Source organism: Hermetia illucens, chromosome 3 (genome assembly GCF_905115235.1).
Source record: "Hermetia illucens chromosome 3, iHerIll2.2.curated.20191125, whole genome shotgun sequence".
NCBI lineage: Eukaryota > Metazoa > Arthropoda > Insecta > Diptera > Stratiomyidae > Hermetia > Hermetia illucens.
In genome coordinates, this window is record NC_051851.1 from 83187607 (window position 1) to 83259695 (window position 72089).

The 72089-nt window shown below is 40.8% G+C and overlaps 1 protein-coding gene across 1 annotated transcript; it reads right to left on the minus strand.

Moving 5' to 3' along the window:
• Positions 1-6735: 6735 nt before the first annotated feature.
• On the minus strand, positions 6736-50691 carry LOC119653182 (homeobox protein slou). Its single transcript, XM_038057736.1, has 4 exons — positions 49816-50691; positions 32527-32767; positions 7782-8068; positions 6736-7718 (listed from the first exon to the last, which is right to left on the minus strand). Exons 1-4 carry the CDS (start codon positions 50674-50676, stop codon positions 7500-7502), a joined length of 1608 nt encoding a protein of 535 aa, XP_037913664.1. The 5' UTR covers positions 50677-50691; the 3' UTR covers positions 6736-7499.
• Between the last annotated feature and the right edge of the window lie 21398 nt (positions 50692-72089).

Here is a 72089-nt window from a genome sequence, read left to right on the forward strand (position 1 = left end):
AACTTTATTTGAGCAGATACTGATATGGAAGGTATTTCGGGGCCTAGATGCTGTATAGAATATCATCACGATTTTGTTCGGATTTTTCTGGTTAGTAGTTTCTGATAATGGACCCTTTATTGAAGTGACCTTTTTGAGACCCATCACTCTGCGTTTCGCAACTATCTTCAAAACTGCAAAACTAATTCGGAAAGTACTAATCGAGACCTTCATTTGATACCCTATGTGATTAAATTTTACACTCCCTTTGTGTACCGGCTGCTTGTGGAACTGAGCAAGTTGGCTTTCCGCCGTCGCTATCCCCCACTGACTAAGAACTTGGCCACCGTGGCATCAAATGCTACTAATAATTTAGAATTGGACAAAGGATGTTCAAGCAAAGCAAAACCTTGCCAAGAACACCAATAACGAAGCCATTATTTTTCATGGGTGGAAAGAAAGCCGCTGGCCTACGAAGGCGATTGCGACACCTACCGCATCTGCCTAAGAAGGATGATTGTAAGAGATATGTCAATATCAAGGATTGATCCATTTAGGAGTAGCTCTTCATTTCTCCTATCTCCACCAATACCAAAGAGGGCAAAAAGTCTGGAAAGTACATTAACGGTGACATACATAAGGGGACGGAACATCTACAAAAAGGTGATCCGGTCAGGACTCATTGGGAATAGTCCTGAGCCCTGACTTGCAGGAACTACCCCTTAAGCAGCTTGGAATTAGTTGAGTTGATAGTTGAGTAGGTTCCTCTATAATAGGCCGCTATAGCAGGAAAGAGCACCCAAGCAAAAGCTTAAGGCTGGCCTTAGGATCTCTCATATCCCTAACAAAATCTGAAATCGGTTATCCAAACAATCCCACATGTAATTCAAGTGACACCCAATCGTAGTGCCGTCAACCCGCGACCAAATAAAAGATTGCAGTAGAAAGACTGTGATCCTTTAGAGAATCAGCAGTCGCCTAAGAGGAGGAAAGGCACACCAGTAGTTCCGAAGAACAAAGCTGAAATTATGGAAAGGAGGTAATCTGAGCGATATCGGTTCGCATCATGAGTCAGTTGGTTCGCATCATGAGTCAGTTGGACAGTGGTTTTGTGCGACAAAAATAAACGACGAGTGCATGGGCAGCTAATATGTCCCACCCAGTCTCCCATTGTCTTAGTGTGAGGACATATTGGAGAACCTTCTTCGCGATACAAGGAGATGAAGTAACTTTAATGCGTGAGCCCTGAAACGGGGTAGCAGAGAGAATAACGCAAACGGCCGAAGTCTATTAGAGGCCTTTGCCCAGTTAAATATTGTTCTGGTGAACGAAGGATATGTATGTACCTTACGGAAAGGGGAATCTTCTTTAATTGAAGATCTGATTTTTGTTAGCCTTGCACTGACGCGTTGTATGACCTGGCACATTTGCGAGGACTACACCGGTGGCTACACGAAAAAAGCTCTCCATATCTCATAATGCATCTCTAAGGCATGTACCGCGCCGTTGCTTTCAATTAGCCTGCCAGAGGGGCTCAGAGGTTCATAGTTGTGAAGGGACGATTTAGAGGCCGATTACCTCCGCAGACCACCTGACCTACTCTGTTGTTCAAAATCATCGGGGGGTTATTTCCCCAGCGAGAAAGGGGTCCTGCCACTATTCAGAAAATTGTGGATGTGGTGGCAATCCTAGCAATAAACGCAGACGAGCTGTTGGAGATCTGCAACAGAAGCTCGCCGTGAAATGTAGACCGGACATGTTCGCCGAGTTGTAGGAAGCTTGCATGTCCGAGAGGATATTCCCAACAGTATGGAAGCGGCAGAAGTTGGTATTGTTACCTAGGGCTAGCAAACCTCCGGATGAGCCACGCTCTTATAGACCCGTAAGTCTTCAAGAGACTATAGGAAATGTTGGATAATTTATAAAGATTGCCTCTAGTCATTGAGAGTCAAAGAGGCCTCTCAGATCGACAGTGTGGGTTCCGTAAAGCCATATCAGCCATTGATGTCATCAGATTGGTTACAGGCTTGGCCGAAAATGAAATGCATGGAAAGGGTAGTACCAACAAATATCGCGTGGTTGTAACCTTGGATGTGAAAATGCGTTCAATTCGATCAATTGGGACAAAGAAGTCCCTGGCGTCTACCTTACAGCCATTATGGAAAGCTACTTCCGAGAACGGACGCTCTGATATAACATGGATGATGGACCTCAAGAGTATGTTGGCTCCGCGGGTGCCCCTCAGGTCTCCGAACTGGGTCCACTACTATGGGACATCATGCATAATGATCCACTTAATCTTCCGGTTCCAGAGGAATCTACGGCGGTGGGCTTCGTCAACAACATTGCACTGGTTGTGCTTGGAATGTATCTGAAAGGTGCTGAGTTGTACTCATGCGAGGCAATGAATTGCACCATTGCGAAGCAATTGGTGCTGGTCGGCCAGCGCTGGGCAGGCACTCGCGTGGAGGAAAAGACGGAAGTGGTCCTCATCGCCAAACGCTCTAAGAGAAATTTGCTGATTTTAATGGGTATAAATCCCACACACTAGCGTATCCAGGCAACTGTTTTTTGAAGATATGTTATAATATGTTGTCTGATTTAATAAATCATTTTTCTTAGTACTTAAATAAAAAAATTTAAATAAAATGAAAAGCTGTGTTGTGTGTGATTTCTAAACTGGGCTAACTACTACCAGAAAAAATTCTCAAAACCTTCTGCACTCTATTCTTCTCCCTTCTGAGCCATTTGAGTCAGCCTAGCGATGCCCTATTTTGATAAGCTGTGCCAACTTTCCAGATTTTCCATTATGGATCACTCCAGACCAATAACATGGATCTTCTGGCCCTGCAACCTGACATCTAGAATGGCACCAAAGCCTGAGGCAGTTCCTTGCAATTTCAGCCAGTATACAGGTAAATTCCCTCGAGTTAGCAGTTTTCTTTTGGAAGCCGATGGATTACAGGCTACGGTGATATGGCTCATTGTTGAATGAAATAGTGATTCAATCGCAGTTCTTCTGCCTCCGCCTGGGTCCTGTCGTTGATTTACCTCTCCCGGGAGAGCATCTATAAATCTTGCAATGTTGATTGTGTCGATGGTTACACGGTATGCGTTTACCGGACGTTAGAACAATGGGAGGAATCGTTTTCCACTTCAAAGGATGGTTGGACCACTAACATCAAGGATTTCGCACCAAGGGCTACGTCCAGGGTAATTACTTCGCAAACAGGGCGTCGGAATGACGGAGGGCTGTAGATATGTAGGACAACAAGTCCTGTTCTGACGCTGTCCCCGAAAATGTGTGAACGTCGCGAATCTGGTTGGGGCATGTTCCATACGAGGGTTCTGGTGACAAATCAGCCTTTCTTTCTTGCATCATCTGCCCCATCTGGTCGTGAGCAGCATTGCACTCATATCCATGCTTGCTTGCAGAATGTGGACCATGGTCTACAGCTTTTCGTTTTCTGTAACTTTTCTTTAAAAACCAGGCACCACCCAGATCAGAGAGTAGGAGCCACATCTTATCTCCGCAGATCGCGCTCCTTGCAAAGGACACAGCATTTTGCTGACTCACAAGCCTTCGCGTTGTATCTGGGTTCGCCACACATGTAACACAAAATGCTCCTGTCCTGCCCTTGCAGACTCCTGTACCTGGACTGGCTCGCAGAACGTACTTTTCTTGTCGATCTTCGACCTAAGTTCATCAAGTATATCGCCGGTTTGAGTCGAATGGCCTGTCACCGTGGTTTACTCCTTCTCCTTTCTTTGGCGCTGAATTTGTCGTCGCAATCGACTTCGATTTTGCTACAGTCGAGCCTGTGCCGTCGTTCTTCAACGTAGGCTGTTGTTCTACAGCTGTTTTCCAGGAGTTTTGTTGTTGTGCGAAAAGGTTCAGAAATTCTTCCATCTTCATGATGCTATTTTTGATATCCATCGAGGTGTTTCGCTGGACGATGTTAGCAATCTTCATTTGCTTTCTTTAGGATGAGGTGGGATGGCTTCCGCCTCGTTGGGGAGTTCGCCTCTCCTTTTTCCGGACAAAGGGGTGACAAGTAGCTCGGAGTTAGCCATCTTTTGTCGTGGCCTCTTTCCGGGGGAATCAGTCTCTACGGTGTCACCTCTTGTTTCATTACCAGGCGGCTTCACCCCTTGGACAGTGGGTCTTTCTAGTTTTTTAGTAGGTGACCGCTGTAAATTCGAATTTATGTATAGTGGAATCTGCCATTTTATCTGCCAGAAGCGGTGAGTATGGTGAATCGTTGTTCCTTCTAAAAATGTCGACCGTGATTGTTGTTACTGTTGTTGTTGGCGTTGTCATTGTAGTTTAGGTCCCAACTGAAAGCAGCTATCTCCATCGGAAAATGCAGTCACATTAAATGATCCCCGTGATTTTCTATGTGAGCAGGGAGGTCGCGGGTGGGATCCTAATGGGAGTTGGTGTTCACAGCTAGTCAGGAGTTCACCTCAACTGTCAACTTATTGCTGTCATAGCTTTGAACGTACTTGCAGATCCGCCAAAACTATGTTTGAGACGGAGGCGGCTGTAATAAAGACCTGAAAGCCGTTTCCACGGGATATCATTGTCGTGTACTAAGGTAACAGAATACCGCAGCTGTCAACTCATTTACAACCTATCCCGAATCGTTTGCCATCATAAATTCATGCTATGCCGAGTCGTCATCATTATCGTTATTGTTAACTGGTGGTTATCCGGGGCTATCAACAGGGAAATGTGTTTTGTGTACCTGCCGCCATTCCCATAGCCACCCTCTACAGTTCTATAGAAAAGTTCCAGACTGACGAATTTTCGAATGCAATTATTATGCGAAGGAGGGGGAGGCACCCTAAAGGCCGCACTTCTTAAGGATCTGAGGCAGAGGAAACATGGATTTGCGATGGTAGGATTTTCCCTCTCAATCTCAATTCTTCGGTTCCGGTTTTGACTATGGCTTATTCTACATAAGTCATTAGGATTTGGGTATGGGGGTTGTAGTTGCTGACATATGCTGATGGCGTTGATGTTGACGTCAGGCTTGTTTCCCTCCGTTATGAGTGAAATTGTGAATGGCGCCAGTATAGATATTTGGGTGTGATTCTGGAGCCTAAGTGAAATTGAAAACTTAATACAGAAATGAGGGTTAAGAAGCCTACAAGAGGATTTTCATAAGGAAAAGTGCCTCCCTAAAGATGGTTCTCTAGATGTACATAGTCTTGGTTTATTCTATCTTAACGTACGGTACTATTGTGAGGTGGGCGCTATGAGCAAGAAATATAATAGAACCAAGCAATCAAGAATTCAAAGAACCGCATGTAAACGAAGTGGTGATGAAATGTAGTCCTATATAAATAAAGAATATTCTAATGGGTGGATGGAGGACACAGGGCTCCTTCAACTCCGAACAAAAATGAAAAAAATGAGTTTCGCCAGCTTAGGTCAGAATCTGTATGCAGTTTGTTAAGTTGAATATAATTCGCAATTATGGCGTGTTTAGGAATTAATATAAGCGAGTAAAAAACAGCTTTGGACCAGACACATGTAGCGTTTGATAAGTTGCCTCTGTCGTGGACGAGACGGTAGCGTGGATGAAATCGACAGAGTTGAAATTGATGACTGCAGTTTGGCCCGCTCGATGCCGCTGCACCTCCTCTACCTAGAGTTGCTCATTAAATGAGCCCAGATGTTTGACAGCGAAACTCTAGGCATTTCCAATAGATTCCGCCACAGCCAAGGGGAGTTCCAAGAGGAATTCCACTATGGGCTTTCTAATGAGGACAGACGGGAAGACCGGCCAAGTGTTGAAAGATTATGACACAGTAATCTTTGCTGATGGATGAGACGATCTTTGGACTCGCCGCGGGGGTTCTTCAATTTGTCAATGGGGTACTGTAAGCCTGTCCATAGCGGGGCATGATCCGCGCTCCAAGCGTAACAAAGTCGTTCTGACTGACTGTCAAGCGGCGCTGATACCCCATATGTACCGCAGGTCGGGCTGTCATTTGCAATCTTCACTTATTTTCCACTCTAGCCTAGGTCGAACTTTCGTTCTGATTAGTGCCTTTTTCCTTTAGGCGGTTTTCAAGTTTACGATGGTAATTGCCTTTTTGTCTTTTTTTTTTTAATTTGGTGTCTCTTGGGAAACTGCACGCCTTCACTGAATTCTTTTTTTCGCTAGCTACGCTCTTCTGAAGCACCCTGAAACCTGCTGTCCCTATCTTGAATCCCTTACTGAAGAGTTTCTTAGCCAACGATGACTTTGGTATAGAATAAACTAAAAGTACGGAGTTCGTGATTGAACGTGAAGACGTCACGTGTGAGGAGGACGAAACTGGACTGTCTCGGATCCGAGACTATGAGTTTTCATTGAATCTAGAATTATTATCGACTTTCACTTATTTCCCGGGAATTTTGACCTACATCAAACTTTTTAACGAAGCTAGTCTTCCTATTGGAATTAGCTAGTTTCATTCAGTGCAATTTTCATATGATACTTCAGAAGTTTCAGTTATTGAAATCCAAAAAATGAAATAACGTCAGTTACAAGGGAAATGAAAGCTTTCCTTTTCGATGAATTTATACATTCTTAAGTATTCACACTTCTTCGATTCTTTCCGTAAATTTTCAACATTCTCGCCTAAATATGTTATTGGTATTAATACTCACGATTTCAGCAACGGTACTTCTATTTCTTCACATCGTTTTGTTTTCTCTGAATCAAACACACTTTATGGCATTCATTTAAAATTTCTTTATTTTTAAACTTATGACTTAATGTTAGATTTTCACCTTAATTTAGTATTTTACAATAGTTTACAATCTTGGGTGACCATACTAAGGAGTCGTTACGCAAAATCAAATGTTGTTTTCAAAGTAATAAAACGTAAACTCAATTCAAATAAATTATTGAATTGCACTTCAGTGTCTTTCCCGCATGGTTATCAGAAAAAGTAGTTCCCCGATTAAGGGTAATTGACTAGAAGTGCGTCTTTCACCTAATTAAATTTCATTTCTTTTTTTGTGTCAGTTTTCATTCAACAAAATGTATTCACTGAAAAAGCATCTTCTCAGAATTTAATTTCACTTAGAGTATCTTCTTTCGTTTGCAATAAACCCGACCTGGAATCATTTGTTTTCTATTTAGACTATCTTAAAATATTTATAAATCGATTCATCACAATTTCCAGCATATATTAGACTACTTACATTTTACAAATAATCCAGGATTCTTGAATATGGAAAACTATTCTAATTTTAGGATATACATAGGTTGCTATATTACATTATCCATTACTATTGTACGCTAACACTTCCTCATAAAGGATGCATGCGGCCTGTCCTCCCATAACATTTCCTATTTACAAAAGAGTGCTTTTATCCGCTTTGTGACGAAACTTCTTCCGCTCCACAGGTATCTAGCAGTTCAGTTACGAAGATAGGTAAAGTAAAATCAAATCTCCAAATGAAAAGCTCCTCAACGTGGGTTCACCTTGGTTATGGAGCGCATGCAAAACGCGTGGCCTTATGAGTGTGAATGACTGAGGTGATGCGTACCTAGTGGATGAAAATATGGACCGTACGGAGGATATGGGACTGCATGAGGGTACAGAAGGCTGCTGGCGTAGGCTCCAGGTCCAAATGTACCTCCAGCAGATGGGGGTGGGACGGTTGGGCTATTAACGTCCATTCCAGGATTTTGTTTCTTCCACTTTGTTCGGCGATTTTGGAACCAAATTTTCACCTGTACCGAAATAAGTATGTTTCGTTAAAGCTTGAAAGGTTCTCCTGAGCTGGCATTAATTACCTGAGTTTCAGTCAGACTTAAACTAAGCGCTAGATTCAATCGCTCGCAAACCGAAAGATATCTTGTAGTCTTGAATTTGTTCTCCAATGATACAAGTTGTTCGTATGTGAACGCGGTTCTTGCTCTTCTGGGTTTCGAGCTATTGCCTTGAGATTTGCTTTCGGATGAACTTCCTCGTGAGTTTCGACTGCCTCCTTTCTTCGAGTCTGTTTCGCTGGCGTGGTCATCGATATCACTTCCCACAGTTTCATCGCATTCGTCTTGATCCATTTCTCCGACATCTTGAGCTGGGAAAGCAAATTAGGCCAGTTATAGAAAATTAGATATCAAATACATATATTCCGAAGAAGAAGATTGAAATTCTCTTAGGGCAAACAGTCATTAAATAAATCTCCAAGTCTATGTTATAATGACCGGGAATGAAAACTGTGATAAATGACACCACAATATTATTATCGTTATCTGTCTTACGAGCCTATCTGACTGCTGATTAGATTACGAAACATACAACCTATCAAATTGCCACAAAGTCGTTAAGGTAGATAATACATCAATCACTTGATCAGCACTAATTTACTCACTAACAAGAATCAACAGGTTAGTGAGAGCTGACCCTATATTGCCGATGGGGGATCTACTTCCAACCCCAAAGCATAGAATCCAGAAGTGGATCAATAACACAGCTTCCAATTCAATTTTCGGATGTCGTCAACAACGAGGACAACTGAAACAATTTCATTTTCCCCACATCCAATCACCTCTGGCCAGTGAAATAGGATACGCTTCGGAGGGTTCGTGTCTTGATTGATATATGACTACAGCTAGGACGAGTATTCACCTATTTGTTGAACCCGGTCGTACGATTTTGGGGGAGAAGTATCATTGCAGTCTACGTCGAGAGCTCTTCGATTTGATTAGGTCTCAATTTCGGATAAATCTCAACATAACGAAAATAAAGGCTATCTCGGAAAGGATGAGAACTTGTCACATGCGAATGGGGACATTTTCATTTTGATTTGATAGACCTAATCTATTGAAATTCGAATGACATGCCGTTGTTTTGATAGTATTGAATCGTTAGCAAATCGCAAGGCGCATGAAAAGAACTGGATAGATGAGAATAGCGTTCTTTGAAAATGAAATACTGTTAATTCATCTTTTACTCTACTATTTGAATGGTTTTCTTATTTAAGTTTTTGGTTTTTAATTCAAATGATTTGATAGTTTACACGGAACCAATCAATAAGAATCTTCATTTTATAATACCAATCAAGAAAGGAAGAATTGTAGCAGAAAGGATTACGTGAGAAGTAAGGGATCCCAAAAATCTGGACGATATCCGATAGTACGAAAATGTCTAAACTAACTTCAGATAAATAACAGCAATCGGTAGCGGATTCTATAGCCGTGGTTTTCTTCCAAAGTCATGAATAACCCAATTAAAACAACTGATCTCCGTAGATCCTGAGTCATATTTTAGCGTAATTTAGTCGGAAAAAAAAACATGGTCGACGTGAGACTACCCAAATGAGAGAAGACAAATTTTTATTGTCCCTTACTCTTTTGACCCATGCAGCTTTAGACCACTAACGTGACTTAACCATTGCCACTTCCGCTTTCTCATCAATACATTGGTTGAGCTTAATGTGGGAAATTCACCCTATTAACACAGAAGCTTAGAAGTAAGGTCATATGCTTCGCAGTGGAAATTATCAGAACGAATAAAACATTTAATCAACAAAATTAGCGAAGTCGGATAAAAAACAAAGCACAGTTTTTAAATATTAACTGTAAAGTGACTGCGAGGTTGAAATGTGAAGGAACCATGGCTGGACGTGAGTTCACAAGGTAAAGTAAAAAAAGGCATGCTCTGAATGAATGTCATACACCGTGGAGTCGGCCGTTGACGTTGACAAGTAGCACTCGAGAAAACAGCATTTATGGTGTGCTCATCGATATTCTTAAGCGGATCAAGAGGATAGCTCTTCCATTGTCAAGCGCCAGCTGGATCATATGGGCGTTCCACGTCGAACTCGGGTAAGTTGCAGCTGTCTGATCCTGCTGGGTGGGGAATGCAACAAACAAGCGAAGGAAAGTGACCATCAGATCGTGATCCCTTTAGAGGCCGACGTCAGCGTCTCCCATTTTACGAACATCCTAAAAGCAATTCCTAAATCTACTGCTGAATGAAAAGCGGTCGTTCTGATTGCTGACCTTGTAGCAAGCTCTGTAATCGACAAATATGACACTCACGACGGGATGGTGGAAGCTATAGAAATCCACAAGTCTCCCATCATTATCATTACCGTCACGCAATCTCACAGTCGAGGTCCTAATTTTTGGTGTTGAAGTTTCAGGTTGTCCAGAGAATAAGAATAAAAAGAGTAGATTGTTTTTTAATTAGGGACAACCCTGGTATATTTAATAGCAGGTATTGATATTTCGGAAGCCAATTGTCCCTAATTAAAAAACTCTTTTTATTCAGTAAAAATCCTGTCTGAAATCAGCTCCTGGGAGAAGAGAGTACGCTTTGTGATAATTAACAGTAATAATCCAACAACGAAATCGCGTCTACTGCCACTTGGCAGTAATGCCGCAAGAGGGGAGAGAGTATTCTTCAGGGTCCCACTTCACTTTGGCCCAGGATGTCCAGCTTATATCGTTGGAATTCCCATTGAAGTTGGAGGAAGTGATCATTTTGAAGACTCCCGCTACTGTTGTCGAGGAGCGGGTGCACTTCCCAGAAATCAACCATAGCCCATTTTCGATAACGAAGGGCCGTAACCGTGAGGTGAATCCTTATTCAAGGTATTCTTGACGTTTCGGTAGCAGTGAAGTTACGAAATTTCTAGGTGCTAGCCCACAAATTTTCTATCATTTTGAGCCGCATTTTACGAAAAAGTCGAAAGACTTTGAGTATGTTCCTAAACTCCACAGAAAAATTGACTGGCGATTTCGTTCAGGGCAGAAACAAAATATCGGACGCTGCCTCACCACTGCTCTGGGAGCAGCGTGACCGAAAGAAGCGACATGTTATAATCGATTCATTTTTTAAGGTTTTGTGTAAAACAAACAATTTTCTCCAAAACGGCAAAACCAATTCAAGCGAAATTTGGTAGACATATGGGAACTATGAATCCCACGCAAATTTACGTGTAGGGGGATGTAAACATTTTTTTCATCGAATATAGTCATAAAGGATATCAAATGAAAGGTCTCAATTAATGCTTTCTGAATCTGGTATTAGTTTTGACATAAATTGTAAAGTGCGTGAGTAAGGTGTCGAAATGTACACACTTCAAGTGAGATGGGACTCATTTTCGGAAACTTCCGGTTTCCCGACTTGTTATATAATTGCAAACGCGACATGAGTACGAATTATATTGAAATAAAATCCGTCGTATGTTCAGAGTCCAACTAGGTCGAGGTGAATTTTTTGTTGAGGATGCAGGGAGTTTTGAGTCCGCATCCACTTATGCGTGTGGACCCAGGACTCCCTGCATCCTCAACAAAACAATCCAATTCACAGGATTGCTATTTATAATGTTTCATAAGTTTTCCATTTTTATCAATTTTCCCAACTTTCTGATCGGAGTTTTCGATAATAATAGCGACTCCAATTTTCATAATTTTGTTGAAAATCTAAACATTTGTCGGATAATTTGCCATATTTTCGCTAACTTATGTGCCACAATGCTCCTATTTTTCCGAAGGGGACTTGGTTTTACCCACTGCCATCATGCTGGTGAATATTGAACGTATCAATAGAACGGTCCAAAAGTTACTGTCAACCTATCGGCTCCACCTAGTCTAATTTGGGCAGACCTCAAGATATTGTCAGAAGACTAAAATTCATACACCCGATTTGCTCGGAAACGGCTGAACCGATTGTCACGAAATTTGGTGAGAACATGTGGTCTGTGTGCCCCTTCACATATAGTGCCACCATTTTATGCCGAGTTTTAAGGGGGCTTCTCTTACATTCAAAACGGGGGTGTAAATTTTTTAATCACCGAATATGATTATGTGGGGTATAAAATGAAAGGGCTCGATTAGTACTTTTCGAAATTCTGACATTGGGTGAAAAATAGGGGAGATATGGCTCAAAATGTCTGCTACAAAAGGTGAAACAGGTCTAGTTCTCAGAACCTACCCAACCGAAAAATCCGGCAAAAATTATAGTGATGCGACAATATGAAATTTAGGTCTCAAAATAATCCCATTCCGACATCTGCACAGATAAAGTCAATAATAGTCTATTATTATGTTTTCGAAATTTACCTGGAAACCCCCCTTAAGTTCATCTCAGAAGTACGACATTTAACATCAGCATAGGTGATAATATAGAACATATTTCTGAAAAGTTCGAAAGCAATACGATTGTTATTAACAAAGTTATAGTTATGCATTTCCGGTAAATTTATGGCACTGCAAGACGTCTATGACATCTTCATCAAGTAAAGTGAACTTATACTATATGACAACCGGGGTCCATGGGGACGTTTTAGCTGGCCTTTTTGGGTTTTTTAGTTATCTGCATATCAGTGTCAATTTCTCGAGGTGGACACGTGTATATATATGTATATAGTATGTGGTAATGAAGCTAATAATTAATGTGTGTACCTAGTTACCAGCGGTTTTTAATTTACACACATAATATATATATGTATGCTTTGTGCACTACCGAGTGGCAACCCTTTTTGCAAAATGAGCCAAGGGGCAGATAGACTGCGCGGCTCATCAACAATTTAGACCCGTGGGGGAACCGAACGCACGTTGAGATTACTTCCTTACCCAACTTTTAACCGGGCTTGGAGGTTTTCAGTCTTACCTGCACATGATTGGAAAGGCGCGATCTTGTGTGTTCTGCAATGGAATGGCGGATGACGCTGAACACACCTTTTTCTCTTGCGAGAGGTGGGACGGCTTTCGTTAGTTACTTTATGCATACACAGGGGAGCTCTCTCCAGACAACATTGTCAGAGAGATGCTGAAGGGAGCTGGCAGCTGGAATCATGTTGCGCATTATGTTCGGGCTCTTCTTATTGCGAAGAAGATTGAACTCGACCGGCGGAGGGATCGGATGGTAGGGGGTTCGCTGAACTAACAACTCCCTTCCTCCCCCCCCCCCTCTCCCGTTTGTGAAAGGTATTCCCTTACTCCCAAAACCGGGAGAGCGGGAGAGCTGGCCCGAACTAATGTGTCAAACGGTTCCTGGCTAGTTCTCTGATGACAGGGAGGTGTTTAGTTGTCAGTCTGACAGCGTACTGTTGCGGGAGTCCAAAACTCTGTGCGTAAACGCATTCACCTACCCTACTCCCAAAAAAAAAATGTTTTGTGCACGGAGTAAAGTAGAAATGCGTGAAGGTGCGTTAGATCAATTGAGCTGCGTGTATACATATATATGTATGTGTCGCCATGCAGTAATAGTCAATGTTTGTTTATTTAGGATGAATAGAGTTGCCGTTGTAATTCAGAGGCCGAACTGAACATAGATGGCGGGCTTTAAAGCCTGCGCACAGTTCTTGTTGGAACTTACTTTCCCCATATAGTTCTTTGCTTTTTCTTGTGTATTTTTTCCTTGTTTGTTCTGCTTTGAAGGACTAAGTAGATAAATTTGTGGTAAATCGTTAAACGCTGCTGAATTTTATTCTTTTACCATGCTTGACATTGACAAACAGTTAATGGTTGTTCGAAACTCGCTCAAGCACCAAAGCATCTCCTAACTTTCTCGTGGGTATACCCTATCGTATCTGAGTTCATTTCAATATGTGAGAGTGACCTGTGTATAAGAACTCTACTTAGTATATCACTATCTCGATATCATTATCTTGATCGAGCATTCTTTAGCTCTTCGTTGAAATACCATTGAATATTACTCCCTGAATTGCTCCTTTGGCCACAATTGTGACTGCCTCCCAAATCAAGAGATGCAACACAAATTTACTTAATCCTCCTTCTATAAGAAAACCCTCTTCGCCTGGACTACCATACCCGTATATGTACATGTTTAATTTTACTTATCAGCAGTTGCAATTTAATCATTGATTCGAGAACTAATCCTTAACCTTTTTTAAATGTCTGTCAAATACACTTTTCCTAAAAACGGTTATACCTGTTGGCAGGAAATTCGGTAGAGACGTTGGAACTCTGAACCCCTCCACAAGCGGTGAATTACATTGCAGTACGTTTAATTTAAAGTGGGGTCACCATACACGTGAAAAATCGGTTCACATTTTTATTTCTCTCAATATAGACCAGTGTGGTGTCAACCGAAAGGTCTTGATTATTTCTCTCCCAATCAGGTATTATATTGATATTGATTCTAAAAGGAAGGAGTGCGTGGGTGTGATAGGGGCCAATTACTTCAAGCACCCATTCTCAGAGACTACCCGAAAAATAAAAATTTGAAAAAAATACGGTAATCCCTGCACATGGTATCTAAGCCTCAAAGCGCCCCATGTTCCGATATCTGTTCAAATAAAGTTAATAAAAGTATACTATTATATTTTTAAAATTTACTGTCAACACCACTTAAGTCCCCTAGATCAGTAAAACGGTAGCGATGCCGGTTTTAATATGAAGTCTCATATTGAAAAATTTGGTGAAAGTCGAGTTAAATATGATATATATTCAGCCTATAGACGCTATAAGCTATAACCATCGTGTACCCAAATAGTGTTAGATAAAAATTTGTTTTTATTAGCATGAATTATCATTTTATTTTGCTGAATACATGTTGACAATCACAACCAACCAAAAACTAACATATGGTTACCATGAAGTAAAGTTGAGCTATGGAGCAAATATCATATATCCTCCCATCACCGGACGATTCTGCTAATTTCATTTAATGGAGAGAAATTCCCTGGAAATTTTTTTCCTAAAACCCTAACTGAGTTAATTATCCTCAATAACATTTTTTGAGTAATTTCTTTCATTACCAATTCGAGAAGAAAAAAATCAAACGTAATCTTCTTACAAGAATGAAACATTCACAAGGGGTCGGTAATACTGTGAAATCACTTAAAAATCTCCCTAGCTTAACATTAAGCTCCATCAGCAGGAGTGTTGAACAACCCTTTTCCTGCAAATCCTAGACACTTTAGACGAATTACCGAGCATAGTAAGTCCCCTGTTAACAAAATCTTATTTGAGCTATGTGAAAATTGGGAGTTTTAAGTGGGATCCAGATGTCCGTGTCAGAGTAGAGAGAGTACATCAAAGTTAAAATATAAGAATCGATAAATTTTCAATATTGTCAACACACCCTCGTAAAGACCATCATCGAGCATACACTCTACGTGTAAGTGCAAAATTTTAATGGGTTCATCTATTGACTGATAGTCCTCGCAATAGTTTGCCTACACTATTCATAGTGCAAACAACTTTGCTACGTGTAGTCGCTATCGCGTCTGCTCCTCGTTATCCTGAATGCTCCTACGTTACCACCAGGTACCTTTAAATACGGGCAGTGCTACACAAACAATCATTTAATTAGTCATGTATACGTAATTAGGTGCACCTTATTTCCACCTGTTAATTAATCACATAATTAGCATCATCACTTCATTTAATATTCAAGTGGAAAGCAGGCACGATGGAACGTGGAAATGTGCACTAGGCATTACGAGTCTTAACAACCCTCCTCCGAGCAGCAAATTGCAATAGACGAGTGTAATCAGGATTACGTGGGTGGAGGGAGGCAGACACGGAGAGCTTGACATAGAGCGAGTATGTAAAATGGCGGAAAGGATTTTCTGGAAACGGCGGCGGTCGATCCTGATTGCATTGACTAGACTTTTGGTATGCTGCGACGAGGTGTTTGCACAGACCACATGAAATGGAGCGAAACCGGTCAATTTGCTGCTTGGTAAATTGAATTTTTCTGGTTGACGTAATAGGCGGAAATCAATCGAAGCGGCGGGAGATTGCAAACAAACAGTTGGGGCTAGAAATTGTTGGGATGGGAAGGCCCTTTGAAGTTAGAATTGATGTTACGAAAAAAATGAAAATGTCAGCCCTATGGTTCGCGAAGTATCTACATGTGTTATGATATTCTGGGAACATTTTAAAAATTTTCAATTTCTTTAGGAGAAATACAGAATGCCGAATATTTCACAAATTTTTCCCTTCTGGTGCTGTAAAAGCTTTTGTCATTGGTTTTTTCCGGAAAATTTTTTGGAGTTGGACATTCATAAACCAATGATTCCTCTTACTTTCCTTGAGTTTTAGGTACGATCTTTATTCTCTACTATGTCAAACTTCATTGAAGATTATAGAAATTGGAATAAAACTTTCACTTGACGTGTAGTAAATTATGAATATAATGTAAAGTATAGTTCGTCTAAGAAATAAAGCAGAAATATCTGCGGGAAATTCTTGTAGATCCAAATTTTGTTTAGGCATTCAGGGAGTTTTGAATCCATCATCCACAGGATGGCGGACCGGACCAATTGGAAAGAAGCCTTCTTCCACTGTTTTTGGTTCATTGACGCCTCTGTTTTGGACTAACACCCAAATGATGTAAAAGGCGGACTTAGGACTCTCTCAACCCCTCGAAACCATGTCGGCAGATGTGTGGAAGCGTTTAATGAGTTGCCTCCACCCTGGATGAAAACAACTGAATAGTTGAGTATGCAGCCAAGATGCTTAGAGGTTGTTTTATATTATCTGACATAGAATGAAGCCGGCGAAAAATATTATGTTATTCTTTTGTAAGGTTTTCTGTGGTTTTGGTCTCGGCTTAATTACCCGCTAGATGTCACCTTCGCGCATTGTACTCCTAAACCTAAATCTCGGCTTCAATAATAACTCGCTTGATGAATTTTGAGTTGGATTCCCTCCAATAGATCGGTTTTTTCACGCAAAGTTTGATATAAACTAGTTATTGTAAATTCAATTTCATTTTAAAAATTGTAAAAGTTGATGCTTGGGAATCTAAAGTAAGCTGGTGAAATCAGCCCCAAAGGAAAGAGCACAGCATTTGGAGGTATAAAGTAAAGCTCACGTAGCCATTATACACGTTTATAAAAGCAACGGAGGCAGAAGACTCTTTATAAATGATTACATATTTCTTGTGGATAACTTGAGGAATATCAAATTGGGATCAGAAGATATCTTTGTGAGGTGGGACGCAGAGAGCGAATCATGACGATCATATGATTTTACTATTCTTTTCATATCTTCGAAAGAAGACAAAGTACCTCGCCTGGTGAGCGTAATTGATTCCAATCACAAGGATTGTAGATTTTAAGTCTACCGTAATGTATCTGATTCCATATCCCCATACATTCATTTGGTTGAAGATATATATAAGGTTAGCCTCAAATGCAAAGAAAATTGGAACCGGCAGATTACGATGGCTCAAAAAGAGAGAAAGGGTCTGGAGCGGAGTTTTGCATTACGCATAAAAAAGGGAAGGGGTTTTTTCCTTTGGTACAGTTGTATCCGGATAGCTGAGTGCTTAGAGCACAAGTTTGTCGTAGAAAAGGTTGCAGTTTCAAATCTCACTGGTGCGGTGTGTATCGTGACGTCGGATACCAGTCGATTCAGCTGTGAATGAGTATCTGAGTAAAATCAGGGTAATAATCTCGGGCGAGCGCAATGCTGACCACATTGCCTCCTACTAATAGCAGAAATCTCAGTTCAAGGGCATTGAGCAGTCCTTTGATCATCCTAAAAATCGTTCAGAAATGTAAATGGGATTAAGGGTAATGAAATCTCAGATCTCTTAGCAGAAGAGGGATAGTAGATATTGGAGTACTAATATCGGACAAGAACCAGCAATGGGGAGTCAGCAGGAGTGTCTAAAGCTGCTATTGAAAACTGGGAATACGACAAGTTGCAGAGTATTGTAAGGTTTGTTTGACCGTCAATAATTCAATAGTTGTTCAGAACAGAAATATTAGAAAATTATACAAAAAATGTCATTACCTTCTACAAGAAATATCATCACTTATGCAACTAAGATGCGGCCAATGGGGCGCTTGCCCATCCTCTTTCATTCAAATAATCCTCAGTTCGATTCCCTTAGTAGAAGTTAAATTTTGATCTAGATTAACGTGGTGAACAAAATGAACATCCAACAAATTGAAGTGGTAAAAATTTGGTCGTTCGGGTACGTCAGTGCCTATCTGCTGTCCGACCCCTTTAGACTCTAGATCATTTCAACAAGTAGATTACGTTCGCATTAATTCCAGATGGAAGTGGTTATAGCTGATGTTCGAATAACTGGAGTTATGTCAGTATTAATTCCAAAAGAAATAAAAATCCAGAAATAACCAAAATAGTATCGAGAAAAGTACGATAAATGGAGTTGAAACTAAATCGCAACTGCATATTATAGAAGAGACCGTATAAACGAAGAAAATCTTTAGGAAAATGAAAAAGTCAGACAAAGAACAATAGTTCTCTTCCTCCTGACCTGAAGTACATCATCGCAACATATATTGGAAAGATTCGATAGCAACGTCACAGAAAAAATCTAAAATGTAACCACGAAGGGCAACACAAGGATTTACTAAAGCGTTCTTACGAACGAACGAAGAATTCAATACACCTGGCAGTAAAGAAAGTGTTGTTTGTTACTTGGTACTTTTGAAGTAATCAATCAGTTTTTAACAGAAAAGGGGGAAGTGGTTACGTGAAAGGACATTGCTTCAAATTACCTTACGTTTTGGCAATAAGGTAACAGGCAATATAGTAAATTCCAGCAAGTAAAACATCCCAGAGAAGAAAGGTGTCAAAACGGAGAGTCCAATATGTTGTTTGAAGCATATTAATTATACTAGTTAGAATAATGGTGTTGTAATGTTGGTTAAGATCTGTTTCCATCGATTACTTCAAACATTTTTTCCATTTTGCAAGTGAAAAAAATGCAGCGTAAAAGTTCTAGAGACAATGCAGTGGGGGAGTGCAATTAGTGTGCAAGGACAATGTTTGCTACAGCTTCGGCGGAAATAATGCCCGAACACAGGTGCAGAAGAAATTTCACATGCATCTTTACCTGGGCGGCGATAAAACTTAAGTTTCCGGAAGATTAGATTCAAACGCCGCAAAAAAATAGATTTTATCATTATCTTCTGCTTTCTTTGCAATTTTGCAAATGCAGGTCGAATTTTCCCAGGATGACCTGTTCAGAAGTTTTGGAAAGGGGATCTAATGAGAATAGCATAAAATTCTCAGTTTTTTTTTCAACTGAAACATGAAAAACGAATAATAGTGACACAAAATCCTAAATTCTATTTCTAAAATTCAACCATATATTTACTAAATGTTAACTCATTTTGAAATGATCTTGACAACAATAAAAATTTGACCGCAAAAAGACTGGATTTCGTCGGACGATGACGACCCCCTTCTTTAGAATATCTCCTTTCGGAACAGCTAAGCAAGCTTTCAGCGTAGGTTTTGCGGAGTTATTTGTGTAGCAAGGCACGAAGCAATATTTCACCTCCTCTGCTCTTTGGAATTTTACGGGCGAAATTATTTTGACAGTTTTATATTTTTATGAGAACTGCCAGTTGCCGGTCTACTGAAGTTTCTTGGCCCGACTTGTGACGTCATACAGCATGGCGCGGGCTTTTCAATGCGTTTGAATTTGGTTGAAATTTAAAATTCTGATAATATCAAATAAACGGGGCGGGGGGCGCAGTTTGGATCTATCAAACGATTTGAAGAACGGGAGTAATTGTCGAGAAAACATTCTGTGTAGATACGGTCCACACCTCCAAATAGACTTCCTAGAAGCGAAAGTTGAAATCAGAAACGAACGAATGGCAGTTAAAGAAAGAATCTATGGATATACAAACTAGAATGCGCAAATAGTCTAAGATTGGTCACACCTTGTGATAGTGAGCAAATAACCAGGCGAGGCTAAATTGGCAACAGGGGCCAAAATAAATAAATTTCAGTTCAGATGAAGCAAGAATGAATTGCGCTCTAAAAGGCGTATAACGTGATCATCGTACGTCAATATATCAGTACCGCCGCATCAGTGACGCATGGGAGAATCGTACTTTTTAGGTTTTTTTTGCCATTTATATTATATGGTAATATAGTTGCCGGGTAGCGTCTACAGATAAATATGTATTTACGCTAGTATCAGAGGTATTCAGTTTATTTACATAAATATGTATGTACGCTTTTGCGAATGGAATAAACCAGAAATATTCAGATGCATACACACCGAGTGGGTTTTTTTTCAGTTCCTGTAGTAGCTGCACTAATTTGAATCTGCTTTTGCTTTTCCTCGAGCGTGCCTTGGAAATCTATCTGCCCTGTAGTATCACTGGCTTCACAGCATGCGCGTCATTTCCTTTGCCTATGTCCTGGAACTACCGACAACATTCATTTGCTTGTACGTAGAATTTTTGATTTCTTTTTATTTTCACCTTACAAACTCCTCTCCTCTCCACATCACATCAAGGGTTAACCTATTTCCAATATTTCTATTGCTAATTTCTAAGCGATCCTTTTTTTTAAACTCTAACTTTTAAAAAAAACCAAAAAATGACTGACGGTTTTGTCCAAGACAGGGGCAACTTATCAGACGCTGCCTCACCTCTGCCCTGGAAGCAGCGTGACCGAAAGTGCCAGCAGGCCCCGCATATCCTAAACATCTAACTTTTAATTTCCCGAAACCCAGAAGCTTTTTCAGGTTTTGTGTAAACACACTCTCCATACATGCAAAAGGGGGGCGTACATTTGTTTTTCATCAAACATAGTCATGTGGGGTATCAAATTAAAGATCTCGGTTAGTACTTTTCGAAGCCCGTGTTAGTTTTGAAATTTGTTGGAAAGGTTGGAAGTGCGGGGGGTTGAAAGTGATCATCTGTTTAACGGGGTCATTCGGGGCCAACTTCCCAATGGAAAAATCTGAAAAAAGTCAAGAGGGTGGGTCCCAAAACACCCTCCGTTCCGATAGCTGTTCAAATAAAATTAATAATAGTACATTACTATAATTTTTTGGAATTGGCAGGAAAGTTCCTCCTAGAAATCGCACTATTACTAACAAAGTTATAGTCGCTTCTGTGCAAATTCAAGACTTTGAGTGTCAAAATTACTTGAAAGTGGATATTCTCACATAATATATGCATATTTTACATGCTACATACTACTGGGACAAATGCACACTCAAATCTATTTAAAAAGAAATACACAAAACCTTTCATCCCTGAAGCGTCTAGCTTCCGGTTTCTCGACTTGTTTAATTATGCAGCAGTGAAGTATTTGGTAAAATAGAAAGAGGTTTCCGGTTAATCTTGGAAGATCGGACTGTTAAATGTCTAATATAGGAGGTCTGGAAAATGGCAGTCGGTATTTGGTTTTTTGTTCGCAATCACTGTGACTTTTTGCCCCTTATGTAAAACAAACGAAACCCGGTATCAGAAGCAGAGCGCAATTGGCTTTCACCCAGTAGAGTGTAAATTTTTTTCGCTGAATTTCGAAGAAAATCTAAAAAGTGGCATTGACTGAATTTTTACAAGGCTTTAACGACAGTCAAGAATCATCGAGCAAGGTCGTGAGACCTCTAGGCGGTGGATTAAGTTATATATTTGCTGCAAAGAATATATGAACTTCCAATAGTATGCGCAACCGTATTATGTCAAATATTTTCCGTAGCACATAAGATACTCTACTGATAGCCACTTCACTTATTTGGCACAGATTGCACTTAACGAAAACAGGGCAGATAAGGCAATCAGACATCCTCCTGCTTGCAGACAAGTCCCCGCCAATCTTTCGCGGATACGGGGTTGAAGGCGAAAAAGTTAGTGTACTGTTCTATGCTCTGTTTTTCATTGACCCGTTCTCTGAAGCGCCCAAAAGTATCCTTCGCATTCCAGAACCTGACCTCCTAGGTGTTCAAGCGGACCCTGAAGTGAGGTTTGGTATTTTTGGCTTTTGGTATAGCTCTTCTCTTCAGATCTTAATCTCTTTAAGTCGTTACATTCTATATGTAGTTTAAGTCTTTTGCGAAGGAGTCAGTGCTTTCCGATTTAGTTAGAATTTGTTGGCTTTAATTAATTTCTTTCATGTCTGGCAACATTCGGGATACATCCGCAGCAGTCTTCTTGATCCGCAGTTATAGAGAACATCGTTTTGTAAAACAAAACCTTATTAAAATCGGTTTACTGTCTGTCTGTCTGTCCGTCTGTCTGTCCGTCACACGCATTTTTCTCGGAGACGGTTGTAGCGATTGGCACCAAATTTGGTAGAAAGGTGGGAACTGTGAACGCTCACGCATATAGTGAGTTACATTCTTTTACGACGAATTTAAGGGGGGGGGGGGGGTCTCCATACATGCAAAGGGAGGGTGTAAATTTTTTTTCATCAAATATAGTCATGTGGGGTATCAAATTAAAGGTCTCGACTAGTACTTTTCGATGCCAGTCTTAGTTTTGACATTTGTTGAAAAGGTGGGGGGTGCGGGGGGTTGAAAGTGGTCATTTTTTTAACGAACCCATTCTCAGAAACTACCCAACCGAAAAATCTGAAAAAAATCAGGGGGCTGTCACTATATGGTGCCTAGGCTCCGAATTACCCTTCATACCGATACCTGTTCAAATAAAGTAAATAATAGTACATTACTATAATTTTTAGTAATTGACAGGAAAACCCCCCTTAGGTTCACCCTAGAATCACAAAATTTTGCAAAAATATAGGCTACAGTATAGAGCATGATCCTGCCAAATTTGGTGAAAATCGCATTATTACCAACAAAGTAATGCTAGGTCAAAGCTGTCGCTTCTCTGCAAATTCGAGACTATGAATGTCAATATCACTTGAAAGTGGCTATTTTCACATAATATATGCATATTTTACGTGCTACATGCTAATGGGACAAATGCACGCCCAAATCTCTTTATAAAAGAAATACACAAAACCTTTCATACCTGAAGCGTCTAGCTTCTGGTTTCCCGACTTGTTTTTGCTTGAGGGTGAAACTATTTGGTAACTTTGCCATTCGGTTCGTCCGTTACTCGTCATGCTTTAAACAACGGTTCAATTCTTCGGCGATGAATCATGGGCATATCTGTTGAAGTTTGGGGGTTGGGGAGCAAGCTGACGGTAGCTGTATTTTCGGCGAATGTCGAGTTAATCAGATGGTGGACAAGTCCGAATTGCAAGAAGGGACAGTTCACTATCTTGGAACATTTTTGCATTTTTTTCAAAACCGAAAATGTTGTATTTTACTCGGTAATTTCGGTAAAAGATTCAAAAATTGGGTGCATTTCAACACCCAGTAATTTTTTGGCTTGATTTTGAAATTTAATCCGCTTCGGTACGAAGAGCTCACGTTCTATCTGATGAGAGGATAGGAATTGTGAAATTGCGAGTGATGGAAAATTATCTGCCATCGCTTCTAATGGATTGGAATAACCACATATAGATAAGTCTGATATCATTTTCATTAGTGTTTCCCAAATCGTTCGAGGACTAGCAATTTATAAAATTGGTTTCGCTTTGATTGGTTAAAAGTTCATGGTGAGTATTGAAAATTGACTCAGGATTTACGAAATCTACAAGCATACCTTAATAAATAGATGGTATGCAACGACCATTTTAGTTAGCTGCAACTTTAAAAAATGTCTTCAAAAGTTCGTTATATTACAGATAAAATGTTCGTGTAAACTCATTTGAAGCAATTTGTAAAGATTTCCTCTGGCAATATCACATAACGCAGAAGAAAAGGGTATACAAACGCAACTGCCGCACCCCCACTTTAAGTCAGAACATACAAATATCCTTCCCAAAAACATCCAATAGCATCACACCGTTGCAGATTCATATCCATAATATAATTGCATGCATATACGATTTCATATCAAATGACTATATACATAATTGAGAGTAACCCCAAGCATTCATACACTTTGTCTGCAATAAAATGTCTGCCTTATCCACTTTATAAGATCCAACTTTCAACCCTTTTATAATCGATATGAAACCACAAACCTTACGTTCGTAATACCTATCAAATTTCTATAACTCCTCGGGGAGGAATAACATTAAACTTTGAATATCTCTCGCTCGTCGTAAACTTAATTACGAAATCAGGGTGTTAATTATCATCCCCGGAATGGAATTACAATTATTGCTTATGATATCATCCCTCGGGGGATATTATTGTTGCCGTGTCTGATTTTCATAAGTCGAGTCGACTTTTGCACATCAGATAGACTGAGTACCCAATTGTGTTTTGTCGACTAAAGTTTCATGTTGATGACGACGATGATGATGATGATGTCGGCGATGATGACGATAATAATAAACAGAGACATCCTGAAGAGCGGCGTTGAAAGTATTAGCCAAGGCATCGGCACAACTACGCAAACAGCAACGAAAACAGGCTGGGGTGGAACTAAATCTGCACGTTACAACATGGCAACATGGTTCATGTCTCGTCCTCTTTACCATCCACCAAGGGAGGGTCGTAAACGCAATGGGGCCTGAGAAGGTTCGGCTCCATTTCCACAAGATTACTCCGCCTTTGGATCCATGCTCGTTCATAAATACGAATACCCTGACTTAAATTCTCTAGTTTGAGGTTTCCAACTCCAAATCCCACTTACCCTGCTCCTGTCTTCGGTTGAATTGGTTTCGAAACTAGTGGAAGAGTTGAACGTGCTTGGGGGTTCTCCATTGAGTTCCGATTTTGGAATGGGGCTCGCCACTTTAAAATAGATGGGGTAGAGCAATTTTGAGGATGTTCAGTTGTACTAACTTGTTTTCAAGTTATAACTCGAAAGTTATTTGACAGGGTGGGTGAACCGCAGCTGAACAGGCTGCGTTGAGTGGGGCGAGAGCTGGCTGGCTTGAGCATTTGCTCTGCCGTACCCTCCACCCTCTTCTTGACTGTTCAACAGCGGGATTGGTACACAATTTAATCATCATCGTTGTCGGCTATATGTGCGGTAATTAACTGCTGCGCTAATTAATCGGGAAGCGATCCATTTCACCCCGACGGCGGGCCATGGCTATATTGTCGCACGCGGTGGTTGTTAAGGCCACAAATTAGCTGCGACTAAAGGCTTCTATTATTTAGTCATATTTGCATGTTAGCAAGTAGATTTTACGTTAGGCGGAATTGAATGGCCGAGGGTTTGGAGCTCGCTCCTCTGTTTCTGAAATAGAAAGTCGTTTTCTGAATTGATGGGGCGCCATATTGAAGCACGAGTCAGCGTTAGAAGGGTTAGTCGTGTATTTGCAAATTTTAACTGGGGGTATGATATGAATCCTAATATTGGTGTTTTTCGTGCTAATATTCGCAACACAATGGAAAAGTAGTCAAACTGTTATGGGGAAAATTGAGATTGTGTTGTCATGGATACGCGTTATAATATGGACAGTATTTCGTTATTATTTGTAGAACTGTATATTACGCTTTATGGAAAAAATATGATATATGAGTTTGTAGGTCTTTTCAGTGACCTTTTGGTATGAGTAAGGTTATATATAGCGTTTAAGGATTGGAAAAGAGTTGATTCCGTAAATGCGGTATATTCGTGATTCCAGATATTAGCACACAAATAATTGAAGAGTATTTGGGAGCCTATGCAAAATATGGAAAACTACGCTGAAACCTGGCATAAAGGTAACTGGGTGAACCAAAATTGAAAATGATAATTGAACAATGTTGAAAAGTCTTAAGTATCACCTCACAAAACAGTTCTTTGTTTTAAACTTGGTTATGAAATATGTAGTGTCAAAAAATACAAATTTCAAATAAGACCTGATAAAATCATGTTGATGTCTCTATGTGATATTAGGCCTCAAAATATAACCTGTCCCAATATTCGATCATATCAAACTATTATAATAATATTGTAGTGTATTAGAATTCATCATATAAATACACACGGGAGGGGATTCCGAACGAGGCTCAAAAGTTGACTGCTAAAGTCAAACCCGAGTGGCTCATAAGCACATTTGGCATGTGGATGGTAGAAGGAATGTTTCCTGCCACGTGGAAAACGCGGAAGTTAGTGCTGCAGTCGAAGCCCCAAAGACCACCTGACGTGCCTTATTGTTATCGCCTTATCTGCTTTAGAGTTATATACAACAGACTGCTTCCGTTCGTCGACCTATCGTGGTTTATAGAAGCGGCAGTATCGATTTCTGTGAGTTTGTTTTACGCTCGATGGTATAGCTGTGGTTGTGGATTTGGCTTGCGAGCCGATGTTTGCTAGATATGAAAGATAAGTACTATCTCTACCAGAGAAGGAGGGTGATTTCCTCCGAGGTGACTGTAAGGTGAAAGATGACTCTGTAAGAGGTCATACACTGACCGAGAACAGAAGGTTATAGAAAGTATTTGCAACGCTTCGGATTGGACATGTCCCTTGACTGCGCCGAATGTGCTGCTAGAGATGAAAAGTTAAAAGAATGGGAAGCTCCAAAAAGAGGAACGAGCTCGAAGAGTGCATCGGACACGCGACCTAGACGTACTGGTTTAGACCAGCGGCAATCGGCTTAGTAGTACTTGATGATGGTCCCACATGGAAATGTGTGTAATAGTGGGGGGTGGTTTTAGCAGGTGCAGATCCCACATACTGCTGCAATCTGAACCAGCACCGTCATTTTAAGATTTCCTACTTCATCCATAAAAAAAAATACTTCGAAATTTGGAGTAAATGGTGCCACCAACAAAATTATAGTCAGAATCGAGTTCCCTGTTTATCATAAGGCAACATAACATATAAATATATATACGATTAACTTAAATAATGGAAAATTATATAATTATACTTAAATGTGAAACCGGATTACTTCGATTTGCCGAAATTTTCAACTCTAAACACTGAACCGATGACATGGTATAGACAGGTGTCAACGAAGGCTTGGAGCTTTTGGGTAACAGTGGCGATCAGTTCCCATGTATTGCTTCCATATAACAACACAGAGAGACCATTGGCGCGGAATAGCCTCAAGTTGATATTGCATTTCCAGATCTTACGGAAAATAGCGGAAGCGGATCTAACAGGTAACACCGAGTTCAGTGCCACTATCAGCAGAAATAACTCTACCTAGATAGAGAAACTGATCGATGCCTTCGATGTTCTGTTTACAAAATGCAAATAGGAAAATGCGACGATCAGTTAGATGGAAACCTTGGTTTTGCTTCTATAGCTACAGTCCATGAGTCGGAAAGAGAGCAAATAAGTGTCATCGGCGTAGCCGAAGTGTTTGAGGAAAACAGACTCTCTCCATTGAACCCATCCACATTCTCCAGATAAGGCAGAAGAATGTCACAGATAACATAGGAAAATAGTATCGGGCTCTCAAGGTCCACCTTCTCCTTCAAATTTCTAGAAAAGAGAAAGAATGTACAAAATTCTTCGAAATAGTTCACCGGAGAGTTAGTCATTTAACAAGGACTCTCCTTAAAGGTTGAGACGGAAATACGTTACCGTATAGCTACAAAGGCACACGCATCTAGAGACTTCTGAAAGACAATCTCTCAATATGAAAACATTAAATGAAAACCTATTACGTATTATGCCAAAGGAATGGGCTCCTGATAGAAATGAAGCTTAGAAACGTTTGTTTCATGCAAAAATGACATTGAACCTAAATATAATTGATAAAATATGCGCACTTGAATTACCCGATTACCCTATAAAAAAATGTTAGTGTTTACCCAGAACTCATCGGACAAGACCTTACTTCAGCTGTTTTCATGTATATGGTCACTTTCTGAAAGAAAAAAAGAAAAAAATTGACCAAAACAGGCCGACTAAGAGAATGCATCCAACGTCGTTAAAAAAGAACAAAATGATCGTGTTTAGTCACAAGCCTCGGCAAAGTGCTAGTTCGTTCCCCTCAGCTGACACGCCAGGGCGGGCCTTGATCCTATCGAGAACGGACAAGTAAGTAAGTTAGTCTAAGCAAAACAAATATGTATATGCATGTACGTCAAATAAATATTAGCTCCTTCACTGGAAAACCGGAGGAACTAGCGAGAGCCTTTCGGAAAAGACTCACTGATATTCGTGCTCTGCGATGTAGAATGCGAACGTAGTAAAAGCGTTCACAAACTTCTCTATTTTGACACCTCACACATTCAATACGGTGTCTGCATTGCCATCTCTGAGGGTTTCCGTGATGCCATTAAAGACGTCGAACGATTTGATGAACGGCAGATGAAGTTCTCCATTACATCAGCGGATTGCGCTATCACTTCTTCACCGCAGAGGCATACGCACCACAAACAGGTTAACTTGATACCGTGAAAGATGTCTTCCGACAACTTCTCGACACAAAGACGTGTAATGTGCCTGCTGATGACTATATTGTCATTGCGACCATCTTAATGGTCATGTGGGTGAAAAAGCAGACGGCAGCAGGTGCCATGGGAGAAAAGGGTGTGTTGCGTGCAATAAATGTGGCGTATACTCGATTTTGACTACACTTATGACTTGATACTTGTGAATACATGGTTTATCAAACGATTGGCTCATCTTCCTGCGAACAGTAAAATGCAAATCAGCTATATTCGCAGGTTTTAGCACCGTCACTGAGTGCAAAGCAGTTCTCTATGAAATCATCGCATCTCAACATCAGTTGGTGATTGCTGTCTTGCGAATAATGCCACCGATAAGACACCGTGAGGAACCCACTAGCCCGCCGCATATTAAATGACGGCGATTTCGTGAGAAAAAAGAAGAAACGATCTCATCATCATCATCAACGGCGCAGCAACTGGTATCCGATCTAGGCCTGCCTTAATAAGGAACTCCAGACATCCCGGTTTTGCGTCGAGGTCCACTAATTCGATATCCCTAAAAGCTGTCTGGCGTCCTGACCTATGCCATCGCTTCATCTTAGGCAGGGTCCGCCTCGTCTTCTTTTTCTACCATAGATATTACCCTTATAGACTTTGCGGGCTGGATCATCCTCATCCGTACGGATTAAGTGACCCGCCCACCGCAACCTGTTGAGCCAGATTTTATCCTCAACCAGATGGTCGTAGTATCGCTCATAGATTTCGTCGTTATGTAGGGTATGGAATCGTCCGTCCTCATGTAGGGGGCCAAAAATTCTTCGGAGGCTCTGTTAGCTGCCAACAACCGTGCGCCAATTTCACCGTCATAATTGTATGTATTCGGTTGTGATTTTCGACCCTAGATAGGGGAAATTATCAACGGTCTCAAAGTTGTAGTCTCCTATCTGTATTCTTCCCGTTTGACCAGTGCGATTTGATGTTGTTGGTTGGTTGGTTTTCGGTGCTGACGTTGCCACATTTTGTCTTGTCTTCATTGATGTGCAGCTTGAGCTCTCGCGCCGTACGTCTCGGCTCGTCCTGCCCGTGATGTCGATATCGTCAGCATAGGCCAGTTGATCGTGCCCCTCGCATTCACCTCAGCATCACCGATCACTTTCTCGAGGGCCAGGTTAAAGAGGACGCATGATAGGCCATCCCCTTGTCGTAGACCGTTGTTGATGTCGAATGGTCTTGATAGTGATCCTGTTGCTTTTATCTGGCCTCGCACATTGGTCAGGGTCAGCATAGTCAATTTTATCAATTTCGTTGGGATACGGAATTCTCTCATGGCCGTGGAGAATTTTACCCTGGATATGATATCATAAGTGGCTTTAAAGTCGATGAACAGATTGTGCAACTGGGTCCATATTGCAACAGTTTTTCCATCGCTTGCTGCAGAGAGAAAATCTGATTTGTTGCTGATTTGCCTGGAGTGAAGCCTTTCGTATGGGACAAGGGAAAATGATCTTATGGGCGTGTGGGGCTATCCGACCTAGCAGGATAGAGGAGAATATCTTACAGCTGGTACTCAGCACCGTGATACCTCTATAATTGCTGCACTGTGCGATATCTCCCTTTTTATGTATGAGACAGATAATGCCTCTTTGCAAGCCGTCAGGCATTGATTCGCTGTCCCACACCTTGAGCACGAGTTGATGAATCACCTGGTGTAATAGGTCCCCTCTATATTTGTCCAATTCCGTTGTAATTCCATTAACTCCTCTCGACTTATGATTTTTAAGCCGATGAATTGCACGGACTGTTTCTTCCATACTTGGTAGTGGCAGTATTTGTCCGTTGTCTTCAGTTGGCGGGACCTCCAACTCGTCGATGTCCTAGTTATTCAGTAGTTCATCAAAGTACTCAACTCATCGCTCCATTATGCAGATTCTATTGGAATTCAAATTTCCTCTTTGTCTCCGCAGATGAACATCGAGGTGTGTAGACTACATCCTGGTGATTTGTTGGTAAAACTTGCGCTTTGTACGGCTGCTCCTAATACTTTTCGATTTCACAGACTTGTTGGTTCTCCCAGGCTCCATTTTTCCATCTGTGAAGTCGCTTCTCCGCTCGCAGGAGTTCGTGATATGTCTCTGTGCGTGCCCGCGTTCTTTGAGAATGCAACATTACTCGGTATGCACCACTCTTCCGTTCCGTTGTTAGCTTACATTCATCTTCAAACCAGTCGTTCCGACTCTTTTTGCGGCTGGGGCCATATATGTTTGGGCCGTATTTATGATAACGTTCTTCAGGCGATTGTGAAAATCATTTGTTGATGCTTCATTTCCAGGATCTCTGTTGACTGCGGTTCATTTCCCTCCGATAGGTGTTGTGTATGGTTTCAGTATTAACTCTCATCTGATTGTCAGAGAGGATTCTGGGTGGTGTTGTTATTCGAGTCCGGAGCACCATGCCAACGAGATAGTGATGTGAGTACATATTGGCCCTCCTATATGTTCCGACATTCATCAAGGCTAAGAGGTGGCAGCGTTCCATCAACACGAGGTGAATTTGGTTGAGACCAACGTGTGTTTGTGGACCGCTTTCCGCGCAAACCAGGTACTTCCAACAACCATTTCGTGTGCCACTGCAAATTGGATAATCCGCAGTCTGTTATCATTTGTATTTTGATGTAAGTTATGGGAGCCAACGGAGGGTTCGTTCTATTGCCCCTTGGAAGGTATCCTTCTCCGATTCTGCAGTATCCCCTGTAGGGGTGTGAACCTCAATGAGGCTTATATTTCTAAATTTGCCTTGCAAGCACAGAGTGCATGGCCGTTCGCTTGTGTTTTCAAAGCCGATAACAACAGGTTTCATGTTTTGGCTGACTGAAAAACCCTACTCCGAACACATGGTTTACTGGATGGCCGCTATAATATATGGTGTAGCGACGCTTCTCTAGGAGACCGGTCCCTGTCCAATGCATGTCCTGTAACGCTGTCACATCTATCCCTATATTATCCATCTTTATGCAAGGAGCGCACGTTTCATGAGAAAAATCGCAAAACGTTATTCCTTTGTCGTTGCTGGGTTCATCGTTCTGTTATCCATCCGGTCCGAGGCTCCTGTTGTGGATTCGTAACAAGTTGTTTTCCGTGTAGGGTTGTCAGCCCTACTCAACTCCTAATCTGGAGGACCAGCTGGTACAGTTTGTCCCGTTTTTAGGCGCGATCTCACGATCTCACTTACGCGAATACCTGTCATTAAGAACCGTGAAACCAAGCATCGCCCTCTTTACAACTTAATTCCGGGTCTAAAGAAGGCGTTTGACTGTGCGCCAGACGAACTCAGTTGATATGCTCTAGAACAACACCTAGTACCAGAAGAAGCGTATCTTGGTTAAATTGCTCTACCACGATCCGGAAAGTAAAATTCGAAGTGTGGCGGATATATCAAAGCAGTTTATTGTCTCTGTCGATGTTCATCAAGGAAGCGCCCTCTCACCACTCCTCTTTGCTCTTGTAATAGACACTAGTATAAGGAAGATTCAATGTCCTGCGCCTTATAAATTACTTTATGCAGATGATGTTTTCCTAGCATCTCATAGCAAGCCAGCTCTTGAGCAACTTGGAATGGAATTGTCGTCTTATGCGACACTATCTCGGATTGAGTCTGAATAAAATTGAATTTTTGTCGACTAGTCCCTATGAAAGAAGCACTATCACTGCGTTGTGAAATGCTTAACCCGTTAGCGCAGCCTGGATGAAGTGACGTTCCACAACTATTCTTTGTGATCGACCTATCAACGAACATCTTAAATTTATCGCAGTATTGTCTATTCTGTTGCTCTGCACATGTCTGAGTATTAGCCGGCTACGAAAGACAATGAACGGCGTCTAGTGTAATAGACACGAAGATGTTGCGTTGAACTAGTGGCGCAATACGCCTTGATCACATACCAACTACCAAAAGGCCGGCCGAAACAACGATGGCTTGATACGCTAGATGGCGATTTCAAGGCCTTGTGACTGCATCCAGATCAGGAGTCTGCCAGAGCGAAATAGCGCAACCGACCACGACAAGCCAAGCCCGCTTGTGAACGAGATGAAGACTAAAGAAAAACGTGGCTTTAACGATTCTGGTTTACCATAACGGTTGATTGGTACAATGTTTATCAAATAGAAATTCAGGTTGCACGATACTAAAATAAGAAATATAAGCCTTTCGTATGATTTACATTGCACTAGAACCCGTATTGACTTCTGTAAATAGTCGTAGTCCTGCCCTTAGCACAATAATTCTTAACTTGTATCTTGGACTCAAAGAAACTGATGTTCCACAAATTACAAAACAACTCGGTATTCAGTCTTTATAGTTGTTAAAGGTAGATCCCTTTGGTCGCATGATGGAGGATCTTTTAAATTGTGTGGCTGTTTGGTTCCCAAGAGGAACATCAACTAGGGTGATTACTTTCAACTTGGTTATCGCACTTCTACATTAACATATTTAGGGAAGTAATATTATGATAAATACCTGATGTTGATTCACTTTGTTCATCCTCCAACCGCTCCCTTGTATCATCTCGATCAAAACTTCCGCTACTACAGCTCCACTGCCGGGGAGATGTGTACTGATGTGATTCTTTTTTCCCCGTGAACTTTGTCGGATCCAGAATATTTTCGACGGAAAAGGCTAATTTTTTATTCGAAGTTTCTTGTTCTGTGGACGTATTCGTTGTTGCACTAACGGACCGGGTTAGGTCGACAGGGCATACCTAGTGAAAAGAAGGACAAGTTTATAATAAAAATTTCATGATTTCGGTGTCAGTGTTTGATAGATTTATTAATATCAATTATGTAGTGATATACCGATAACAGGCTTGGTAGGAGGTGAAGCCATCTGTTTTGCTGTACCACAACTATAATATAAAAGGATATTGCAGCCTTATAGAAAATTAACCAGTTTAATATAGAGTGGGGGAAAAATATCAAATGATATAAAACGAATGACATAGGTTCCAGGATGAAGACGTGTTTTGGTACCGACGATGGAGTATAAAATTTAGGAAAAGTCCATTGTATCAACACCAATAAAAGATTTCATAGGGAGTTTTGGTGAGATTTTGAACAAAAATTTGTTGTAGATAAAATGTGAACACGATATTAGTTCCTTCACTGTTTTCTGACTGAATCAAAGGAAACTCGTGTTTAAATCTAGTCTTATTGACAAGATCGTCTTGAAAGCAGACTCCAATCTTCGATAGCTGCAGAAGAAACTCGAGGATAAGGCAGCTACGATGAAAATTCAGCGCCTTCTGGTCTTACGAAGTAGGCGAAGCTAGTTGTAAAAGCCAGAATGCGAAATATTATCACAGTCCATTGCAAGCGGTTACTTGCGAAGTCCAAATATTACAACAGCTTCCTCTTTCATTACGATTACAGCTCGTACCAAACCTGGGAGGTTTTGGTCTGAGAGTTCTAGCTTTCCCGGATAGAGTATCTTGCGGCTCTTTTCAAAAATAAAAACTTTTTTGTCATAAAGATGACTGTGACAGAGCAGCTGGAGCCCCTTTCGAAAGGAGGTTCTTCAATATACTTCCAAAAAAAGGTCGACTCACGGAAAATCGCACCGATAACCAAGAAGAGTACTTCGAAAATGATCATTTTGAATTTTATGCAAGTCTATCACTCCTGTGAAAATGATCACATATTTTTTTAATCAAACCTTGCATATCTCAGACTTTTCCGCTCATCCCCATTTCTTTTGATTAACAATATTCGCAATTTTTCAGATTGTTGCCCAAGAATCATTTATCCTTTCCTCGCTGCCCATTGAATTGAGTTTATTACTTCAAACAGAATATCAAAGGAAGAGCTTAACCATTCACATAGTGTATGTATTTGTCATCAACTGCAGTGAGTATATCTGTAGCAATTACTTTTACAAATTGCAACGCTTGTTCATTCAGTCAGCACACAATCATATTATGTCCATTTAATTCAGAATCGGATATGACCCCCAAGCGTCACCAAAATAATGTGACGTTGAATGTTACCACCAGCATTTCGTTGACAGTTACTAGCTAGACTGATCTTTAGTGTCAAAAGTAACAGCTTGAATTAGTACAGAACATATTAAATAATATTAATTGAATTTCTTTTCCAAAATAAGTCGAGGATTTAATGTTTTTTGAATAAATGTGCACAAGCAATAATTTTTCTCACAAGTGTTTTTTGGGGAATTTTAGGTCATTTTCTTTTTAAATTTGGATTATTTTTAAAACCACAAAATTTTTAAATTGCGGAAGACTTTTATTAAAATACTCTTTCGGAATTGTTGACACTGAAAAATTGTGTGGAATGCAAATGGAGAAAAGGTCTCGATTAGTATTTTTCGAAGCCTGGAAAGGCGGGGAGTGCAAAGGATCGAAAGTGACCATTTCTTCAACGGATCCAGTATATTACTACGCTTTTGCGAAGTTGATTAGGTGGGTAAAAAATCATAAGTCGCCAGGAGCCGATGGAATTACAGCCGAATTGGTTATATATGGAGGCGACCAGTTACACCAAGTGGTTCATCAACTTGTGCTCAAGGTATGGGACAGCGAATCAATGCCTGACGATTGGCAACGAGGCATTATCTGAGTACCATCTATAAGATATTCTCCACTATCTTGCTAGGCCAGATAGCCCCATACGCCCAGAACATCATAGGCCCATACCAAAGAGGCTTCACTCCAGGCAAATCAGCAACAGATCAGATTTTCTCTCTGCGGCAAGCGATGGAAAAACTGTTGGAATATGGACAACAGTTACACCATCTGTTCATCGACTTTAAAGCCGCCTATGATAGCATAGCCAGGGTAAAACTGTACACGGCCATTAGAGAATTCGGTATCCCGACTGAATAGGCTGACCCTGACCAATGTGCGAGGCCAGATAAAAGCAGCAGGATCATTCTCAAGACCATTCGACATCAATAACGGTCTACGACAAGGGGATGCGCTATCATGCGTCCTCTTTAACCTGGCCCTCGAGAAAGTGATCTGTGATGCCGAGGTAAATGCAAGAGGTACGATCCTCTTCAAGTCCACCCAACTACTGGCCTATGCTGACGATATCGACATCATGGGAAGAACCACCCGAAATGTACAAACTGCCTTCATCCAGATCGAGCAGGCGGCAATTGAAGCGAGATCTTGGGCTGCACATCAATGAAGGCAAGACAAAATATATGGTGGCAACGTCAGCACAGAAGACGAATCAACCAACAACATCAAACCGCACTGGTCAAACACAAACACGAACAAGAATAAGGATAGGAGAATACAACTTTGAGACCGTTGACAATTTCTCCTAGCTAGGGTCGAAAATCACAACCGATAACAACTACGATGATGAAATCCTCGCACGGTTGTTGTCAGCCAACAGAGCCTATTTCAGCTTACAAAGACTGTTCCGCTCGAAACGTCTCACCATAGGGTCAAAGCTCTTACTGTACAAGACAATGATCTTGCCAGTCCTCATGTATTCCTCGGAAACTCTTGGCCGCGTTCGAGAGAAGAATCCTCCGAAGAATTTTTGGCCTCCTACATGAGGATGGACGATTCCGTAGCCTACACAATGACGAAATCTATGAGCGATACCATGACCGTCCGGTTGTGGATAAAATCCGGCTCAATAGGTTACGGTGGGCGGGTCACTTAATCCGTATGGATGAGGAGGATCCCACCCGGAAAGTTCATAAGGGCAATATCTATGGTAGAAAAAGAAGACGAGGCAGACCCTTCCTACGATGGAGCGATGGCGTAGGTCAGGACGCCAGACAGCTTTTAGGGATATCGAATTGGTGGACCTCGGCGCTAAACCGGGATGTCTGGAGTTCCTTATTAAGGCAGGGCTAGACCGGATACCGGTTGTTGCGCCGTTGATGATGATGATGATGATGATGATTAGGTGTTTGCTGCTAAGTACATATTACGGGCTACGTACAAATGGGATATTTCTGCACTCAAATATACTTACATAAGAAATAAACGAAACCTGAAGCGTCTAGCTTCCGATTTTCCGACTTGTTGTATTCTTTTATTTGAAATTGCATTGTACGATAGCATGAAAATATAAACGAAGCTTTGATATGTTAAACTACCCTATATAAACGCAGATTGTTGCCAATTGCTTCCGAAGTCCAATTTGATGTGTTGTACGAGGAGATCAGACTTCGCATTTAAATTGTAGAACTCTATCGTAAAATAGCAAATGCACTCACATAGTACTGATGAAGCAGTTGCAAGATGAGATCGATATATTCGAGGAACACTACGGCAAAATAAGCATCAGTTCAAAATCTTCTAATAACTCGCAGGTTCGATCGGGAAACGTCTTTTTTTCAACTTGTAAGGAGAAGGCTGTTTAGAAAGAAAGCCCTTCACTGTTGATGAAGTTTCTATCGGAGCTACTCATTCAAATGTTGATTTACTTAGGTATTGAAGGTGAAGTATATCCTCTCCTAAAAGATAACTTTTGAAAAGGTCAGATTCTCAGACTGCATTGTTACAACAGTTAGAGTTTCGGGTATAATCAATCCGCAATAGGTATGATAAACGCAAGAAAAGCAGGACCCACCACCAGTAGAAATGCAACACTGCTACAAATGTGGCTAAACTAACGTAGATATCCAGCATATAAGCAAATGATTAGCAAAAATTAAACAAAGCGAGTTGAATCAAGTAGACAGTGACACAATTGATATGATCTCATATGCAAAATTTCCACCACAATGTGCTGAGCAATTCCACATACGATGTCAAGTTACTACTAACCTCTCTTAGCTAACATAGATATGGTTTTCACTTTTTTGACGTTTTCGGTGGTGTCTGATCGTGGATGGGTGTACTGAAGGAGTCACATTCTCAACCACTTTTAAAGTTTTTATACCAATCGTATGCCCTAATTTTTGACAGCTTAAACTCCGAAAGCACTTTCAATGAATCAGCACTTAAAATTTCCTTACTAACAACAAATTTCAAAGAAACCCTTTGCACAACAAAACCCTCTATGGTAAAATGCTACAAAAGGGAAAAAGGTGACTGATGTGAAAAAACACCCGCCAGATGATAATTATGCACAAGTGCTAAAATATTGACATATATGTCAGTAAAGGAGGTACAAATAATAACCGGTTCTGCCATGGGGGTTCGTTTCAATTAAAAATTCCAGGTTCTTTTTGATTATAGAGTACCTCATTTTCGGAGACCATCTTTGCACAACTCGCTACTACCTACATCTTAGCAAACAAATAAATTGAAGTCTATATAATTGTAGTTATATAAAAGATATTTATGGCAAACTTCAATGAAATGCAGCACAATAAACAAGAATACACTTAAAAGTTAGGCAGGCTTGGTATAGAAATCTTAAGGAAAGCTTCCATAAATATGGAAATAAAATGAATGCTGAATACAAAATATTAATCTTTCGAATTATTTGTCTGAACACTATAATCCAATAAATGTGATTAAATCGACCAAGCCTCTCACTCAAACGAACGACCTTCTCCACTTCCAATCATTCTGGCAAACCTACTACCTACGTAGACCAAAAACTTTAAATTCCTAAATGGTAATCGGGTAGATATACGAATTAATCCACCGAGGATTCTCTATGCCAATGATTAAACTTGTAATTCTAGATTTCTCAAAGATAGGTTCTTCAATGTCGGTATGGGAAATAAATACTCCGATCTTCATCCATACCGAACATTTCAGACATTTCATAATCTTCAAGAGTGACACAGGAGAGGGTCGTAGCTCTGATCCAATTCCACCTGATAAGATAGCAGAGACAATCGCAGACTATTTGGTAGATCTTGGCGAATACTACCTTATTTAGAGCATAACAATTAAGGAGAGTGAAACACAAGTCTGTTCCTTTCGGAGCATTTTTAGATATACTGGATTTACCATGGAGCAAAGTTAAAAAAAGCCCAATTTTGACGATGTGATAACTTTCATATGCATCTACCTCGCTAACAAAGAAACTGTTTCTCAGAGCAAATGAAATAATATCAAAAGGAGAGGATGTAAATACAAAGGATTTTCGCACTAATCTACAATCGGTCAACGTCACTAGCCTCCTATATTTATTTTTAAGTAGGTAGGGTCGTTTGAGCCCAAATGTCACTTATTACTAGAATTAGGTAAAACTCAGCAACTGCCGAAATTGTAATACACAAATTCTACCGCGGAGGCGCGTAGTTGACGTTTCGGTGTAGGATCACCATCAAGTCGAATCGCTACACGTTTATTTTTATAACATAGATCAGGCGAGTTCCTTGCTTACCGCTGTTTTTATAGCAGATTACTGGTTGACTTCACTTAATTTGATGGATCGATCTTTCTCTCCTCTAACCAGCCCGCAATGTGTAGTTCAGCGTTAGAGACGTTGGATCATCTGGTTTCAGATTGTTCTGCTATGGCCCGGTACATGTCTGGTTTACCAATATGAGCCGCAGTACTCGATCCCATAATATTGTCAGCTACCGGTATTGCATTTAAATCCCTTCCGGATTCCCTAGATGTCCTCTCGCACAGTTTGGTTCACATGATGCAGAAATACATCATCCTGCAACCGGGCTCTATGTCGCCAGGAGTTCTCCACGCATTTTCCACTAACCTATCACCGGCCACAACCACCACCATGGTCTCTATATATTTTAAGTAGGTAGAATCGTTGGAGCCTAAATGTTTGGCACCTAGTGCTAGTATTAGGTAAAATCAACATCAGCCAAACAGCATTAGCCTAAATTGCGACAACTCGGAAATAAATAAAAGACCATCCCCTCAAATTACCCAACGGGCAAGTGAAAGTGAACTTAGAACCGCTCAACGAACAAATAATAAGCCAAATAGGCCATTCAACGATCGACATAAAGTAAACAGAAAGTCATTTAAGGGTTATTCTAGTATTAATCGCGTAAAATCAATTCAAAAGTGCTATAAAAAATAAAATATAAAAGCTACCGACCCAATTAAAAAAATCCATGGTTAGAAAAAATATAAAAGACAAAATGGTGGCCGCAGTATTGAGATTTTGCGGTGTGAGAATGCAAAGAGATAGAAACGTACGGAGTATTACCAAGAATTTCTTACTGAACTGTAGCCGATTAAATAAAAATGTTTCTTTAGTTTTGACGTAAATCTACTGCACACACCTAAATTTGGCCATACTTTGCGAAAATGGCTTCTACTGCATTGGCACCGTTTGACGCACCATTTGAAATGTGTTTGTAGAATTAAATCAAAACATGAGATCAACATAATATTTTCCACAGTTATTCTTGAACGCATTTTTATCAAATTATCAAAAAAGATAAAAATCCAAAGAAAAATGTTTAATATTAGAATAACCCTTTGATTGATAAGTATTACTCTAGAAAATCCCACCTGTTATTTGATAGAATAGGGGTCCAATCCGTTATTTACCCTGAATAAAATAATTTTATGTGGATATTCATTAGAATCATGATCAGGTAAACGAATAGAATCAAATAGATGACATGTCAGGTTATAAAAATGTTGGCTTTTCTTGTTCAAACATTTTGGAATCTCAAGGTGAGGGAGAAAATTAGAAAGTAAGGTCAAAGTTTGTCAGCACAAAGAACTCTAAATGCCACCTAAACAATTGTATGGCTTGGAAATGAAAGAGTATCTTGCAACGGTTTTTTATTTCTTAAAATATTAGTCGGTAGAAAATACTTCAGAGATGCCAGGCTTTGATCAATGATACCACTGCTCTGAAATCCGCACCAAAATGTTACTCTCTGAGGATGCATTGGTTTTTTCGACGATCTCGTGCGGGTTTTCCGATTTTTAGATGCGGCAGTTTTTTGTTAACAAAGCCGCCGTCATGAAATTCACTTCCTTAGAAAAGATAGTTTTTCAAGCAAGGCCTTTGTCATTTCGAGCTGCTCTAAGGCTAGAACTGAGAAACGATAACGAATGCCTTCAATTGTTGAGTCAATAGGACCTTGTAAGCGAATAATGCCAAGTCTTTGTACTAAATTCGCATCAGGATGATACGGCAAATGATGAGTTGTTGCAATCGATGGCGAGCCGATATTCCAGAATTGTTATCCGAGCGCACGGTACGAAGACGGGGACTAAGAGCAACCTACCTTAGTTACCTAATACGGCATCCTGTCATCGGAACGAGGCTCCTATTCTGGCTTCGTAACAAGTTGTTTTCCGTGTAAGGTTGTCAGCCCTACCCAACCCCAACCTGGAGGACCAGTTGGTACAATTTGTCCCGTTTTTAGGCGCGGGAGACTCGCCTTCATCCTTCTCCGTCTGCAGCTTTTCGTTAAGAAAGAGCTCCCAGCGGTCATCACTTGGAGGTGGAGATAGGGTTTGGTATTAGAGCTGTTGGTGTTGGTTCAGCAGGCATTTCCCAGGTTTTATGCTCCATCGTGGGTACCAAACCCTTTCGCCCTTAAACCTATACTACCCTTTGACCACCATGGGAAGAACCACCCGAGATGTACAAACTGCCTTCATCCAGATCGAGCAGGCGGTAATTGATGCGAGATCTTGGGCTGCACATCAATGAAGGCAAGACAAAATATATGGTAGCAACGTCAGCACCGAAGACAAACCAACAAACAACATCAAACCGGACTGGTCAAACAGGAAGAATAAGGATACTAGAATCCAACTTTGAGACCGTTGAGAATTTCTCCTATTTAGGGTCGAAAATCACAACCGCTAACAGCTACGATGATGAAATCCGCACACGGTTGTTGTCAGCCAACAGAGCCTATTTCAGCTTACAAAAACTGTTCCGCTCGAAACCATAGGGTCAAAGCTCTTAGCGGTTGTTGCGGCGTTGATGATGATTTCATCGAAACGAATGAGCTATTAAATTGATTGCATTGCTGAATGTAATATCCTGACTGCTCCTAGTAAAATGTAAAGTAGTGTTATCTAGTTTAGACGAGAAAACGTCAATAAACAAGCAGTATTTTGTGTTTCATTATATGAGGAACGATCAGCGCATGACAGATCCATGCGTACATAGTTAAAAATTCAATTGCGCCCTTTTTCCTAAAAAGCCATTCACACAAATAATTTGATCTGGAAAGGAATGTATCGATGATAGTCAGCCTCATACGATTCACACTAGGAGTTCAATATTATCAGGAACTGTGAAGAAGTTAACCAACAACAAATACAAATAAAGTTTTTTTGACACAAAACCTTAAACAGGGCTGGGTAGAAGTAGATTCTTCAAGAATGGAATTTTAATATTTCACTCGAATGTCAATTATTCTCGTTAATTTTGACGTCAACATCTTGCTTGCATATTGGGTAAAGATTTGATAGTTTCTAAGGCAAGAAAAACTCGTTGTTAATTGGTTAAGGAAAGATGAGTTACTAACGCGTTGCTTGAACGGATTTACGCAAACTTCGGACGAAAGTAACATTTTCTAGTGAAATACATAGAATTTTTTCGACTGATTTAACTATTTTTTTACCGTTTTTAGACCAATTTTTTTGTAAAAGCACCAAATTTGAACTTCAATTGACGCCATTTTATTAAAAAAATATCAAAAGTCCCATAAACTTCACTGGGCTTTTATGTCTACTTTAGGAAGCTTTTTGGTTTTCTGCTCCAAATAAAAATTTGCAAATTTGCAGACTTTCGCCCATGGAGAGCTTCTTTGAATCAGCTGTTGCGTCTCAATTTTATTTTAAAATAAGTAGAAATAGTTTTTCGTATACCCTAAGCCTCATTAACATATAAACAAGTCGGAATACCGGAAGCTCGCGCTTCGGGTATAAAGGTTTTGTGTTCATCTTATCTAAGAAATTTCAACACACATTTTTCTATCCGTATATAGTTACAAATCCAACATACTCCTTCATATTTTTCCAAACTACGGGACATACGTCCATATTACAGCCGTAGATATTACGCTCACTCTAAACAAACAAACCGCCTATTTCCGAATACTGTACACATATATGCACGTATATCAATTAATCGTACCCATCTTTCCGATTTACTTCTTATATCTATCTGAATTAGGCACTACCCGCAAAGTTCATTAGCACGCATATACTATATGCCTACATACACACATGTCTGGTTGGAGTAATTGATATTCATATACAAATGACTAAAAACTAAAACAAAATAATTCTTTCCGCCCCCATCCATAACAACTCATTTCGTTGTGGTATTGACGAATTGACATGTGATGATGACGTCATGCAGGTTGTAGAGTGCAAGAAATTCACAAAAAATTGTGAAGTTTCAACCCCTATAACTTTGTTAATAATAGTTGGATTTTCTTCAAACTTGACCAAACTGTGCATTATGTTCTTTATTACACGCATGGCAAATTTTGTACTTCTGGGATGAACATAAGGGGGGTACCGGGTAAATTTCTAAAATATGGAAATATACTATTATTAACTTTATTTGTGTAGATATCGGAACCGGATATATTTTGAGGCCTAGATTTCGTAGAGATGCACCACTGTGATTTTTTTCAGATTTTTCGGTTGGATAAGTTCTGAGAACGAGACCTGTTACACTTTTTGGGGGTCATATTTTGAGCCCTCACTCCCCTATGTTTCACCCAATATCAAATATTGAACCAGTTTCAAAAAGTACTAATTGAGACCTTTCATTTGATACCCCACCTGGCTACATTCTGTGAAAAAAAAATTTGCAGCCTCCTTTCACCTGTATGAGGAGCCCCCCTTAAACTTAACACAAAATGGCGCCAGTTGCTGCATGTAAAGGGAACGGCAGATCACATAGTCTGACCAATTTTCATGACAATCGGTTTAGCCGTTTCCGAATAAATCGGGTGTGGCAGACAGACAGACAGACAGACAGACAGACGGACAGACAGACAGACAGACAGACAGGCAGACAGGCAGACAGACAGACGGACAGACAGACATCGAATCGATTCTAATAAGGTTTTGTTTCACACAAAACCTTAAAAAGCAGAACTAAAATAACTTCTTTAAATCATGGAAAATGATCCTTAATTTCAAGCACACATACTACTTTGCATATAAATTTCTAATGCTTAAAATGCTTGAATAAATTTTCAAATCTAATACAGCATATTTTTTTGTGTAGTCTACTAACCCCAGAAGCGGTCCTCATCACTAAGCGCCGGAAGAGAAATTACGCCTGTGTTAGAATCGGGAATCATATCATCACTTCCAAGCCGACCATCAAATACTTGGGGGTGGTGATAGACAGGAAGCTCAGCTATAAGCAACACTTACAGTATGTTTGTGATAAATCATCCACTGCTAGTATGGCCCTGGCGAGGATGATGCCGAACGTGGGAGGGCCACGGCATACCTCTAGGTTGCTTATAGCCAGGGTGGTGACCTCGATCATGCTCTATGCGACCCCAGTTTGGAGGGAGGCGTTGTGGATGTCAGGGAATGCTACCAAACTGAGTTCAGTCTACAGGAGGACAGCTCTGAGGGTATGCTCTGCCTTCAGGACTGTCTCAGATGATGCAGCATTCGTCATCTCTGGAATGATGCCCATTGACATCTTGGCAGATGAGATGGCGAATATATACAATGCAAAGCCAACCTCTTCCTCATCGCGGACGAAGAACGCTGAGAGGGAGAGATCCATAAATAGATGGCAAGAGCGGTGGGAACGCTCGGGAAAGGGCCGGTGGACGCACAGGCTCATTCCCGCCATCAAGGAGTGGTTGGAGAGACGACACGGTGAGACTAATTATAATCTCACCCAGTTTCTCACGGGACACGGAGGATATCTCCAATACCTTCACAGGTTTAAATTGGAGACCTCACCCGATTGTCCAAATTGCAATGGAGTCCCAGAGGACCCAGAGCATGTATTCTTCCACTGTCCGAGATTTGTGGAAGAAAGGAGGAATCTAGAGGAGACTCTAGGAGAGGTGCTGGTACCAGAAAATCTGGTACCGAAAATGCTAGCACATCAAGAGAATTGGGATGCGGTCAACTCCATGATCGCATCTATTCAAAATAAATTGCGAAAGGCAGAGGAAAGGAGAAAAGCGCGGTCACGTGCGCCGCGTATAGAAGAAAGGTGACAAAGCTAGAGTGAGCTGACTCCGCCCCGTGATGTAATACCTTATGGTGGTTCCGCGGGGCAGGGAGGGAGTCGGGGGTGGTTTTAGTGGGTAAAAATCCCACACGCTGGTGTGTCCAGACCAGTGTCTTATTGAAGATTTCCACCTCCTCAACAAAAAAAAAAAAAAAAAAAAAAAAGACAGACGGACAGACAGACAGACAGACAGACAGACAGACAGACAGACGGACAGACAGACATCGAATCGATTCTAATAAGGTTTTGTTTCACACAAAACCTTAAAAAAGCAGAACTAAAATAACTTCTTTAAATCATGGAAAATGATCCTTAATTTCAAGCACACATACTACTTTGCATATAAATTTCTAATGCTTAAAATGCTTGAATAAATTTTCAAATCTAATACAGCATATTTTTTTGTGTAGTCTACTAACCCCTTTGTTTGCCATAATATCATTTAAAAAAAACACATTTTCGTGGGTATCAAAACATACGTCAAAATTTGCTATTACCCCCGTTATTTTTTCCAAATTTCTATCTTTGCAGCTATTCGTAGAGGTAAGTAAAGGGGTGGATATCGTTGTTGTTTAGATCTGGCTGTTTATATGCTCGACCAGTTCAAAGCTCAATTGGTGAATGATAGCCATCCTAATGAAAGATAACCCCAGCTTGCAATTTGTCCCACCTTTCTTGTTTGGTTGCTCCCCCGAAGTATTCTAATTTGCTGTATAATATGAGCCTCAACGTCTCTGGATCAAAGTAATGTATCCAAAATATCCAAATCTCCTCAATGGTCTTGAATACAGACAAAAAGCGGTCCTGGTTAACGTAGAATATCTCAAACTTGCCTTTAAAATGCTAATCTCCTTTTCTGTTGGTTGGTTCACACTTTCGGTACTATAATGTACACGTAGCTTATTGTGACCTACGTAAAGCTTGATGATGACAGCGAGTATCCGGGTTGCTAGAGATAACCATGGGGGCAGAGTTCCTTATAAAATGAAGAGAACTAGCGGGGCATGTGTTAACGGAATACTTTAGTTTAGTTACAGCATCCCTGCCCTCATGATCGCCCAACGTGTGGTATTTATAATGTTTTACAAAAGTCAAACTGCGGAGTACGTTTACTCCGGTGCTAGACTTCGGTTTGGATAAAAGACCTTTCAATCTTTCTTTCAGCAAGGCTCCTTTATTTTCTATTTTAAGTCTACACCTGTTCCCCTCTACGAAGCAAGTGCTCTTTTGCGACAGCCTATTTCAATTTCTAGAGTAGAGTTTCCTTGTTTCTCCACGATGAAAAATTGTGCAAAGTTTACCATTCTTGTGTCATGTCGGGGCCCAGTATCTTGTAGGTAACTGCCTCATAAAAGGTTTTTGGAAATATGGGCCTTTGAAGCTATAAGCTGAAAAGTAATCCCGGACGACTATAAAGGACAATAAACGGCGCCTCACAGCAATTCAGATGAAAATGTTACTGGACCAGTAGCGGAACATGGCATGATCACATCCGAAACGACAACATCAGTGATCGATATGAGGTTGCACCGATCGTAAAAACTTCGATTATATGGGTGTCTTATTCGTACTGACGAGAACCCATTTGCCAAAATTAGTTTAATCTTCGAAGAAAGATCTGGAAAGAAAGGTTTGTGCTGCTGATGTAAAATGGAAAAGAAGACGAAGCAGACCCTGCCTAAGATGGAGCGATGGCGTGGGCCAGGACGCCAGACAGCTTTTAGGGATATCGAATTGGTGGACCTCGGCGCAAAACCGGGATGGCTGGAGTTCCTTATTAAGGCAGGCCTAGACCGGATACCGGTTGTTGCGCCGTTGATGATGATGATGATGATGTAAAATGCAGCAGCACATTTAGGCTGTGCTTCTACCTTTGGTAGTTCCATTACCTATAACTAAATAATAGCTAATAACTAGGAAAAGAATAGATTTTATCTAAGTGTAATTTTGCGTTCTTCCCTGCGATTAAATTATTTGAAATTAAAAAGATTTCCTTTGGCATTTTGTTATTATTATTTATTATTAATCTTACAAGTACCGATATTTCGGGAACCACTTGTCTCTTCATCAGTGCTACAATTCTTGTAGTTATTAACCATGGAAATACCGATGTTTCCACCAGAACAAGTGGTTCCTGAAATATTGATATTTGCAAGGTTAAACAATAATACTAGCGAAAATCAAAAGCAAGTTTTAATTATTTCAAATAGATTTTATATAGAAAGCTTCCTTTTTGACATCAGTATCGCATTTCATCTCTTCAAGAGATTATTCGGATATGCCTTAGTCATGCACTAGTTTAAAAGTTCCAAACAAGTGACATTTCCATTCGAAAACTATCAATACTCTAGTGGAGTATGTAGTAAGGTTTTATGCAGATTGGGTGCAAATAACTGACATTTTGAAAGATTCCAACAGAACCTAATCGTGATAAATCCAGCGGTTCCATTCGCAAATAGATGATACGGAAACTGGACATTAGGCTTACATATCAGGTTGTGGAGAAGTGATCACCGCATTGCCATCACTCCTTTCGTTAATCATTTCACGTGTCGAATATTATTATTAAGAGTAAAGAAATTGGGGACCAGTGGTGAGTAAGCTAAGGGACATTAACGGTCGAAAGCTTAACCAAGTAGGAAAGTGGAAACAGGAAAGAATACGGAGTTATTTTAATTGGGAAATTCAGGGTGTATAGTAGTTATACGTAATATCAATTGGTTGAGTTTCAGAGAGTCAGTCTGGTCCTGGTTTAATGTATAATTATAATTGTAATTAATATTTTCTTTCAATCCAACTTTTTTGTATTAAAATTTAATTGCTACTGTAGAAATTCAACAACTATTGCAGATCTTAATTTTCAAGGAATTAATTGTTTAAGACGCGAAATCGTAAGTTTATGTCAAAAGTAATTGATCACTTTGCAGTGATAACCTCTTCGATTGGCAGTAACTGACTTCCTGGTATAATCTCAAAAGAAAACTCCACCAGACAGTTTTTGCTTTTAGGTCACAGTATCTTATGTAAGCAAATAAGAAAATTTATTTACGATATCGATAGATATCGCTTTTTAGGTAATTTCATATCTATCTCCTTAATTGAAAAATCTCTTCGGTGGTTATGATGGGCAGAGTCAAAAGGACTAAGTCGTAGGGTGTTGAAAAACCCGCATAATCTCAGCATTAAGGAGTAAAAGTAGCAATCGAATTCCGCGAATTGAAACTTTAAAATGTCCATTCTACGTGTATTATAAGACGCAATTCAGAAGATAGCACCTAAGGAGGCAGAGTTGTCTACCAGAAAATAACAGAATTTGACAAGAAAGATTTCGTAGATCTCCAGGAGTAGAGAAAGCGAAGCGGGCAAGTACAGTCTACACCGGCAATTCCTTTTAAAGAACAAGGATCTCGAAAATTTGAATTGTACAGCCCAAAGAGCAAGGCAGTCACGATTGCCGAAGAGAGATCAAATTACAGAGTAAATTTAAGAAAGTATCCAAGGACAAATGAGGTGAAGTGAGAGACAAATGACCCCAAAGTGAGAATTGAAATGAAGCTTGTCAACGAAACATACTCCCAGGCCAGGAAAGGAGCTTAAAAAGAAATTCCCCACCACAGGAAAGTTGAGTAAAGAGGTTAGAGAATAGTATTTTGTAGTTATTTAAATCAAAGAGTTTAGAAAAATCCAAAAAGTTGATGTGTATTTCCTGCAGCAATTTAAAATATTTAGTCACTAAGTTGGTAATGTCAAAACCAAGTTACTTTTTCACTATGAGATGACTAAAATAAGCTGTTACCCAGTCATTGATACGCGCGGATGTCAGAACTGAGAAGGGAAAGAAGGCGGTAATTCACAGCTAGAGTAGGGTCCTCGGCTTTCAGGATAGAGATAATAATGCCCTATTCTAAAGCTTTGAAAGATAGCGCTCTGCAAAACCATTGTTGAAAACTGTGTTTAGAGGGAAAAAGGAATATTAATTACAATTACATGGAAAAGGTTAGGAAAACCATCGGGACCACATCAGATGTGAGGTTCAATGCGAAACTAAAAAAAAAAAAAAGAAGGGGAATAAGAGACTCAGAATAACCTGCACCAAAGAGAATTAAGAACGAAGTAAACTACAGGATTGTAGCGGTGATCGGCGGTGGAGCCAGGAACATTGATGGAAGTTGGTACAAATTGACTAGCGTTATGGCAATTGCGATTATGAGACCAAACAGCTTGAAATATTTATGTGCTGAATTGGAATCGGAGCAGCACAGAGGTGAACACTAACGTCCATGACGACCAGCAACCTGAAGCAACTTGATCGAGAAGTTGACTCTCTTGTTTAATCCAAAAGTTCGACGCTATGGTGACCGAGTTAGAGGAGTGCCAATATCATGGTTATCTATCGGTTGGTTATCTATTCAGGTTTCGTCCATGGATAAAAAAGCAATAGTAGAATTAAAATGCAGTCCAGTAAGACAACGAAATAAGAAATTATATTATGAAAACAAAAGCGAAACCGTAAACCTCATGTCTTAAGATATATTCGCAAGGATTAGCGAGGGTCCAAACAGGGATGGTATATGTAACTGGACCATGATTGACACGTGTCTTGAAAAATTATCGAGGAACCTGAATTTAGGTTACTTTCTCCCGTGTCACGTTAGTTTACGTCTTTTTCTCTGAGTTTCCAGGTCTAACGATTTCTTTTTAACACCATATTTTCCAGAGCTATTCTACTTCTTTCTTTGCAGTTTTTGCTCCGTTCACAAGCGGGGTCGGTTCATCGTGATCGGTTTCGCCGTTTGGTTCTATCAAATGCCTGCTCTGGATGCGGTCACGAGGTTTTTAAATCCCCAGATGGCATATCAAGCCACCATTGTTTTGGCCGGCCGTTTGGTCCCTTACCATCGACTTTGATGTTCAGATCAATCTTGGCGAGTGAATTCTCGTTAACGCAAATTACGTGACCATACCACCTCTCTGGCAATTTTTCCACGATCGGTGCAACTCTATGTCGATCGCGGATCGCTGAGACAGGATAACATCTAATTTTTTTATGTGTTGGACGGATCCATCGGTCCATACCGATTTGATGCTAGTTTTTGCAAACTGCAAACATTTTTACTGATAACAAACTTATGAACAGAAACGAGCCAAGATTAAAAGTTGTCTCCCAAAGTACGAGTAAGCCACTTTCGTGAGCTTATCTCTATCGAAGTGACGGCGAAAAACCTTTGTTCCAAGTTCTGAGGATAAAGTTTTTGAAATGGGTTTATAAGTGAATAGTATGTTCCTTTTGAAATATAAGACGTATGTAGGAGAACCCCTTTGAAAAGTTTTGAAAGTTGAAAGTGTTGATTCATTGCAAGAGCAATCTTTAAGTGAATTTTCCACAAAGTAGTTAGTTTTGTAGGCTTATATGCTCATACTAGGTGGATAATCTATACGATTCCAAAGCCTGGTCCGTTACCTACTATGGCCGAAACTCACGTGAATTATATTATAGACCAATGGAGTTTAACATTCTTATTGAATCGAGCACTAATTCTTGCCCAAAGGTTCTGTAGCCCGAAGTAGCACGGTTCGGTGAAGAATGAGACGATTTTGATGAAAAAAAGATGGAAACCTATCGCTACTATCTACACCATATCACATTACTCAACTATTAGTTAGCCAATGAGCCACATTTTGTACTTACCGACGGAGCTTCCTGCGAATTGCTATCCTCTTCATCATCATTTCCATCAACAATTAGCTCCTCGCTCGTGTCACTTCGTGCATAATTTGTTGCAGGTAAACCGCCCAACTGTATCCTAAATCCATAATCACTCAATTCTGGCCGTCCATTAGCCATAGTTCGAGCTGCAGCTGCAGCGGCCGTGGCCAATTTGATCCTTTCGATATCCAAATCGTTGGTATTTGGTCCACCGGGAGAATGTTGCATTGTTGACGGCGGGGAGAGTCGCTGTTGATTAGGTTGTTGCAAGTGCGATTCATTGTCCGAAAGTCCGACTAATGTTTGCTGATGATGTTGTTGATGATGATGTTGGTGAAGTTGTTGGTGGATATGCTGTTTGATCGGGAACGGGTGGTGAATGGTTAAATTTCGCGAAACGATTTCTTCGTCGTTGACTTTCCGGTGTTGTGGTGATAGAAGATTGTTATTGTTGTTGCTATTTGTATTGTTATTGGTGAACTTTGATTCTATGTGGAAAGGGCTTGTAGGGCGGTTTTCTTCTGCTGGACTTAATCGACTTATACTGTGATCTGTTAACTGTTTTAGTCGCTCTATTGTGAATTTGCCATTAACTGAATCCAAGTCATGGTTGTCTTTGGATGAGAACAATAGGGGTTTGTTTGAGTCCACAATGTCTTCGTTTGACTCCTGAAAGCGCGACATTAAAATTGTGTCGAATTTCGTGAAATTTGGTCGCTCCAGTCGGAATTTGGGGTTTGAATCATTCGCGGGCGATGTATTCGACCGTGGTGAGGTTGGACTTGAGTTAGGACTCAATTGCGCACGACTCGTGTCCGCACTGGATGATTGCATCATTACCATATTACCAGGCAATAGAGCAATTGCATATGCATCCGATTATATTCTAATTTAATTAGTTTTCAATTACAGTTCACTATGAGTCACTGATTCAACAGATAATTTTTTCGTCTCCTTTATAAGCTGTTCGTAATAGGACCCGAACCGTCTAAATAACTTCAATATGCAATATCAAAATATCACACTTGTTTTGATTTTCCACTTGAATTCACCTCAACTAATCTCATCTCCCAGAGAGACAAGCAAGCAAATAGGCCGGGATAATACGTAACAAAACACAACTCCACTGTACGGATTCACCACGTCGACTGACTAAATCCGTATTTTCAATTTTTTCACACCAAATAAATTCGAACTATTTGACAAACCCTATTTTCAACTTTGTGTAGCGGCGGCCGGCCAACCCTGCCTTCCACTCATTGCCGAGGGATATTAGCCCACAATTTTCATCTGTATTTCACCGAAGGGGGATTGGATTGGACCCAGGCAAGAGAGTGATTTTCACAGTAACCGCGCCTCTTAACACATCTGTACCATATTTTCCGGACATGCAGGATACTCCACCCATCTTTAGATTGTCGGGAAATAGTCGGGAAATTTTATGATTCCCCGCCGGGATGGAGGCTGGGTGGGTTGAAAACCCAAGTCAGTGTGCAACTCAGCCCGCCTTTTAGCATCTGGGACTCGACGTGAGTTGGTGAGTGTAGGCTAATAACTTAATTTGTTTGCTACCCCGCGTGTCCCGCATCCGCGTACGTAGATATGGACTGAGCAATAAGTGAAACTCATCAGTAAGAGATTTTCCCAATCCTGTGTTTATTTTTAGTCGATTTCGAGGGGAAATATCTGTTATGTACCACTTAAGAAGAGGAGACCTTTATGAATGGGGGAATGAGTATTTCCTTTGATTCTTTGGTTGCGGTTACATAGCGCTCCTTCGATAAGTGGTATCGTGATTTTCATGATTTTCTTCAGGTCGATGATGTTACATATTCCATATTTTCGAGAAGTCCTGATACTGGATGTCGTGCTTTAATTCTATGTGATGTTTGCTCCTCTGAAAACTCATTTCCATTCAAATGTTATGCAGATACAGATGAGAGATTTCGGGGCATCCATGCTAAAGACATTCCCAAACCGACAACTAGACTCAAGGGGAGGGAATGTTACTTTGTCATTTACAAGCTACATCACCACTCAGAGTCTTCATTATTTATATATGCTCCGGAATAAAACACATGTGTGCACGCTGGTACATACTTAACGCGTTTTGCTCTTAATGACATAACGAAGACAATTTGTTTGCGTCTAATTAAATGTGTAGAGGAGGACAGTTTCATTTAATTAATTTTGAAAAGATGAAGTCTTGGAGGGAATTCTTTCAATAATTAGCTCTAATTTTGTAAGGCATTTTTTGAATGGTTTGTGTGTGGTTGACGAGGAGGAGCATCATAATTGAGTGTACATCTTTTAATGGCTGTTGGAAGTGGTGATGAATAATAAAATTAGCTAATTATGACAAAATGGTATCACGAATGACTTAAGAAATAGTTGAATCAATTTTCATTTCGTTTTTAAGAAATAAAAAGAGCCTGAAAGGCAGCCCAGGCCCCACAAATGGATTTGGGTATCGCACTTAAAGTGCTTCTTAACTCGTAATTATGATGATTGTAAGGGATTATTTTAATAACCACGTATTTATTTTTTTCACTAAAGATATAATAAAATGAAAGAAGGAACTTTGGGTGTCCTAAAATTCACAACAAACAGGAGACAGAAAATTTAATAAACAAGAAAGTAGCATAACGAGTTTTCCTGAAGTGAATTCTACTTTCCAAGCAGCCGAATGTTAGATAAGATGAGATAATGGACTATATTTTGAATAGTGAAATTGTACTATGTATAATAGATGCTGAATATGATATTGCATTAATATAGAAGACTATTTAGTGTGATTCTATTCAACGGGATTTCACTTGAGTCGAATTCGAAAGTCCTCGCCCCTCAAGTCTTGCCCACTTTTGATCATAAGGAATATTTGTCAAAAAAATATACATTCTGTCGACTAGGTCACCGAAATTTCTAAGTAGCCATTTCATTCATTTATTGCGTAGTCTCCGAAGAAAATTTTATTTGCTCGAACACGTAACACATGCAATGATGGATAAAAATGCATAAAAGGAGAATCAATGTTTTATGGTTTCGTAACTAATTTTGAATGTCATAAAGATTTCGAATTTCTAAGTATAATAATAATAATCGTTGGCGCAACAATCCATATTGGATCAGGGATGTTAGAGCACTTCATTCAAGACCGTAACGGTATACTACAGGATTGCAGTAGCCTGTAGGAGGCAATGTGGTCAGCATTGCGCTCATCATCACCATCATCGTCAACGGCGCAACAACCGATATCCGGTCTAGGCCTGCCTTAATAAGGAACTCCAGACATCCCGGTTTTGGCCGAGGTCCACCAATTGGATATCCCTAAAAGCGGTCTGGCTCTTCTTTTTCTACCATAGATATTGCCCTTATAGACTTTCCAGGCTGGATCATCCTCATCCATACGGATTAAGTGACCCGCCCACCGTAACCTATTGAGCCGAATTTTATCCACAACCGGACGGTCATGGTATCGCTTATAGATTTCGTCGTTATGCAGGCTACGAAATCGTCCATTCTCATGTAGCCAAAAATTCTTCCGAGGATTCTTGTCGCGAACGCGGCCAAGAGTTCGCGATCTTTCTTTCTAAGAACCTAAGTCTCCGAGGAATACATGAGGACTGGCAAGATCATAGTCTTGTACAGTAAGAACTTTGAACAGTTTTTGTAAGCTGTAATAGGCTCTGTTGCCTGACAACAGCCGTGCGTGGATTTCATCATCGTAGTTGTTATCGGTTGTGATTTTCGACCCTAGATAGGAGAAATTATCAACGATCTCAAAGTTGTATTCTCCTATCCTTATTCTTTACCAGTGCGGCCCGATGTTGTTGATTGGTTGGTTTTCGGTGCTGACGTTGCTACCATATACTTTGTCTTGCCTTCATTGATGTGCAGTCCAAGATAATCCGCTCGATCTGGATGAAGGTAGTTTGTACGCCTCGGGTGGTTCTTCTCATGATGTCGTAGTGGGTGGACTTAAAGAGGATCGTACCTCTTGAATTTACCACAGCATCATGGATCACTTTCTGCAGGGCCAGGTTAAAGGGGATGTATTATAGAGCATCCCCTTGTTGTAGACCGTTGTTGATGTTTTATGTCGAATGATCTTGAGAGTGAGCCTGCTGCTTTTATCTGACCTCGAACATTGGTGACGATTAGCCTAGTCAGTCTTATCAGTTTTGTCGGGATACCGAATTCTCTCATGGCTATGTACAGTTTTATCCTGGCTATGCTATCATAGGCGGCTTTAAAGTCGATGAATAAATGGTCCAACTGTTGTTCACATTTCAACAGTTTTTCCATCGCTTACCGCACAGAAAAAATCTGATCTGTTGATGATTTGTCTGGAGTGAAGCCTCTTTGATATGGGCCAATGATGTTCTTGGCGTATGGGGCTATCCGGCCTAGCAAGATAGCGAAGAATATCTTATAGATAGTACTCAGCAACGTGATACCTCTATAATTGCTGCACTGTGTGATATCTCCCTTTTTATGTATGAGACAGATAATGCCTCGTTGCCAATCGTCAGGCATTGATTCGCTGTCCCATGCCGCAAATTGTTCTTCCTTTGTCGTTACCGGGTTCATCGTTGTGTTATCCGTCCAGTCCGGGGCTCCTGTTGTGGCTTCGTAGCAAGTTGTTTTCCATGTGGGGTTGTCAGCCCTACCCAACCCCCAACTCCCAATCTGAAGGACCAGTTGGTACAATTTATCCTTTTTTTAAGTGCGGGAGACTCGCCTTCATCTTTCTCCGTCTGCAGTTTTTCCTTATGAAAGGTCACCACGTGGAGGTGGAGATAGGGTTTGCTAGTAGACCTGTTGGTGTTGGTTCTGCAGGCATTTCCCCGGTTTTATGCTCCTTCGTGGGTACTAATCCACGTTCCGACCTGGGACCTATACTGCTCTTTGCGCTCCCCCGAGAATGTTACGCTGATTTGACTCAGGTGCTCGATTTTCGATGATATTCCACTGCTCACCAGAATGAAATTGAATCGGCTAATATGGTGTAATGGCAAAAGTTGGTCACCCTAAAATATTATTATTCTGTTAAGGGAAGGTCGCACCGCGTCCTTGAAGAACTATTGTGCCCCTTTTACTGGTTATAGTGAAACCCTAATATAGCAATGACCCCTAAATTTGCTGCGAAACAATGTGCATTTGTTTATACCTGATCAAACTATATGAAGGCCATTACCTCAAAGTTTAAATAACCCAACCTATCACCAATTTATTTTTCCGAGTTGAAGTACATGCTATCCATATAAATATTTTCTTCTTAGAATATACTTACATTCAACCTACAGCAAATTTCACCACCGATGCTTTCGTTGCAGCCTATAGGTGATTTGTCTCTCGGCGCGATATATGCAAAGAGATATACACTTGGAAGTTTGCACGATGATCAAAGACTATACGAGTTGATTAAACTCAACCAAGAGGGGAGAGCTATCGCAAAAATCTAGAGAAGTGGCGGAATTGACTGTGAAGGCCCGCCCGCACAAACTGCAGCTCGACTCAAGTATTCCGTCGACACGAGCTTGCACACCTCTGTGCTAACCAGGCTCGAGAAAGGGAGCCTGCGTTCTTTTCGACGTGACTGTCGCCCTCGCTTCGCTGGTAAAATCTTGCGAATCGTTGATCACTTCATACCGCAAAACACACAATAAACGGTCGCAGCACAAAATTTAAGCATGAAAAAAATACTGCACTTGGGGAGCCGGGAAGACTCGAAACCCAAATGCTATGGGCGAGAAAAAAAATTCGCGTTGGTCAAACTAGAACAACAGAGATAAGTGACTACAACTTCAAGACTGTTAATAATTTCTCCTACCTAGGGTCGAGAATCACAACCGATAACAGCTATAATGATGAAATCCGCATACGGTTGTTGGCAGCCAAGCGAGCCTATTTCAGTTTACAAAAACTGTTTCGCTCGAAACGTCTCACCATAAGGTCAAAGCTCTTACTGTATAAAACAATGATCTTGCAAGTCCTAATGTATTTCTCAAAGACCTGTGTTCTTAGCATGAAAAATTGTGAACCTTCGAGAGAACAATCTTCATAAAATAGCTTTTGTATATTTTTTGTATAAGCATATTTAAGTGGGCGTTTGTCCCATTTGTACCTAGCTCGTAATGTTTATGCGCTGTTTGCGTAGTTCCCCTTTGCAACCAATGTCAAAACCAACATTGGCTTCCGAAAGTGTCAATCGAGACCTTTCATTTGATATTCCATATGACTATACTTGGTGAAAAGAAATTGTACTCTTTTTAAGGTTTTGTGTGAAACAAAACCTTATTAGAATCGATTCGATGTCTGTCTGTCCGTCTGTCTGTCTGTCTGTCTGTCTGTCTGTCTGTCTGTCACACCCGATTTATTCGGAAACGGCTGAACCGATTGTCACGAAAATTGGTAGGAGTTTGTAATCTGCCGTTCCCTTTACATGCAGCAACTGACGCCATTTTGTGTTAAGTTTAAGGGGGGGCTCCCCATACATGTGAAAGGAGGGTGCAACATTTTTTTTCATAAAATGTGGCCATGTGGGGTATCAAATGAAAGATCTCAATTAGTACTTTTCGAAACTGATATTGGGTGAAACATAGGCGAGTGAGGGCTCAAAATATGACCCCCAAAAAGTGTAACAGGTCCCGTTCTCAGAACCTATCCAACCGAAAAATCTGAAAAAAATCTCAATAGTGCATCTCTACGAAATCTAGGCCTCAAAATATATCCGGTTACGATATCTGCACAAATAAAGTTAATAATAGTATATTTCCACATTTTAGAAATTTACCCGGCAACCCCCCTTATATTCATCCCAGAAGTACAAAATTTGGCATGCGTATAATAAAGAACATAATGCACAAGCTAGTCAAGTTTGAAGAAAATCCAACTATTATTGACAAAGTTATAGGGGGTAAAACTTTACCATTTTTTGTGAATTTCGGGCACTCTTCATGCATGACTGCATGACGTCATCATCACATATCAATTCGTTAATACCACAACCAAATGAGTTCTTATGAATGGGGTCCCAAAGAATTATTTTGTTTTAGTTTTTTAGTCATTGTATATGAACATCAACTGTGTATGTAGGTATATAGTATATGCGTGCTAATGAACTTTGTGGGTAGTGCCTATTCAGATAGTTATAAGAAGTAAATCGGAAATATGGGTACGATCAATTCATATACGTGCATATATGTGTACGGTATTCGGAAATAGGCAGTTTGTTCGTTTAGGGTGAGCGTAATATCTATGGCTGTTATATGTACGTATGTCTCGTAGTTTGGAAAAATATGAAGCAATATGTTGGGTTTGTAGCTATATACGGATAGAAAAATGTGCGTTGAAAACTTCCTAAGAGCCTTTAACTTTCTCGGAAGTCTTTAATTTTAGAAGATAACTACAATGATCAAGGCTAGCAACAACCAGAGGCAAAGCATTCTTTGAAACTGGACTAATACAAAAGAGCAAATTTTACTCCAGTGGCCAGTCTACACATCGACTTTTCTTCTTTTTCTCTAGCCCACCTTGATCAGTTGTGCCATTCTGCTCTGTTAAAGCGCTGATCTGAATGCATTCGCGAGGCTTTTAAATCACTATCCAGCGAATCAAGCCACCATTATCTCGGCCTTGTTTGCCATGGACGTCAGACCAGTATTGGTAAGTGAATTCTCGTCAGCGCGAAATACGTGACCATACCATCGAAGACACCTTTCACGCAATTTTTCCATGATCGATCGCGAATATCCTCATTTCGGATGTGGTCATGGCCTGTAATGTCATTCGTCGAACGCAAAATCTTCATCTTCATTACCGCGAACCGCTATTCGTCGTCTTTTATAGTTGGCCAACACTTAGAACCATAGAGGGCGACAGGGTGTATGACAACGCGGTAAATGCGCAGTTTACCATTGCGTGATTCGCAGATATTTGACCGAGCGCACGAGTGGTTCTGGTATTAGGTAATGCCGGAGAGGATACTAGATTAGTTTATGTGGCACATGATCAAACACTTTCTCTAAATCCAGAAATGCAAGGTAAAGAGGGCGATTTTTCTCATGGTGTTTCTACGTGAATAACCGCGCAGCATGTTTTGCATAAGTAGTTTTTGACAACCCCGGCCGACTAACGCGACAAACGTTTCATCGATTTCTACATAATAAAGGGAATATCAGATGAATACAGCCTTGCTGCTAATAAGAATGATGCCCGAACTCTCCCCTTTGTTGATGTTGCTCTTTGCAAATGCGAGAAGAAAAGGCCAGACTCCCAGGTTGATTAATCTAACGTGGGCAGTATTCCAGAAATATATTCATAATCTAATCCTACCTAATAAAAAGTAAAACGACGACTAGGTCTGAATTGCAAAGGGTAAGGCAAATCTCTTTTTGAGAAGCATCTAAGAGATTACTTAGGTTCTAGATATACAAGCGTCTACATATCTAAATGCAGTCAAACAAGTTAGCCATTTCATAATGTGAGATATAGGACTAAAGGAACTGAGGACAGAAATTAAAACAAATGTACTATCCAATAAAGCTCCTATCTGCGAACACTGATTGAAAGAATCAGGTTAATTATAATAATAATAATCGTTGACGCAACAATCCATATTGGATCAGGGCCTTGAAGTGTGTTAGAACACTCCATTCAAGACTATAACGGTACACTACAGAATTACAGTACCCTGTAGCAGGCAATGTGGTCAGCATTGCGCTAGCCCGAGATTATTACCCTGATTTTATTCAGGTACCCATTCACAGCTGAGTCGACTGGTATCCGACATTGAGTCACGATAATAAATCCATCTGCCACCCTGTGCTTCTTTTAAATAGCAATTCTATATATTCTAGTGATGAAACGAAAATAGCAACATTTCTGGATAATACAGATTACCACTGGGAGAATATTGAGACGTGGAAAATCAAATGAAATTATATCGATTCATATTAACTTCACTGACAACAAGTTATTAATTTATTAGTGTATTCCCATATGGACGTAAAACATACAGATTTGTCGCTAACTTTGTAGATCTGCAAATACACGTGGTAAGTAAAGTGATAAAAGACCATGCAATTAAGCATAATCGCAATAATGTCACCATCTGAAAAACAAAGACCAAAAACTGACATTTATCTCGACTCCGCTGAGACTACTGACAGTGGCCAAACCGAATGACTTACTGTAAGGACAAACTGCCTAACTAATGTCTATGAGGAACAACCAATTCCATGGTAAGGTCAGTCAAGCCGTTGGGGATGAATTACAAGGGCTTTCCCATGCAAATGGGAATTCGAGATATTGAAAGCAAAATGCTGGTTGCGGAAAATCTCTCTGTTCAGTATTATAGGAGGCTCAGTCAGTTTTTTCGGACATATGCTAAGTGTATTAAGCAATTAAGCTTGTTCCGGTTGGCATTTTGACAGTTTCTCATCAATCTTGATGTTCACGTGAGCCAGTTCTCCTCAGCGAGAATCACATCTGCAATCATAATTTAGGATGATATCATAGCGTGTTATGAGACTGACCCAACACAACATTTTAGTCTCTATTACCGTGAAGTATCGGTCATTGTCTTTGGTAGTCAGCCAGCACTCAAACTGCCCGGCCTACAAATGACTTTCGTTGATGGGTTTCTCATATGTATGTGTGTGTGTATGAATTTTTGAGGTGAATAAGAGCGCTCTGACCGTATTAATCTATTATACTCGCCTCCCCCATCTAATGCAATATCCCAAACGTATTTATGTGGAGGACATTATCACCAAAGATTTGAATTCTAGTGCGCCCATAGCACCAGGTAGCCAGAATATTTCTATCGGACTGAATCTCGAAATTGAGTTTAAATGTTTTCTACATTCCAGAATGATTTTCAAGGCGATCAAATTACTACTCAACATTCGCAGTGCAGCTTGATTATCGCTGCACGTTGCGTCTGCCCTTTAACCGCTCGTCAATCACACAGGTTGCTGCTTCTACGATCGCTTACACTTCAGTCTGAAAGACTATTGTGTATTAAATCTTCTGGCCTCGGAAGGCGTCACGGGTTACTACTGAGTGTGGTTGTAAAGTGTCTTCGGAATTTTCAGTTATTGATTGATTGATTGATTGTTATGATTGATTGATCGATTCCTACGTCGGTGTTAACTGAATTTGAAACTGCTCCTTTGTTACGGCCTATGACATAGAGTTGGAGTCTATACTTAAATTGTAATTGACCAGGATAATCGTTAAGACCGCCTTTCATCATCATTATCATCAATGGCGCAACAACCGGTATCCAGTCAAGGCCTGCCTTAATAAGAAACTCCAGCCAACCCCGGTTTTGCCCTAAGGTGCACCAGTTCGATATCCCTAAAAGATGTCTGGCGTCCTAACCTACGCCATCGCTCCATCTCAGGCAGGGTCTGCCTCGTTTCCTTTTCTACCCTAGAGGTTGTAGGCGACGGAATAGTCAATTGTCATGTAGGAGGACAAAAATTCTTCGGAGGATTCTTCTTTCGAACGTGGCAAAGAGGCAAAGAGGTTTCCGAGGAATACGTAAGGACTGGCCAGATCATAATTTTGTACAGTAAGAGGTTTGACCGTATGGTGAGACATTTCGGCCGAAACAGTTTTTGTAAGCTGAAATAGGCTCCGTTGGCAGCCAACGGCCGTGTGTGGATTTCATCGTCATAACTGTACTCGGTTGTGATTTTCGACCCAAGATAGGAGAAATTTTCAACGGTCTCAAAGTTGTAGTCTTCTGTCTTTATTGTCTTCGTTTGACGAGTGCGATTCGATGTTGTTCGTTTTTTGGTATTTGGCGCTGACATTGCGACCATATACTTTGTCTTGCTTCCATTAATGTGTAACCCGAGATCTCGCGCCGCCTGCTCGAACTGAATGAAAGTAGACTGTACATCTCGGGTTGTTCTTCCCATAATGTCAATATCATCAACACAGGCCAGTAGTTGAGTGGCCTTCTAGAGGATGGCGCCTCTTGCATTCATCGCAAATCACTTTCTCGAGAGCCAGGTTAAAGAGGGCATTCTCTCATGGCCGTGTACAGTTTTACCTTGGCTACGCTGACATAGGCGGCTTTAAAGTCGATGAAAAGATGGTGCAACTGATGTCCATATTCCAACAGTTTTTCCATCGCATGCCGCACAGAGAAAATCTGATCTGTTATTGATTTACCTGCTTTGAACCCTCTTTGATATGGGCAATGATGTTCTAAGCGCATGGGGCTATCTGGCCTAGCAAGATAGCGGAGAATATCTTATAGATGGTATTCAGCAACGTGATACCTTTATAATTGCTGCATCTGTGTCATATCTCAATTATGTATGAGACAGATAATGCCTCGTTGCCAGTCATCAGGCATCAATTCCCTGTCCCACACCTTGAGCATCCATTGATGAACCACTTGGTGTAACTGGTCGCCTCCATATTTAAACCCACCCCGGTGGATTGCACGGACTATTTTTTCTATCCTTGGTGGTGGCAGCATTTGTCCGTCGTCATCAGTTGGCGGAACCTCCAACTCGCCGATATTTTGGTTGTTTAGCAGTTTATCAAAATATTGAACCCATCGCTTCAATATGCCCATTCTGTCGGAAATCAGATTTCCTTGTTTGTCTCTCAAGATGAGCATCGAGGTCTATAAAGCCCTGTTGACTTGTGTGAAGACCATTTATTGATGCTTCATCTCCAGGACATCTGTTCGCTGCGGTTATGACGGCATCCATTTACCCTTGTAGTTGCTACGGAAGACTGTGTTGTGAATGGCGAGATGCCATGAGGACGGATTCTTGTTTCGGTATTGCTCGGTCATTAGCACTAGATCAGCATTTACTGCTGAGCAACTGGTGAGCGGTTGCACTCCGGTGCATATTATTTTGTAAAATGCCGCTCATGCCGTTCGCTCCCTAGCCCTTTCCAATTCCGCCCCGAAAATTGGACCCCTTCCCGAGCCCGCAATATGTGCAACGTTTTCACCAGATGCGCCACGATGCCTGCAGAGAACGCAACTCTCGCTTTTATTGCAGATCTTCCCTTGATGACTCACTTGGCCGCATCTCCGGCATGCTGTCCTCCTGTATGGTCCCTTGCAAGCTGCTGACGTGTGTCCATAGTCTAGAAACCTGCAGCACTTGGTGGGGAATATCCGCATTCGCACCCTGGATACTACCCATCCAATTTTGATTCTCCCGCTGCTAAGGAGTTTCATCGGATCTTGCTCGGGAACTTCCACCACGCAAAGTTTTTGGCCTCGAGCATTTACTAAGGTGATATCTACCCGGGCATTGGTTACCTCTGGACATTCACGCTTTATCGCCTCCTGCACTTTGACCTTTTCTGTGAGGCAGTCAAGATCCTAGACTTCTAGAGAGCACATAGGCTCTAGGCTGAAAAGAAGAGCCTTCTCCTCCAATAACCCTTTGACCTCTTCGCAGGACGTACTCTTGTTAGTCGTCTTTGGGCCTAGTTCGACTAGAACTCCGCTACTCCACCTTTTCGGTATGGAAGACACCTCTCGGATTTCACTAAGGACTTCCGCAAATGTCTTGCCTTCCGTCGCTTAATGAGCAGAGCCGACGGTCTAGTCCTTCCTCGTTTCCTCGTCCTTTCTTCCTTACTCCTTGATCAAATAAACTGTTGTTAGTACTCTATTCTAAACTCTTTTAAAAGTATTCATACTTTTGGAATATCTACAGAATTATCGTTTGGTTGCTTCTCAACTGCATCTGAACTGCATATTCGTGAAGATTCATTAACGGGATCTCATCCTCCTTCGTCTTCTTATTAGAATATCCAGCGTTGAAAAACATAAAAATAATTATAAGAATCTAATTGAAGTTTCTTCTCGCTATATTTAATCTAAAGAATATACTCACGAGAGATTGATGTACGCACGGACTGATCACTAGCATCGAGGAGTGGCAGGAGAGAAGGTATGGGGAGTTCACTTGCAATCTTACTCAGTTTTCCGTTAGGCAGAAAGAATATTGCTGGTATTCGTACAGGAGATCAATTCAGCGAAATAGGCCGAAAAGCGCAATTAAAGGAGGAAAGAAGGCTTACTTACGTAGGATAAGCTAACTCCGCCCGTGATGTACATAACACCTTACGGCGGCTCTACGGATTGGATAAAGGGGGTTCGGATCTGGTTTCAAAAGGTAAATATTGCACACACTGGTCTTCACGGACCAACACTTTAAGAAGATTTCTACTTTCCTAAAAAGACAGCTATACAAACATGGCATTGAAATTAATTGAGTTTTATTTTACACAAATCAGGCAGTGAGGCTTTTCGTAGTACCGACTTCGTTCTGTGCAACAGTGTCAGTGAAAGGAAAACTTGTTGGTCATCACTTTAGTGATTTCACTGTTGCATGTTGAATCTAAGGATTACATCAACTGGATTCACAGATGTGTGCCTATTCACGAGTCCCATCGAAGCTACGATTGCCAATCATAACCATTCAACTGCTAAGTCCAAATTATGATATCTAGCGACGAAACCATGGAAAACTCTTCAAAAAAGTTCAATACTTATTTCGAAACTTTACCAATCGATTTTCTTGTATCGAAAGAACAAGTGACTGGCTGCATTTTTCAAATAAAGAAAAACCCACCCTATTCACATTGGACTAAGTAAAAGTCCTGAAAAGTGATACAAATCTACTAAAATTCATAATTGATAAGTTTGTGCCCAATTATTTACATTTCTCTGTAACACCGGGCCTTGGGCTTTCACCCGCGTCTTCCATCCTCATTCACACTCAGCCACCATAAATCAGAGTTATTAGTCTCATATTCCACTCATAAAACCCCTTAACACTTAAATCAACCATACTAATTAGCCTTCGCACAAAATTTCCATTTCCCCAGAGTGTGTTTGTGAATAATTGTTACAGAATAAATTCCCAACATCGCTTCATCGTGACACCCCATTAGAGGTGTTAAAACGCGCTCGAAATGCCTAAAGAGAAGCTAAATTCACAACAAGAACAGATACAGAGTACATCGGGCAGCACGAGGTGAGAACATTACCAGTAGCAATCAGCAAATCTACTCGTCCTGAATAAAATTAACCGCAGCCGGGACGTTTGGCTAGGACCAAAACGCAAATTACCTTTCGCCGACCAGCGCGGCACCAAAGTCTCGTCAGCGCCATTTTAAACGCTAGCGAGGAAAACAAACAGGAAAAGTGTTAATTGCCCAAATGGTTGTAATTGTAGACTTTAAAATGCTCTTCGGGGTGGCAGACAACGTATAAAGTCCTTACGCGAACGGCAGGGTGGAGGACGTGAATAAAATTGCTGCGGTCGTGTTCTTATATGATCCTTCGGGGTGCAAGGGGAATGCAAGTAAATAGTCCTTTTCAAGTATCTTTTCCTTTTTCGTCCTGGAACTACCCCTACTTGGCATAAAGATGAACATGCGCGACAACTACTGAAGGGAGGGTTGCTTTGTTATAGTGTTACACGATGCCACGCCTTTGAGCGCAGCCAATCGGAACGAGGGGAAATCATTACCAAGGACTTCATAATGGCGAATTTCACTCGAATCTGTGTGTGTGTAGTCATGAGCCAACTCAAGAAAGCGCAGTCTCTTGAAGGATATTACCCATTCCACTAAAGTGGGGTGGTAATCGGACAGGTTCCTTTGTCGGCAATATGATTGCCAGGCATTTAAGAGAAGCGATGTTTCTCTAAAGTGGATGATTACGTCTTCAATCCCTCGCCAGGACGATCCCCGTCCTCCCCTATTCTGGTTCCACTGAAAATATTTCGCAGTACATTTACAGAGCATTTAATATTTCCCAACATCCGCTTGTTAAACTACTTCTGCCGCACTGCACCCCCTTGCCCAGGCTGTTGTCAGCTTTGCAGTGTCTAAGAAGACCCAAAATAATAGAAGTGAATACTTTGCCGGGTGGGGGCGGGCATGTTACTTCACCGGGTGCTTGGTACTTGCTTGGACGAATTGTTGTTTACAGAAACGATCGCTTTAGTCCAAGCATTTACAGATTCGGCCCCGGTATGGCAATACCAGTTTAGGGGATGGCGGGGCACAGATGGGGTGGTAGTCAGCCGAGGAATTTTTCAGCAAGTAAACATTTACCCAATTGATGAAGTCTGGGATAAAGGGAAGGTGGTTATTTTGGGTCCGCAACCCTCACAGTACTGCCCGAGAGTAGTGGTGAGTTGTGTTTGGGGCTTGAGTTTGGGTTCTTGGGTCGACATTAAGTGGATGGAAACAATACTACATGGTCGGGTGGAAAAGTGTTTTCTCATCAATTTCAACGTTTCCTCATTACCCACTTCTACTTTGATTGGGGCTGCGTTTTCGTCGCTCTCGTTAAAAAGCTCTTGATAATTGCTGCCACCGTGCTCGTTTAAATGAGCCTAAAGCCCATTCGGGTTTTTAGCGAAAGTGTAAGAGAACGCGCCGAGATTAGATATTCACTAAATTGAACCTGAACTGGTGGATGTGGAGCGGTGTACAATTCGAACGGGGAAGTTTTCAGGCAATATTATGGTATATATTGTAGTATGGTGGAGTGAAGAGAGTTGGCAGATTTTGCATGATGCTTTCTCTGAAAGAAAATCAATTGATAGCAATCCAAGCAATTAAATTAATTTTCGGAATAAATGGAGGGATTTAAACAGGACTGAGTATGCTGGAAGAAAGTGGGATTCATTAGGAGATCTATTGGAATATTCATGAAGTGAAACGGATTTGTTCTATTTCAGAGTCCTGATGAAAGGTAATTAGCAAAAAACTTGTAAGCGATTTTAGTGAACAAAAACCTAGTGATATCTTTTAAATTATATAATGTACAAAAGCAATCGCCCTGTGAGATGGAGCTAAAGAATGGACTGAAAGTCTTCCATGCTAGCAGTAAGAGTGTCGTAAGAGGCGAATGAAAGGGATAGAAATTTGTGGCCTTTTTGAATTTTGACACTTTACTGATACCGAAGCCTCAATAGTGCCTCGATAGGGACTGACCTCACGGCAACGACCTTTAGCTATCGAAAAAGAAAGTGTAAGTACTTTCTGGAATGTCTGCACATTTCCCGATAAAGATAGCGAAGGGGTTCTCCCTCTTGCGGCAATGTGCTTTTGTACTCTACAAAGTCAAGTGGTAGCGGACGCGAATCCGGTGTCGGATTGCTTCTGAATTTTACCACAAGGCGCGCTTTCTTGACCTGGGAGCCGGTTTTTCACGGACTTCTAACTGCAAGATGCGGATACGAACTGTTCTCGCAAGCAAAAGAGAAGTCATTTCGGCCATCATTGCCCTCAAACGGAGTAAATCCGCTGGGCTTAACGGTCTCCCCGCGGAGTTATTTATCGCTTCACCTACAATTACTTCTGATCTAGTGCTTCCACTCGTACAGAACTCTTGGGAAGTTGAGACCTCTTCCAGGGTGTAGAAAAAGGGGATGATCGGTAATATCTCAAAGAAGGGTGCTGGTTTGGGTGTGGCAATTGTTGGTGTATCTGTGTGCTCCCTGCCGTTGTAAAGGCAATAGCTACAATAATTTTGGAACGCATCAAAGAACATCTTGAATCAACAGAGAGAAGTTTCTGCTCCCTACGGATCATTTTGGAACAGTGTGCAGAGCTGCACCTGTTCTTCATCGATTTCGAAAAACTTTTCTACAGCGTGAACAAGGAGTGCATCTGGAGTGCTCTAGGCAGGAGCGGTAGGAGGGCAAGAGAGCGACATAGGATGTTGCAAAATGTCACGTGCTTCATCCAGGCAAAATCTCGGAGAATATTATTTCTTCTTCTTGTTGGTGACATTTTTCTTGTTGTCTTGTCCGGAAGACGTGGAGAAGTATCTCGACTACGCTGATGATATCTGTTTGCTCTCTCCCCGGGTCATGGACCTTGGTCAAATGGCTCTGGGCTTGGAAAGAAAGACAAGTGGAGTTGGACTAAAGTTTATCTTTATCATCAACAAAACCAAGGTTCTCAGTTCGACAGCTTAATGCACTTTCCCTACGTGATTTTATGGGCTAGTCTGCGTCATATCATCGAAGTGCACTGGCTTGACACTATCTCGATCGAACAACTTGGTCTGCGCACAGGCTTGGCACTCGTACGCCCTGTGATCGGAGGACGGAAGTGGCAATGGATAGGTCACACGGAGATTCGACAATTGTATTGTGGGCTACGCCATACAGTGGAATTCACTTTCACAAAATAGAACGGTAGAGGAAGAGTGCGAGCGTCTCTCGAAGTCGTCGGGAAGCTGCGGTCTTCAAGGAAGTTTGTAATCTTCTTCTTGTTTGCCTTGGTTACTTTGGGATCACTTACACAGCGTCATGATAATGAAACTGGCGAAAAGATAATAATAACAACGAAGAGATTGTGTGAAAGCCACAAATCAAATGAAAGGGAGAACAAGAAGCATATAATATTTAAAGATACATGCTACACTGTTAATATGCCATAATTAGCGCTATCGGACTACTATGTATATAGTATATCTAAACTACTGCATAAATGAACTAAATTATTTTATAAATCCAGTCGATCGGAAGTTAGAGTAAACTCACAGTTACTGAAGAGCTTTTTCTAGAATGGATGGCATGTTAACAAGGATGCATTCGCCTTAAAAGGTCGACTTTTCCTTGCAGGTAAATGGGGCAGAATTTCCAAAAACATAACATAAATTGCCGAAAACATTTTTAGATTTCTGAGAAGGCTTTCGAAAGTGTCTAGAGGGAATGCATCTGGAGTACTTTTCGCACGAGGGGTATTCATGAAAAGTTAATAGCTATTGTCAATTCAAGATTTAATGACTGAAAATGCAACGTGCTGCATCGAGGTAAAATCTCTGAGAAATTAAGGTTTCAAAACGGATTCCCTCAGAGATGTATGTTATTACCGATATTATTACTTCTTGTTATCGTAGACGTTATCCATGTTGCCTTGCCTGAAGGACGCAGGGGGCTTCAATAACTATGGCACCTTTTCTTCAACACCTAGGCCTCGCTGATGACATTTGTTTGCTCTCTCACCCGATTATAGACCTTGCCAAAATGACTCTGGATTTGGAAAGAGAATCAATTAGCGTCGGGTTGAAGATAAACAACAACAAAACCTGGGTTTTCAGTCTGACTGGCAATCGCACTCTCCCAATCTGCATGAATGGTCATTATTGTTGTTATATCTAGGAAGCGCCGTTACTGGTGATGGTGGTACCCGGTTGGGGGATGTCCCGACCGTCTGGCGTATAATATTATTGTGGCTCTGGCATCAGAATAATTGTCCAAATGCAATTAATGTATTCATAAAAATAATCAATCGTTTCAAGTAATATAAACATTTTATATTACCAATCATAAACAAGGCGAAAACCGACGCTTGGGGTATTTACAACCCCAAATTTCGTGTCAATTGATATAGATGTTTCTGCACATTAAACCAATTTTATTAAAGTTTTGTTCTACACAAAACTCTAAATGATACTGATAGGATATCTAACGGAGCGTGGAATTGCTCCTTAACTTATATATTACTTTGAAGATTTCAGGGAGGTGAGTCAGCACCCTGTAATCAATTAAGGGAATGCTTATCGAGTTTCTTTCAGCTGGACTGGCATTTATGAAAGCATTCACAGCAGCAATCGGCAAATTTCAAATCTACCTGTTATTAAAACGTGAACAGAGTCGCGGATTGTCTAGCGCTACGTGGAAATGAAGATTCCCGATGCAAAGGGGAAGGATGCTTTCTATGAACAATTGTACAACCCTCCTCAAGGTGACTGTGTTATCTGAATTCCAAGATGGGCCCTGACAACACCGTGGGCGGGCAGATGAAATCTGCGCAAGGCCGTTTTTGTTTCAGATGATCTGTAACGAATGTTTATTCAGATCGTACATATCGCGATCAGCAGCAGATCTAGCAGCTGCCTACCGAATGTGCTTAACAAAAGATAGGCAACTGCCGCAAATGGCAATGATTTCGTTAACGTATACAATATTAGGAAATAACATGCAAGCGGTCGTAACCGTTTGGATGGTCCTGCGATTATAAGTATCCGAACAGACGGAAGAAACACTTCCCCACAACTGTGAATATTATGAGTAGCCAAGGTAACATACGGTGATAATTTGCCTACAATAACCAATTAATATTCTTACTATGTCCGGAGGCTCTTTTTGGCGTAGTTTAAATAATCTTCCGAGCGCTTTGGTTCATATTTCGCCATGAGCACCCTGGACCGTTCCATTCCATAAGTTCGCTCAATACATTTCCCTCAGTCGTGCATCTTCCTTTTTCAACGCTATAGTTATAGTTCTTTCCTGGCTAGGTCATCCGCTGCTTCATTGCCTGCTAACCCAATGTGGACTGAAACCCAGACCTTATTTAAGTAAGTAAGAGAGAATAGTACATAAACCATTACTTAGAGAGATTGTACGCAATCAGAATCAAAACAAACTTTTCGACATAAAATTCAGCAAAAACGACACCAAGGACGCATTATATCAGCAGTTAGAAAGCGGATACGACCAATCTCCGTTGTTAGTTTAAGAAAGGTGAAATGAGTGGTAAATCCATTTGAACGCTACAAATCACCTGGCTCAAACGGAATTATCCTGTGATCAAATATCAGTGAATTCTACTGATGGGGCAGCAGCCAGTGAACACATATAAGGCTAGTGTTGTATTCGGCTCCATTTTGACGGCATGGAGGCAGATTACAATTGCCTTCCTTGCGAAGCCTTTGTGCTCCAACTAGCATATTAGCTATGAAGATAATTTAAAACAGATGTGACCCAGCGCTTTTTACAACGAAGGAGTAGTATCGTAATCCTAATGGACATAATCGTTTCTTTTGAGTCTGTGTTATCGACTGCCAAGAGATACGATGTGGGGTGTATATTATGTAGGCTATTGCGATCGCAGTTAGAAAAGTGTAATCGTCAGAAGAGAAGAAAGGGCATAGGTAGGAAATAGGAGTGGAATACTGGATATATTAAGTCAGAGCAAAAGAGCCGTGTTTATTTATGAAACTCAATTATGCGTGTCAAAATGGAGCAGTGAAAAGCTGTGGAAGACTCATCCCGTTTCTATGAACTTACTTGTATTATAGATGCCTTGAAGAGTACACGGACCTTCGTCTAGGAGTTTTTCTTGTAACTTGAACTTATGAACCTTATAAGAAAGGGAGAGAGTTACAGTATACATACTTCAACTGAATAGCAGGTACCTGCATTACAGATGAAGAAATGTCATCCATAGATTCAAACCCAATTTTAAAAATACGGAATGATTTCATGTTACTAAGCTACTGCGGGGACTCCAAAGTCGAAACTTCAATAATTAGTTGAGACTGGTATAATTGGTGAGGTAGGCATATTAGAAATCAGATTCTAGTATAAAGAAATAGTTCAAAAACAAAAGATATGAAGGGGAATACATGGAGCGAATCGGATACTTGGACCAGCATTGCACTGTTTTCCTGGCAGAGATAAATACGTAAACGGCACGCTAAATTCGTATACCATCTGGTAACCAATTAGCCTTAAAAGCTACTACATAACATTAAACCTGATTTGCACCTGCAAGAAAGAGATCCCGATCATCATTTACAGAAACAAAGCCTGCACTTGAAATTCTAAATTCACTGTTAGGAAAACCTTGAGGGACTGAAGATCGTAGGGTAATAACTTGTATGTAGGCAGAACCCCACCGTACGGTGGGATACGGGTAGATTTGGAGAGCACGAACTGAACCCCGCAGGCATAGCATCCAACACTTTTGCGGCCACTAGGAGGTGTGGCTTCCCAGTAGTACACATCATTCCACAGTTAAGTCGACGAAGAGCTCTACCCAAGCCAGGCCGATAGTACAGCTTCCAGGAACTTTCCTAGAGCATATGCTTTAAGAGAACTATCCCGGATTATGAATCCAGGTAACCTTCAGCCAGACTTAATGGCTAGAGCCACTTCAGATGACTGTCGCAGACTCGACTCTAATCGTTTTCCTTGAGTACCTGGGGACAGCAGATCGCAACAACCTTAAGGAACGGAAGGTCGAAGGGGCTTGACGTGAGTATCTACCATGTACGCATATTCCTACGGTTTTCTGCCGTCACCGATTGATTTGGAGACCATAATCAGAGCCCCACTTTGATTAGAACCGCGGTACTGGTTTATACTGAGTTGAGGCTCAGCATTTAAGCCAATAGATGCGAGTTATAGTTGTGCAACACATTTCATCCTTGAGCCCATACCACAACTACTATGAAAGTACAATATGGAGAACAACCGTAAATACTCGTACGAAGAGAGCATCCTCCAAGAACATCTCTAGGGCATATGCTTCCAGAAGGCCATCCCGGTACCCATGGTACTAGATAACTACTGTCACTTCAGATGAGTTCCAGTGCAGAGTACGTGGGGATGGCACTCCCTAACATCCATAAAGGACTGGGAAATTGACCAAATAGTCCATCGGGGGTTTATACCACCGGTGAATCAAAACAACTTTCCTTACTTCCTTCAAGTTTAGACGCATTTAGCCAATATTCATAACTCGTTTAGAGGGAAATCAGATCAGTATAATGGAACGAAGTCTAGCTTCCTGTTTGTCTACCAAGTTTTTGAAGTGTTCCTTGATTATTCCAGATTGACTTTAGCCTATATCTTCATGACAGCAGGAAATACACGGATGTCAGTGTCTCATTTATTATGCGTATGTTGAAATCAACTATTTATCGAGATATTTTATGAATAGATTATGATCCAAATGGATTAATTTGGAAACCCTCCACCGTCGTTTTTACGATCACCAAGACCATGCCTCCCCATCACATGTCCGCAGGAACGGGACAAGGTGGCAGAGGCGACTTTGGCGTTTGGATCACCCATCACCACCACAATGTCATCTTTAGGAAGCTTATTCTAATAAAAAGCATTTTTCTCCATTATGTCTCTCTCCGTTTGTATATAATACTGTACAATTGTAATGTTCCTGATCTGTCAGAAACCGGTTCCCACGCCAGGGAGCACATATTGAGGTGGTTGTTAAGAATAATTCGACACCAAACAACTTTTGTGGCACAAAAGTGAGAGAAATACTCTCCAGAGTCCCCCCATCGCTCTTCACTTAGGTTCACAACGTCCAACTTATATCTTTGGGAGTCCCACTAAAGTGGTTTAAAAGGTTTTGTGTATCTATAGTCTAGTCTATATTACTACATGATGGATCTAGGATAAAGTTGGAGGGGGTTC

Excerpts from the sequence above, each read along its gene's own strand:
- LOC119653182 (XM_038057736.1), bottom strand. The coding sequence starts at position 50,676 with ATGGTAATGATGCAATCATCCAGTGCGGACACGAGTCGTGCGCAATTG. Across the intron at positions 32,768-49,815 it reads ATTCGCAGGAAGCTCCGTCG|GTATGCCCTGTCGACCTAAC; the intron begins GTAAGTACAAAA and ends TCTTTTCACTAG. Across the intron at positions 8,069-32,526 it reads ACAAAGTGAATCAACATCAG|CTCAAGATGTCGGAGAAATG; the intron begins GTATTTATCATA and ends TTGCTTTCCCAG.